Source organism: Cololabis saira, chromosome 14, assembly GCF_033807715.1.
Source record: "Cololabis saira isolate AMF1-May2022 chromosome 14, fColSai1.1, whole genome shotgun sequence".
Taxonomy (NCBI): domain Eukaryota; kingdom Metazoa; phylum Chordata; class Actinopteri; order Beloniformes; family Belonidae; genus Cololabis; species Cololabis saira.
Window position 1 is genome coordinate 19,704,450 of NC_084600.1, and position 66,649 is coordinate 19,771,098.

Genomic DNA, 66,649 nt, shown 5'->3' on the forward strand with positions numbered 1-66,649 from the left:
AACATTGTGACCGCAGGAAAATGAGGTGGAAGTGCTTCCGCCTCCTCCTTGGAAGCTAGAAGAGTCTCCCTTACATCCCCTGCATCTTACCAACCTCCAGCAGCCACAGTTGAATGGCTGCGTACAGTCAATGGTGCAAGTATGGTCAGGGCTGGGGAACCCTCCAGCATGGGAGGAGCAAGGGGAGAGAGGAAGACCATGAAGAATATGAGGGCGATGATCCCTTGTGCGGGGCGGGTGATGCTGGCCGAGCTGATGAAAAGAGCCGGGGACATGGGAGGATTGGGAAGGGAGGGATGGAGGATACTGGGAGTTTAGGATGGCAGCATGGGGCACGGGAAGGGAGTTGTGGTGGTAGGGCAGAGCGTGGCTATTATGGCTTTGGTGGACAGTTCCCAGTTTGGAATTCTTTTTGTGACTTAAAGAGGAAAATTCCTGGTCACTTCTGTTATGAAAACTTGTGTTTTCTTTCTCCTTTTCACATCTGAAATTATGCAGCTGTGCTTGAGCGGGAACAAATTGTAGGATCCCACCAGGGGAAGACGACAGCTGACGAACTCGCTGCGACTTGTGCTCAGCCCCACTTGGCCTCCCTGTACTGTGCCCAGTTTTTCTCTCAAAATGTCCTTGATCCTGGGCGGGGACACATTTCCCTTTGCCACCTTTCACACTTCCACTACGCCCTAATGAGTTGCTGACTATTCCCCGTCCTCCTTTGTCCACTGTCACTTTGATATCGATAGTATGTGTGTGAGAGGGTAGCCGTGGGCCAAGAGTTACTGTGCCATTGCTATGGCAGTGGCTTGGGATGTGTCTGACACCTGCTGGGATGACAGGCTGCTCCTTGAATTTCTGCACTCGGGACGACCTGCGATTGCATTCCAAACTCTCGGATTTACAGTAAAAATGGGACTGAGAAGGCTGGAAGTGAGGTGGGTGGGAAACGTGTCCATTGGAAGTGGCTGTTATTTGAGAGGAGTGCTGCGAGATGGTTTGTGGGGAAGCTTCACACAGGGCTAAGTTTTTAGGGCGCTGAATGACCACTATGCGCTCGTCAAGAGGGAGAGGAGGCATCTGGGTTTATGCAAAGCTGTCCAATGAAGAAGAGAAGAGACACAGAAAGAAAGCAGTCAGGAAATTACCATTAAGTCAGATACAATTAAAATATAATATGGGGCTCACTTTACATTCCAGCAGTTTAGATGCAAACGGCACACATTGATACAAGGTTATGGATGTAGATTTGCATCTATATCATCGATAAGTCAGTTATTTATAAAATGTAAAGTAAACTCCATATTTTTCTCAATAATCATGACACATGTTCACCACAAATGTTGATGTTTTGCATTTCTTTGCAAGTCACTTTTTAAGGTGTTTTTTGCATGACAAAACATACCAAGAGCAAATACAAAAACATCCACAAATGTCACGCCGCAGCATTGACCTTTAACTTGTGTCACAGTTTTCCCCTTCACATTTACTGCAACAGAAGAGGAAACGGCACAAAGACGATACGGACTGAGGTGGGTTTTTGTATTGAATGGATATCACAGTAGTGATCACTTGTAAAGAATCCATTTAAACATTCACCTCACAGTTTGTCCCTGCTTACATCATGGCTAGCCTGTTTAATGCTGTGTGCATTTTGGCATTTACTGTTTAAACCGTTTCCCAGTGGTATCTAAATGTGTAAGACTGTGTGCCTGTTGGCTGTTAACAACATATCATCTCAAATAAATCCTGATGGCAGTGAGGCTTCTTGAAAGCTCACACTCAAAAGCTGCTACAAATGAGCTGAAACAACCGTCATCATTCTGAAGAGACCTCATTCTTAGCAGGAGGCATTCACTTGAAATAATAAGTCATGGCTGATGGTAAAAATTGCAAAATATACTGTAATGCAAGGAGGGACACTTATTCAAAAGTCTTGTATGCAAAGTACTATCCAGTCCCGAACTGTAGAGCTTATACCTTACATTTTAAGGACTGTATAATGTGGACAGTCCCTGTTGCTAACTTGTGTAAGGTTAAAACAAATAAATGTATTGCATTGCTGTCTTTGCACTTCATTGTCACAGCAAAACAACACAGTAACTCCCAGCTAATAATGGCTCCGAGAAATAATTCACTTGAAAGACTGTTAATGCTGGAGAGCCATGTGATGAAGTCTGAAACGGAGGGCTTCTAACCCCTATCTATCTGCCACTAGTATAAATTAAATTAATCAGATCCTTTCAGCCAGTTGGAAACAAGCATTTGTCCAGGCCATGGTGTAAACAGAAGGTCACCACATACACACTACAATTTAGCTGGAGAGAAAATGCTCACATCATGACACAGCAAAAAAAGATTTACATGTGGAGGGTAGCACTTTGTAATGCAGCGCATATTTTATGAGTAATTATAAGTATATAAAGTATGTTAGATAATTTATAAGTACTTCATTTCACTTATTTTTTTGTAAATAGTTAATGTCACAAATTAGCGTTTTCTATGTTTAGTAAAGCAGGTTAATTTTAAAAGAGACGTGATATTTTAATAAAATATCCATGACATTTTGGAATTTGATGAGAAGTCGTGGTGATTAAATGATTCTACTCTGATCTGGGTCTATGGTGTCACAGTATCAAGCAAATCTGAACTGCTCACTGAATGATGTATTTTTAGATTGAGGTACCTATAAATAAATTGAAATATGTGTTATATTATCAATTTTGAATTGTTAGTTACTCAAAAAATCTCATGCTCTCAAAAACAGGAAATTGTGTTTTTTTTCGCCATCTGTCTCCTCAGATGTTCTTACAACAGAGTCATTAGCTGCTCTCGAAGCTTAATTATTTAAATTCAGTGTTAAGATAAGAATCCACCCTAGTTACACTTCTTGTTGAATACAGTCAATCCGTGGTCTGTGGTTGATTAAGTGTTTTGATTTATTTCTGTTTATGTCGTGACAGACATTTTGTTTGACATTTTCTGTAAAAAAACAACAAAAAAGCTCTTTATTTAGCCTTGAATGTGCAGACTTTTAATTGTCTTTTTTTTTTGTAGTTTAATGTGTTTCAATGTTGTATATAGTTATCAAAGAAATGAAGGGCCATTGGAAAATAGCTTTGCGTCTGTATTATATGGTGTTGATTGAAACAGGGTGAAAGTTGGCTGGAATGCTCTGGAACAATGTTCCAGTTGTTTTCGCATCAAGCCAACTCGTCCATAAAAACCTGCACTTCTGTGTGCTGAACACGAGGGGCAGTATTTTATTGAAAAAGTGAAGCAGTTTATGAGTCTGCTTCTCAACTTTTAATCCTGATTTCGGTTCCTGATTATGCTCCGAACTGGTCTTTTGGTTCAACGGTACAAGACGAACTGAGTCTTTTGTTTTTGACATGATAATTCGGCCACTACTAAATGAAACAGGACACTTTGAGGAACCTCACTAATTTTACATGCACTCTCACTCATGGTGAAATACACTCTCCTTGTGTACTGAAACAATTAGCCCCAAAAAATAAAATAAAAACAGTAAAAAACCAGTGTGACCAATAACGCTAAACAAAACAACCGAAAACAGATTACTATTATCAGTGAATACTTATCTTTTACATAAATTACCAAATACTTTTTAGTACACATGCTTTTTTTTAATCACATTTATTTATTTTTGGATGCATACAGCCAAAAGAACTCAGTTTTGGTAATTCTGAGTAAAAATTGTATCTAATTTCACCCCTGAATTAAACTGAATTGTATTGTAAAGTAATGCTACACTTACATTTCAATGAGAGAAGCAGAATACTGTATGTTTTCTTTTTTTTTTTAAAACAAACTAGCCTATCAGATATAACTGTTTATATCTGTTAAGGTGGGTTTTCATTTTAAGTTTGTATTTTTTTAATTCATATTTTTACAATCCTGGGGAGTGGAGGACCACAAGGACGATCAGATACTCATGACAACACTGGCTGACAGAAACAAAAAGGGGGTAGAGATAAAATACAAGGAGAGAGGTTATAACGTGACACTGTAAACCACAGACTACGGGGGAGGAAAGAACATGTCAAAACAATCTTGGGATGCCTTCAGTCCCAACACAACACAGTTACCAACCCATGGAAAGAGCAGGCCACGCTCCAGTGTCCCCATGCTTATATCCGTGCACAGATTCTGGTGCTGGTCTCCTCATCATTTTTTTTTTTTTTTCCTTTTTCAGCCTTGCCTGTGGTAGAAGGGGTGGGGGTTACATTGACCCAGTTTTATCATGGTGGAAGTCACTATCACTCTGATCACTTTTCCCTCACACGCATAGTGTGTGACAGAAAGTGCAGGCTGGCCAGTGGCATTTTCACTCACCCGCAGTCATATCCTCAACAACAAAGAGTAGCTGAAAATCAGAGTTCCCAGTGATGATGCTGTTACTTCATTTTAATGTTGTTTGATAGAGAGGAATGCACCAAGCCCAGAATTAAACAGTATTAGACAGAATTAAAACATGTAATGATCTGATTTGTCATTTGAGCTGCAATTAAAGGAACATTCCCAAGTTGTAACACCACTAGCTCCATTATCAGATTGATCATTAGATGGTAAGGAGTGTAAACCTTTCTTAGTGACCAAAACAACATTAAACGAAGCAGTTGTGATTAAGAACACAATATGTGTCCTGCGATATGGTAATTAATGTTAGCACATAGAGTAAATTACCTATATCAATATAAACTGCTATTTAAAATGTATTGCATCTTAAAGGGAAAGTTCCGTTTTTTACAACCTGGACCTTATTTCTGGTATTTTTTATGGTCGTATACTCACCCAGGCAAGTTTGGTGTCATTTGGAGTCCTTCGGAAGATATTTGGAGTTTTTTGCGAGCCGCTTCTCCATATAATGGTAGCGCATGGGGGCACAGCGGGACACAGACGATGCAGCGTGTAAATAACACATGATTCCCGCGAAACTCTTCATTTCTTTTATGAATCCCTAGATCTGCTTCCAGGACCTGTTGTCTACATCCGGGGCTGTGTGTGTAACAAATAAATCCGTTTGTAAACAAGACCTCTGAACTCATGACGTCATCTCTGTGCGCGCACTCTGTCCTCCGTTCAGTGAGCTCTTCAGCCGTAAACTCTGGCTCAAAACGGTAAGGACGTCCATCATATTCAAAGTCGTCGTCCACAACCTCAGAATTTGACAAATATTCAGACATGTTTCAAATAACTAACAGTAAACTAACAGTAGCGAACTCCAGCTGTACACAGAGCTGTGTCTGCGATGCGCGCACAGAGATGACGTCAGCAGGTGAGAGGTCTTGTTTACAAACTGATTTATTTGTTACACACACAGCCCCGGATGTAGACAACAGGTCCTGGAAGCAGATCTAGTGATTCATAAAAGAAATGAACGAGTTTCGCGGCAATCATGTGTTATTTAGACGCTGCATCGTCTGTGTCCCGCTGTGCCCCCATGCGCTACCATTATGTGGAGAAGCGGCTCGCAAAAAACTCCAAATATCTTCCGAAGGACTCCAAATAACACCAAACTTGCCTGGGTGAGTATATGACCATAATAAATACCAGAAATAAGGTCCAGGTTGTAAAAAACGGAACTTTCCCTTTAAGGTCGACACAAGTCAGTCCAGGTATTTAAGCAGGGAAACACTGAGTGGTGGCAACCACAGGAGATGTCCGGTGACGCACTGCACTGGGGATTTGTTTGTTGTGGAAAAAATCTACAATATTGCTAATTGGAATACTTTTTTTGAGTCTTGTCAGTGGTTTAAAATAATTTATTTTGCCGTAGGTTGATTGCAACAAATGTTAAGATCAATTACCATTTAGCTGCAAACGCATATTCTAATCTCAAAGCTGCTTCGATTTACAAGCTTTAAATGCTTATTTATGTACTTCACTGTCTTGTGCATGTGCCAATAATCGTTCATCTGTAATTATTAAATGGAGAAGACAAAATTGTAATTTCAGGAAACATCAGAAAAAGAGATGTTTGCCCTCTGAGGCCCCGTGGGCTGTAATACCCAAACAACTTCTCTTTTTATCATATTTACCCTTAATGTTTATCATAGTGGGGGACTCACTTTATCATTCTTTCTGTTCAAATCTGTTCAAACATCCTCATTATCAAATGTCATTTCCAAAACAAGCAAATAGATGCTGCCAAAGCTGGAAGGAAAAGCTCCATTGGACCCATCTTTGCAGGGCCTGTCTCTAATGGGGCTAAGCGAGTTCACCTGCAGGTAAGGCAGGCCTACAGGCGTAGGCTGCTGCCTGCCGCTCCGATTAGTCCACTTGTAAGAGTCCTGAAATTACTTGAGGTGAAATTTGCTTGCTGCTGCACAAGGTAGAAGCTGGTGAGCGACAGTCCAGTTGGTCCTCTGGTTAGCCCTGGCTAGCAGCCTTCAACTGGACGTGAAGATAACTGCTTTAGGCTGCTTTAGTTGCCCCTGAATATTTCCAGGCTAACCCAAAGCTGCTAGCTTTGGCCTCTTAGTACAGTTAACAACACAACAAGCCATATTATGTTTAAAACAAAAATTATCTTGCTCCGTTGGGTCTTATTTATAGCTCAGAGGTCCAGTCAAGGCAGTGCTACATGGTAAGTAGCTGATTATAATACTTAATGTTATTAGATATAAATCTGTTGATTACTACATTTCTGCTGCAAAGTTGGACACTTTAACATGGAGTCAATGGTGATTGACTCACTTTCAGAAGCAGCCCCAGCGGTTGGTTGAGGACCTTTTTCTTACTTCTGCAGTGAAAACAACTCGAGAGACCAAATGTTGCACCTTGGTTGTACTCCACTTTTCACGATGCATTGTGGGATACATCCGGTGCACTATAAGGTTCAAGGTTCAAGGTTCAAGGTTCAAGATTCTTCCCTCCTAAAGGGGAGTTTTTCCTTGCCACTGTTTGGCTTAAGGCTTTTCTCCCACAAGGGGAGTTTTTACCTGCCATTGTTTATGTAATAATTGCTCGGAGGTCATGTTCTGGGTCTCTGGAAAGCGCCTAGAGACAACTTTTGTTGTATTAGACGCTATATAAATAAAATTTAATTGAATTCAAGGTTCACTTTATTGTCATACCAAGTACAAGTGGAACGAAATTTCGTTTCCACTGGCTCAAAGCAAGCAATAAAAACAATTAAAAAAATAAAAACTCTAATACTAAAAGATAAGGACACTAGGCTAAAAACTAAAACGCTGCTTGCAGTACTCATTGTCGAGGGTAGATAGGAAACGGGTACTGTAGGGCATAACAATTCTCACTACACACTTGGACAGTACTATAAAACGGTGACCTTGCTACACTATCGTGAGAAGGGGGTGAATTCAGACACAGCTTGCATCTGTTGAGGTCTCTGGTTACATTGATATGAGTACAAGGTACGTCAGTGTTTTTATTTAAATATTTCCACAAACTGGAAAGTCTATTATGACACATAACAATGAATGTTGCAACGATCTGACTTGTACTCAGTGCAGTCAGAATGTATCCTGATTTGTTTTCTGCAGAAATACTCACTCACTTTACATGTTTTTGTAATAACACTTATAAAGTCTTGCACTACTGAATCAACACATTCACTTAGGAATTGAGTGCCTCATATGCTTCTGGCCCTGTCAGTAGTGATTTTGCTTCAAAGCAACGTAAAAGTGGTAATAGCGAGATACAAACAGTAAGTATTAGCTCTCTGGGGCTCAAGGCAACCAACGACTGTGAAAGTGTACGGCAGCTGTTGATAAGTGGGCTCATGAAATACTGCTTAATTGACTGTAAATGTGGAATCACTCCTGTTGGTGGCTGATAATTAATATAACACATTAGAAGAACCTGATTAAATTCTGCAAATAGCTAATCTGCCACCATACCGAGTGCCTTATTGTGTGTGTTGCCAACCTCCTCGTTCTGCTTCACTCTGAAATGTTAGCCAAACGGCAGGCTACCGTTTACAAAGTGTAAAGACTTATTTTGGAAACGAGTTCGGAGCCTGTTGCTTACATGATCACATAACCAATTTGTTATTTCCAGTTTGTAATTGGAGTGTTTTCATTGAATTACACTTCTTATCAGTTTAGGCTGGCAGATATCAGATTGCCTCTGTGGTGGCAGCCCCAAAAAAAAAAGAAGAAACAGAAAAGCGAGAGCCGACAACAAAACTACAAATTCAATATAGGCCCAAATAAATATGTTAAGGACTTTGGGTTGTCGAACAATCTGTAATGGATAGGTCCTCCTTTTGTAAACACCCAATTCTAAAAAAAGTTTAGAGAAATGTGTAAAAACAGAATGAAATAATTTACAAATCTCATAAACTCGTAGACTTTTTTTAATAGAGTACATCGAAATCATCCAGAAACATCTCTGTGCACAAGAGATGAGTTTGAAAAGCAATTTTTGGTGCATATGAGTGTTGCACCCTCAGACAGCCCTGCATTAAGAGCAGGCGTGATGGTGTTCCTGGTGAATCTGAGGTTCAACAGGTGCAGGTTAGAGCACGATCTGGAAACGCAGCTGTCTTCTCGGACCAAAGCGTGTTTAAATATGAAGAGGATGAAAACTGACTAAAAAGGAGAAGAAACATGGCAGCAACTTTTCATAAGAAGGCCTTGCATCTTTTAGTAAGGCGATGCTAAACCACATACTGAATCCATCAACACAGCGTGGCTTCGCAGTAGGAGGGTCGAGGCGCTGAACTGCCCTGCCTGCAGTCCAAACCTTTCACCAGCTCAAAACATTTGGAGCATCATTAAGTGAAAGCTATGACAATGAAGCCTCAGGACTGCTGAGCAGCTGGAGTCTCTATTAGACAAAAATGAGAAAAGATTCCTCTCCTAAACTTCCAGCTGTGGAGTTGGGTGGACGCCAAACTGTCTCACCTTCAAGATTTGATATTCTTTAGTGTTATCTTTTGAATAAAAGAATTCACGAGATCTGCAAATCTTTTAATTTCTATTTACATTTGACACAGTAACCTAACTTCATCATAATGATTCATAACATACAGCTTACTACTACAAAAACCAACCAGGTTAATCACTTGACACATATGAAGCTGGCTGCAGATGAGGAAGAAGTCGTGAGTACCTTTAAAAGCCACAGAGATCTTAGTTGAGAGCCCAGTTTTGACACAGCGAGCTGCTGAGAGTCACAGGATGGATCACGGAGCGGGAAAGCAAATGCAAATGTGTGCGGATGATTAGCCTTGAATATTTAAAGTAAAAAAGGCTTAAGTATGCTCTACTAAGGAAATCAGGTTAACTGCTTCTCAACTGGAGCACATTAAAGTGTAATGATTTGAAATATAAACCCACAAAGATGAAAAGACATTTAAAAAAAAAAGAGAAAAGAAAAAAAAAGAGGCGGGGCGCTCAGTTCCAGTTAGTGAAAGCCGTATGAGCCTGCAGGGGAGATCATGCCGTCCTCAACGGGCCCACACCCCACCAGCAGAGGAAAAAGATAACAGCTTTATGGCCAGAGGGAGGAGGGCGGCACACATGCAGTGTTTTTCCAGAAGATTTAATGCATCCAAACACCTGAACAACCCCTGCAATATAATGCATAATTAAAGTGAGTCTATAAAAGAGAGAAACAGCACCTGACATGCATGATATGAGAGCACATTCACGGTAGGGGATTGCATGGAGTAGAGTGATGGTCGTTCACTCCCCAGTAAACAGTCGCAGGCTCATTGAGGCCGTTTGGTGCACAGTCCTTCTCCAGATGCAGAGGTAGTGCAGGCTGGGTTTTGGGGCATTAAGCTGTTGAGGGGGTGTTTTGGGGAACAGATGGTTGTCTGGCTGCGCAAGATAGATGGCAAGCTCCCCGCTCCTGCGTTAACGCAGCTATACTTCATCAAAAAGCGCCCGACAACCCAACGCCCACACAGCAGCGTTGGACGCATGCAAAGAAAAACCCAGGCAGCGACGCAGAGATGCTCAACTTGCTGATGTGTCAAATTATTCGAGTCAGAAATGCTATTCCTCTGCTGCAAAGAAGAAAATAACCTTTTCTTTCATCACAGAAAATGAAGGGTTCTGAACCTTGTGGATGACAGGTAAATCCGTCATCTGAGACTGAGTCACCAGTTTCCAGAGGCCACTGAGCAGGTGCCTTCAGTCAGAGCAGAGGACCATCAGCCTCCCCTCAGACTGAGCTGCTGTAAATGAAATAAAGCAGACTTTTCTTTTTGATGACATTCTAAAAACTCACACTGAGAAACAAAAAGACGACACTGGACACAGCAAAAAAGGTGGTAGGGATGTTCACAAATACTCTCCAGGAGTAGGTGCACAGTTCATGAAAAATGTTATCCAAAAGGGGTTTCTTGCAAGTTTGTGGGTAAGATATATTGAATTTATAAATTAAGAGGTGTTTACTTCAAAAACACGTTAGTAAATGTTTTTTTCTGCGTTTTATGTCCAAATTCTGCTCAGTGATTATAATTTCCTTTAAATGGCACTAAACCACCTTGTAAGGATGTTTTGGGTGTTTTTGATGGAGACGTTATTTCACTCAGCACAGAATGCCATTTTAAACGACATGTAGGCCAACAGTTGTGGCTGTTGTGGAGGAACAACAACCAAAACATTTGGGACAACAAACTCAACAAAATCCAGCAGTGAACAAAAAAAACAAAAAAAACAAAAAGTTCAAAAGACCAAAAAAGCTTGAAGACCTCACCGCCTGCAGCCCCTACTGTCTCTCTGATAATTCGGTTCATGTCTACGTCTCATACACGTTCTCAGACGGGAGGATGAAATCTATCAAAATCAGCACGTTCAGGTCAGACCTGCTCTCGTGAAATCTGAATTGTGCAATAAAAATGTAAATAATCTCTACTGGGATCAAATAAATCATAGAACCATTAATTAACTTGTTTATTAGTATGTTGTAATGTTGTTTGTGCAAATTAAGGCTCTTATATAATATAACACTGTGCATCTCCTAATTACAAACAAATTAAACCGCAACTTCAGCATTAACAACACAGTAGCTCCCTTTCTATTTGAATGCTGCTAGTAATTTTAGGCATTTGACTAATTTATTTCTAAAACATGAAGGAGAATTGGATAATTTACTGTATGTTGGGATTAAAAGAGGCGCTTAGTTGTTCAAAAGAAAAATGTCAGCCTCATTAATGTTTCTTACCTGCACAGAGGTTGATATCAGAGAATAGGCTGATTTACAACCCACCCCAGTGGCAGGAATGATCAGGCCCGTCAGGTCCTAAACCCTGGATGTGCATTATCTGGCCACAAACTACTTCTCCGTTGTTTTTCCTGACAGTGGAAATACATTTGGGTGGACATCAACGCTTTGTGTGTAAGCATCTGAATACGCAAATGAGGCTCGGGTTTACTCGTGAGAAAAGCCGACCGTCAGCAAAGCATCGCCGTGAACCTTGATACTGATGTCACATCCCTGCGGGTACAAATGTTAATTGTGAGTGCGGCAGAGTGGGTCATAGACGAGGGAGATGGAGCAGAGCGAAGCTCCTCCTGCAAATTGTAAATATGATATGAATGACACTGACAACTTAAAATCCCCAGTGCACTTATATGCTTGTCAAAGCAGACAAAAAACACCTCAGGATAATTTAATAATTTCTTATTTTTCTCTTTAAACCATTCAGTTTCCAGTGGTTTTGATGTAATCAGTGTTTTACTGTAATGTGGTTAAATAGGACTTCTATCAACTGTACATTAATGTGTCCAGTACCTTCTTAAGAGCATTTAGAGCATGCCAATTTTTATCATTAAAAATTGCATTAAATGTTTCAGATCATTATCACTCAAACTCTAATCAGCCTTATGTCATGACTTTAATGATGCAAAATGGGTTTGGGACTAATTCAATGATATGCAACTCTGTGAACGTGACCATTCTGGTGATTCAGATGTTTTGTCAACAATGAGCAATAATGACACACAAGGATAACTATTGTTAAAGGTTACTAAGGCTGCTTAATGTCTGAACTGGTGCACCCTGCTGTTTAGGTTTATTCTGATTAGCTGATATGGTTTGTTTACTGCTCATCTGTCTTCACCTTTGGTATAAATTTGCCTTTCGCTGCAACCTGTCTCATCAGAGCTCACACCATGACAGGTTAGTAAGGAGAAGTCAGGATAATTACATCACTTAATCTCCACAGTCAGCGGACAGACATTGATGGAAACCAGGGTACAAAACTGGCCAATCAGGAAGCGGCACAATAACAAACACTCACTATTATTTATTTTTCTCCTGCACTCATCAGTCAAACTGATTTAACAGAGAGGCAACCTTGTGACAGGACAGCGAGCATCATGTCCACAGCAAATGTATTTGTATTTCCAGTTTATTTAGCATGAGTGGAAATGAGAGTGTTTGTGCTTTAGCTTCAGAGTAGTATTTCTGACTATTGTTAAATCACGTAACAGTGACATCAACTATCTCAAGTCTATGCTGAGGGGTTCGAGGCTAAATCTTTCTCGGCTTGATGACTTTTGTTACTGCACATTATATAAACCAGGACAATTTAACAGCTCCCTGGAGTGTTAAAATAATGGATCAGGAGTTATATCTGTGCGCTCTTTCTTCAGAAAGTAAAAGAAATGGTATCCCAAAATAGAAAACTAAGAATAGAAACTGACAAAAGCAGCACTGAGAGAAGCTCTGTGGCTGCTTGGGATTTGAGATCTTTGTCGGGTGAAGATATAAAGAGAAAAGTATTCTGCTCTTAGCTCATTTAAATTATCCTCTTAGATGCACTCATATATCTTGGCTGGCTGTAATGAAAAGGGAACCAAATGTCCTTGTTTTGAGATGGCAAGCACTATTTAAAAACATCAATTTTCTAACATGGTGGATTACAAGAAAAAAAATAAAATAAAAATGACAGATATGTGAGGCAGAAGCTGCACAAATGTGATGTGATGATGCAAACCTTTGGAAAGAAGCGAGTAACCAAAGCATTTGATCTCCTGCAGGCCTTTCCCTTCAGAAAAATAACCCCAAAATTATTATCTGACACTATTCTTTTTGACAGGAAGCTGCTTAACTTGAGCCAAAAGCAAACAAACAAACAAAAAAGAAAATTCCCCAGAAACAGGCTGTTAGTTGCAGTGTGGCAACAACAGCCTGTTTCTGTTTCCCCTCTGGAACCCTCTTTATCCTCGAAGAAAACCTCCAAGAAAGAACGAGTCCTCCGGAAAACCACAACACTGCACCCCCCGCGGCCCTCGAACAATTCCCCCCCTGCGTCATTCGGGCCTGCAGCATCAACATTTACAGGAACTTAATGGCTTGATGATTATTAATGGTGGGGGTGGCTGAGGTATTTTCAGGGAAAGTTCAGTCTTGTCTGCCCAATGTAAAACTTCATCTCTGTGTTTGTTGTCAGCATATTTGTACCAGTCTTTTTCCATTCAAGAATGTTCATGTTACATTTGTGAGGTGCTGTACAAATAAACCCTATGAGGAATTTGTTATATATTTTCAGATAGGGCCAGCCCAGGGGTCGGCAACCCAAAATGTTGAAAGAGCCATATTGGACCAAAAACACAAAAAACTAATATGTCTGGAGCCGCAAAAAATGAAAAGTCTTGGCCTTAAGCCTTAGAATGAAGGCAACACGTTGCATATTTCTATATTAGTTATAACTGGGGAAAGATTTTTTTCAAGAAAATTTCGAGAAAAAAGACGAAATGTTGAGAAAAAAGTCGAAATTTCGAGAAAAAAGGTGAAATGTTGAGAAAAAAGTTGAGGAAATAGTCAAAATTTCGTGAGAAAAGTCGAAATGTTGAGAAAAAAGTCAAAATTTCGAGAAAAAAGTTGAAATGTTGAGATTAAAAAGGAAAGGAAAAAGGAAGAAAAAAAGAAGAAAAAAGAAAATAAAGAGAAAAAAAAGAAAACAGAGGAAAAAAAAGAAAAAAAAGAAGAAAAAAAAGAAAAAAAAGGTCAACATTTTTTGAAAAAGCTCCAGGAGCCTCTAGGGCGGCGCTAAAGAGCCGCATGCGGCTCTAGAGCCGCGGGTTGCCGACCCCTGGGCCAGCCAGTCCCCCCTTTTTAAACTTTTTCAGATAATGGACAAAATGACATAATACATCTAGTTAAAGTTGCTCTGCTAAATCTCATATTTTCATTTCAAAATGAGAAATAGGTTTTCATCCATCCATGATACAAATTTTAAAGAGATACACCAACATTTTGTCATCAACCCCAGAGTTTGATCAGGAGGTTTACTCTCCTCTCCAATAACATCCAATAACCCAGTCTGATCGCTATACCTTGCCTACGTGATAAAATAAACATCTGAACAACTCTTCTGATTTACATATTGTGACCATGGACTGTATAAGAACAACTGGACACCTATAGGTTTCCTGCAGGGTGCTTTTGAAGCCTCTTTTTCCTTCTACTGCACTGTGTCATGTTGAAAATGAGCAGGCCTGGTAGCCGGCAGGAACACGCCTACCGTATTTCAGTTACAGTTAACTGTTTCAGCTTGGCTGACTTAGCTCATGTTAACCTATGATCCTTAATATTAGTTTTCAGTCATTTTGATCAAATCTGTCCAGACATCCTCTTTTCAAGTGTCCCTATCGATAGAACCTCTGAAACGAGTGCTGATGAGAGCAGAGGTGAAACAAGGACCAGCAGGGCTGCACTGGGGCCGGCGCTCGTTTGGCAGGGTTTCACCCAGTGAGGTAAGACAGGTTTTACGGTGTTAGTGACTGCAGATCCCAGTAAACTTACACTGGAAGGGTTCTGAAATGACCCGCCGAGGCTCCTGGCTCCTTAAGCTGATCCATAGAGCTGCTGAGCTGCCGGCAAACATTTGCAGTGGGAATCCAAATACAAGTCAATACAAAGTTCTAAGTAGGGAAATTGATAAAAGCTAGCCATTGGCTGTACCAGTTGCCAATCAAAAATGTACACCACTAATTATTCATAGATCTTTTGCTTTATATGTTGTAATTTTACCTGGTGTGATAAAAAAACAGTAATTTTAACATGGGGGTCAGTAAAGATTGACTCGCTTTTGGAGTCCTCCCCCGGTGGTCAGTCGAGGAACTGCAACCTCTCTTACTTCCACACTGGCTTCAATTCCAAAAGTTGGCACTAAGTTGTGACTCGTACATTTACCTTGTGTGTAAATACCTACATAAAATGAGATGCAACATTTTTATAAACAGATGCACAAGGAGAGCTATATTTTGGTGAAACATCACGATCTTGGCCCAGAGATTTCCAGCTGTAGCAACACTGTTGCCAGATAACGCACCATCAGTGAGTTTAAGAAGCCAGTGCAGCCTATCAGCTAGCCAGCTCATAGTTTACAGACAGTTACAACCAGTTTGGGGTGCTGCGGTGACTGCGTCCAGGTAGAAGCACTTTCCTCCTTGAATTTATTTACATAAAGTAAATGCAGAGGTCACAACATGTAAATAAGTGCATTTTGGAGTTGTTTGGAAGTTTATTTTGTAATTTACTCTATGTAAGTATGTATATATATCAATCTCCTTCCAGTGACAATGCTAACCTGGGCTAGCAGGAGCTTTGTCAGCCAGGATTATTAGATACTCAGAGAAAAGAGCATTTATCCTCTTATCAAGTCTGGCGTGGACAACAAATTAGTTAATTCCCGAAATGTCGGTATCTCCCTGTTATTTGGCAAATCCTGAGCAGCACAGGAAATAAACAAGTCATTCAAACTCAGTCTACCTGCCTGTTCGACTTGAAGGCTGCCTCCAGAATTTCAGGTCCTCCTTGCAACAGGGCCAGAAAATCTATTTACGGTGTCGGTACGCCTCGACCCCAGAGACAGTCGTGGCCCGAGACCCCGAGGCCTGTGTTTGCGAGTTGTCCTTCTACACGTTGAACATGGGTGAAATGTCTCCTGAAAGCCTTGAGGGACTTTCTTTTTTGGCACAAACTTTCACTTGTACTCAAGGATGAAGTGATTAATTTTGCCGTGAAAGGTCAACAAGACTGTCACCTCCCAAACTGGTTAAAGGTCAGCTTCACTCTGACTTCAAAAACACTCTTCCAGCTGTTACCCAGCACCAAAACTCAGTAAAAGACGGGGAGACTGTGACCCTGTTTCACATTTGATCTGATACTGATCCGGTGACACTAATCTTGAGCGACAATATATTAACATCCCTCAGAGCCTTTTTCTACATGTACCATTCTGCCCGACGTGGAGGCAAATCACAGCGTGACATCTCAGCGGTTTCAGAAAAACAATCATAATCATTTCCATTATCATTCCTGTTAAATTTTCAATGATCTAATTGACTAAACAATCTCAACTTGATATCTGTCACTAAATAGTGATCCCTAAAAGTTAAATTTAAGACATGGACAGGTTTAGATTTGCACAAATATAATTTCTAGTGAGTATTTTTTGCAGACAATGCAGCGTGTTCCATCAGGTTCAGAGTACACGGGTGTACATACTAAATTGGGATCGATTCTGATAGTGATGTGGAACTTCAGATGATCCCTGAAAGCACTTGGCAGGGTAACACGATAGCCCCATAAGACTTTGTGTTGCCATAAAGGTGGTTTACGCTGGGAACACGCACCTATCATGATGCAGTATGTTCCCTTTATATCGTAAATATCTTTTACAGGACGTTATCAGCCCCGTTGTTCATCACTTGGATTGACTTTTTAATGTTTCTGTTCTGCAGTCATGTAAAACGTTAGATCTCATATCATCCACAACATCTACTGACATAGTCAGCCTCAGCTTTGTTGAAGTGAATCACTGCAACGTCACCGGAAAGGCTGCCTGTGCTTTTACATAAGCATTCATTCGACCCTATGATGTGTAAGAAGGTTTAAACTGCGAGCAGGACAGTTGAACAATGACTCTACGTAGAGCTGATCAATACAAGTGACACAGTCACATTAAAGACTCCTATTAATGTCTGCAATACTGCCTGCAGGAAATTTATGCCTGAATTGGGTCTGTCCCCACATCATTGGACACTGCAGTCATCCAGCCAGAGCAGTCCAACCTCTACTGTCCCCAGCTTCTACTTTTTGGACAAAACTAAAGAGCTTCAGCACATAAAACACATGTGTGATCTCTGAAAGAGCCATCCAAATAGCTCTCGTTAGTTAATTACATTGATTTTTGTGCAGCTGGCATTCAAACCACTGGCTGTTGCTGTTACAACCATCTCACGTGCTGCCTACCATCAGCTCTTTGTTGTCTCATAAGCACTGCCACAAGGGGAAAAAAACCCAAACAAACAGGAAAACAGTAACAAATGGTGACAGTCCTCTTCTGGATGGTTGTTTATAAAGCTGTTGTGACGGTCAGAGATTGGAAATGCGTCGGATCCCGTCGCTGGGTGGCGCACTAACCAACTACCATGTGCATTAAATCGCATCTTTGCAGTCTTTGAAGGTTTATCATGGTGAGAAATAAAGCTGATGTGCGCGCCAGGCGCAGGGCCAGCAGCAGGCCTGTGCCTTCACCTCCTCCCTCGGATCAAATATGGATTTGTAACATTAGAGTCCATTAGATATATACTAGTGTACACTTGGCACCTTTCACATGGCTGCAGTTATTCCTCTAAACGAATGATGCTGACATCCCTCAAACGCCTTGCTTTGTTTCCTTCTATGTGTCATCACACTGAATGCAAATTGAAAACAAGCCGAGCTGGGAGAGCTGCAGCAGGATTTTGTTTGTTGTTTTTTATGTTTTTGTCTATCACCGTCCGTGCGCCGTGCGCGCCTCTGCGCTACGGCCGTCCTGCTGCTGCTGGGGTCCATGGGGGGCAAAACGAGCAAAACACTGATAATAACAACCACTTACATCAAGAGTGGCAGTCCCGAGGTGCGCGCATCGTTCAAGTGCAGACCCGACAAACCCTCATGGCTGGAGTGGCCGACGCAGTTGTTGTGATCCAGATGTGTAACACCTCACTGCCCGCTCGGTGGATACATGTAGCCTTTTATGAAGAAAAAAAACCCCATCAACCAACAAATAAAAATGAAAAAAATGTAAATTAAAAAACGTCGGTAAATTCAAAATGGTTGGAGTTGGGATGGAGTGGGACTGCTTTACGCGCAGCTCTGTCGGAAATGATGAATGTCATGAGGAGCGCTTCTCCAGCTCAGCTGGCGTCACGTCCGAGCGTGTGCCGCTCTGAGCAGCGCTGCGTGCGCATGTGTGTGTGTGTGTGTGTGTGTGTGTGTGTGTGTGTGTGTGTGTGTGTGTGTGTGTGTGTGTGTGCGTGCGTGCGTGTGTGTGTGTGTGTGTGTGTGTGTGTGTGTGTGTGTGTGTGTGTGTGTGTGTGTGTGTGTGTGTGTGTGTGTGTGTGTGTGTGTGTGTGAGGACACTGTGGATGACATCATCCCGGACCAATGGCGGAGCGCACGGGACCCGCGGCTCAGAAGCCTGAATTATGGTTCTGCGTTAAATCGACGCAGAGACTACGCCGTAGGGTTACGGCGAAGCCTACGGCGTAAACTCTGCGTTGGTGTAACGCGGAACCATAAATCGCCTTCAGGCACGCAGCACACGCGGATTGATGAGCGAGGAGGAGGATGAGGTGGAGGATGTCTAGAAAATAAATAAACAAGCCAATTGAATAAAATAACTACGGAAGAGTATTAGGGCCATGCAGGAGAAAAAAATATTTGTGAGGGGAAGATTATTTTTTTATTGTGCACTTCGAGAAAAAAGTCGAAATGTCGAGATTAATGTTGAAATACAATTTCAAATATAAAGTCGAAATTTTGTGTATGAAGTCGAAATTTCGTGAATAAAGTCGGAATTTCGTGAATAAAGTTGGAATACATTTTGAATTTTTTCTTGAAATTGTACTTCAACATTATTCTCAAAATTTCAACTTTTTTCTTCGACATTCGACTTTTTTCTTGACATTTCGACATTAATCTCAACATTTCGACTTTTTTCTTGACATTTCGACATTAATCTCAACATTTTGACTTTTTTCTTGACATTTCGACATTAATCTCATTCTCAACATTTCGACTTTCTTCTCGACATTTCGACTTTTTTCTCGACATTTCGACTTTTTTCTCGAAGTGCATAATGAAAAAAAAAGTTCCTCCTCTAAAATATTATTTTTATTTTTCTCCTGCTTGGCCCTAATACTCTTCCGTAAATAACAACCAAATAAACAAAGCAAAAAAAAGTATAGATTAATACATTTATTCTGGCTTTGTTCTGATCTTTTTCTTAAAAAAAAGCACTTTCACTTATATGCATATTGATAAGAAACTAATGCTGAATCTCAGCTTGCTGTGCAGTATTTTCTGAGGCATTATTTGTGTTTATTTACTATTTAAATCTAGAAAATTCCACGGTTTACTTTTATGCAGCAGTGAATGTGGCGCAGTAGGCGGGTGCAGTTATGGTTTGACCCCAAAAAAATTGCAACAAAAGGTTTCTCAATGGTTTATTGTAGTATCAGGTGTACTTAATAACATATCAAAAGTCTGCCAAAGTCTGACCACTAGAAAGGTCCGATTTTCAAAATGGCCGCCGCCAGTCTCTAAAAATACCATTATTCCCTCATTATTCATCCTAGACAAGCAATCTTGGTGTCTAACCCCATGATTTGATTATCTAGAATTAAAATAAGCATATACAAATCATAGTGAAGTAATCCAAGTACAATTATGTATAAAAACAATTGACTATAAGCGAATATGTAATGAAATATGCAGTACATAGACATGAAAAAAAACAAAGAAAAACATTTCAAACATAATCTCCTTTTTCCACATGCCATAAAAAAAGATGTCACAATGCATGGGGAAATGAAGTTTCTCTCAATTCACATTAGCTGGAGATTCATTTTTATACTAATGAGGAATAAATCAATTATTACTACGTGGTACTGTGAAATTAGTCTAAACAGGGCTGCCACGTGAAGGCTCAGTACCGCTAGCCCCTTTTTTATTTAATTTTTATTTATTTTTTATTTTTTTTGTGTTTTTTTTCTTTTTTAGTTTTTTTGTGTTTTTTTTTTCTTTTTTGTTTTTTTTGTGATTTTTTTTTACCGTCTTACTTATATTTTCTATTCCTTTTTTCCACTCCGGAGTAACAATTAGTCATCATCACACTCTTCCTCCCATAATGCTTGATTATGTGGATTCTCACAATTTTCCACTTGGCATGATCCACAGGCAGGCATGCAGGGCAGTCCATATCTTCTACAACTACAACGTTGTGTACGGCAAGCAGTTGTGCAATTACAGTGGACCATCTGCAAGAGGCTCTCTGGGGCAGCAGCTTTTTTTGTCATAACTGGCAGAAAACGATTGTCCTCCAATTTCCATCCCCAATCAACAGGATTCATATCACTATCCATTTCAGTCCACACCATGATCTGGTAATAAACTCTTTGGCAATGATATTTCGTTGAGGACTCTGTAGGAGGGAGATGTTCTGGGGTAACAAATGCCTTCGCAGACACAATTTTCTTGCTGAGAAGATTGTAGCGCAAAGATGCAAGTGCATCGGTATTCTTGCCACCAAACATGACTGCCATCGCCTTGCTCCCAAGCTCCTCTATGGCAGCTTTTGCTTGCTTTGGTAGTGCAAATCCATTCGCACATGCCTGGATGGTCGTTTCCCCATTCACAAGTTTCTGGAAAGCAGTTTTCTTCCCAACACCAAAAATGCGTGATGTTGTATCAGCCTGTGAAGGCATGAACAAACATCAACTGACAACACAAGTCTTTACCCAGGACCTTTTGCATCTCGCTGATGTCATACACCTTGGGTACTTTTGACTTATCTGAACGAAAATAAAGGCCTCTATTGCTCGTCTCACCATAGTAGAGAAGAAGAACAAGTAAATCTGTATCTTCCCCTATCAAGGTTGTGGGCTGATGTTGTGACGCTTGGACTGCAGCCTTGACAATGTCCACATCTGCATCCCCTGGTGCATTGATGACAGTACAGCCCTTCTTCTGCAGTTCCTCAGGGACAAGAAGAATAAGCCCTTGTTTGTTACTGGATCTGGATAGGAAGTCATCCTTTCTTCCCACAAACTCAGTATTTGCATCCAAGCTAATAACCGGGTGTGCATGTTGCCTGCGCCGCTGATGTGTATTGTCTTTGATAGAAGGACCTTCACTATAACCATCAAAGACAACAGTTGCTTTACCATAATGCTTTATCGTAAAGTCTGCATATGACTGTGCAATGGCACCATAACTGTCACCCCTCTTCCATGGCAAGCGATGAATCAGGGAGCCACCATCAAGGACATACTGTTCAGTTGGTGGGATTGTTTCAGCCTAGAAAAAAATATTTATTTTATGTATAGGAAAAAGTCTAAAAATGTATTTAGTTTAGGACAAATTTGATCCACAGAGCTATCCACAACCTGTCAATAATTAACTGATACTCCTCACCTGAAATGGGTGACCTTTTCAGATGGTTATAATAGGGCAAATACAAAATATTGGATTTCATAATTATGTAAGTGTATCTCTGCAGTTTGGACAAGACCAGTGGATTCCCAGGCCTCATAAACATAGGATTGACACAAAAATTACTTGTCTAGGGTATATAATAAAGGAGCTATACACATTTTAGGGTGATTTTGACCATCCGGGACGCCATCTTGAAAATGACACCTTTTTAGTGGTCAGACTTTGGCAGACTTTTAGTATGTTATTAAGGACACCTAATGCTACAGAAAACTGTTGAAAAACCTTTTGTTGCAATTTTTTTGGGGTTAGGTGCTTTTTTTTCATATCTGCACCCGCCTACAGATGGATACTGTATATAGGGGGGTTATTTTCCTTTTGTGAACTCCAAATAGCCCTTTTAATTTCAAACCCTTGTATTTATTTATTCATCTGAACTTTTGCCACACCACGATTTTTCAATACAAAGAGACACACTTGCCAGGCTACAGTCGGTTCTCTCATCTCTTTCATCATTTGATCTCATTAAGTCTAAAAATGTTTTTTTTTTTTTTTTTTATGAGACCTGAAACTGGAGGGGGAAAAAACAAACAAACAAAAAAACGTCTTATATTTCCAAGGATCTCAAGAAACTGGAAACAAGAAATAAAAAAAATAAAAGCCATTTATGATGTTAGAGGTTTTGCTTTTATTGTATTCCCCTTATTCTTCTCAGTTATTTCTTTATATTTGTTAATTTATGTATTGTAGAAAAATGTGTTAATATGTCTTGAAAAATTTGACAATGTGCATCTCTGCAGGCTTAAAAAGTAAAAGCATGAGTAAGTTGCATTCCAATATAATGGGATAAATAAACATTTGAACTGTTAAGTTAAGCAAAGAATGTGGCAGTTCGTTGGCTGGTCGCTGGGGGCAGGCTAAAAGTGAGCCAATCAATCTTGTTCCCAACGTTACAACTTTGTAGCAAAAACTAATTTACTTAAAACTTGATTCAAAATACTGTTTCAGACTTGAATTTTCTTTTTCTTTTTTACCACAGTGAGTAAAATAATATGAAGCAATGAATTGTATGTGTGATGTGGGGGGATGATTCTTCAATGGTGGGCAACATACCCAATTGCTAGCTGTCATGACTTTGATTGTTTGTCTTTTACAAACACATACATTTATATTTAAAAGAGAATATATTTGGATGTCCAGAGAATTCTTACCGTTAAAGGGGAGTTTTTCCTTTCCACAGTCATCGCGTGCTTGCTTTGGACAGAGGATTGCATTGAAGAAAAGTTTCCTTAAAAGGGCAATTACTATTATTATTATTGGCTTTGTATTAATCAGTCCAATTTGGAAATGTTGAATTGTATTCTTTAAGTGGCTTGAGATAACATTTGTTGTGATTTGGCGCTATATAAATACAGCTCTATTAAATTGAATTTAACTGAAATAGCTCCCAAGGGTCGCCTCATACATGAGGCACCTACTGTTCAGGTAATAATGTTCTATCCCCAGCAGAAATGCAAGCTTTCAGGTGAATGGACTAAAGAAATTCTTAGACACCAATGTCATGTGTAAAAATCCTCTAAATAAGCAGATCCTGATGTTTACATGGACATTGCATTTTTGCGATGGGGATTTACATTTACTACATACCTGAACGTTTTTGCACACCAATCACTCCCAATACAGCGACAGCACTCCCATACAGTACCCCAATGAGGGCAGCAGTGGGCTGCATAAACGTCTTACATATGAAGTCCTGAAACAACACGACAACTGGGTCTGAAGTCTCCAGACTCCACAGACACCATTCTAATGACTATCCACAGAGACACCCCTCCACGAGCCCCAGGACCCAATGGATGTACAACTAATGACCCGGTACCAGGTTGTCCATGTCCTGATTGGTCAGAACTGTCTTGAAGGGATTTGGAGAACCAAAACAATATTAGACAGACTGTCTAGTTCCAGGAGAGATTTAAATAACTTATTTTTTTAATGTTGACAAGCTCCTTGGCAAATATCACTAAATATTTTCTAACCAATTGGCTATTTTCCCGCCTTCCCCCATTTGGAGCCTTGGTAGAAATCCACTGATAAGGATTTCCACTGTAACTCATGAAACACGTGTTTTAAAGCCTCCCTGCGGAGAACAGTACAGTAAACTCTTCCAAGAAGTGTGACTTCATGAAGCATCTCCTGCCAACACTGGAATCACTTCAACATTCCTGTCTCAGTCACAGCTGTAACTGTAATGAGGAAAGTCTTTCACCGTCCCAATTAGCAGGATGTGCCAGACAACACTTCACAAGCCATTTGTCAGGGGGTTCCGATTCTGCTGTTCGTGGTAAAACGATGAAGTGTACATCTGATAATAAAATGTACTATTACAAGTGTGTTTTTAAGAGGAGCTTCTGTTTAATGTATGCAGGAGTGAAAGTAGGGTCAGAATGGTCTGGAATCATGTTCTGGTGAAAGATGCTGAGGGGCAAACCGATTCTAACAAGAGAAGAGAGCTCCAACATCTCCAAAAACCCATTCAAATCCAGTCAGAACAGCACTCTAAAATAATAATAGATATCATCAGATGTTATATCATGTTAAATAGCACTTGTTCCTGCTCTCACAGGCTGTGGTGGGTGCTGTGCTGTGCTCTGGAACCCATTCACTACCCCTCCCCACTCCCATGTAGAGGCTGGAAGAGTCCTTGCCTCCGCCTTCAGATGACTTTACTTTGAATGGGGTGACGTCAGGTGTTACCAAACTGAATTCTGGGTTAAATGCATTGGGGTGACAACCATGTAAAAAGTAAAAAGTAAAAAGTACTGGACAAACCTTCAAAAGAGTGAAATCTTGAAACCTCTTTTTTCCACGGCGCCACTTTGCAAAAGGGTGGGACCAGGCTGTAAATATTTTTTAATTCTGCTGCAATGACAAAACCGTTTGATGACAAATAAAAAATCTTGAATCTCTAATCTTGAATCAAAGTTTGACGTTTTTATATGGGGGCATATGGACATTAACTGGCTTTTGGAGCTAGCCCCCAGTAGTCAGTCAATGAACTGCACTTTCTCTTATTTCCACATTGGCACCAATCCAGAAGTTACATTGTTGTTGCTTGGAGACAGTGTGGCTCCAATCAAAAGTTGGGGAACTTTCAAATCTTCACTCGTCAGAGCAAAGGTCAGCCAATCAAACTGCAGCTGGTCCTAGCCAGTGAAACTGTCCATGGGGAGAGGACTGTTTCAAAACATGTGACTCACTTTTCCAGCGAGCAGGAAGAAATGTAATTGGTTGTTTATGGTATGAGCCATAAAAGTGTCTCGGTGATATATGGAGCGCACAAAGCAAGGATGCGTGTCAATCCAACGCCTTGCACTGAAGTTACACATATTTAATGTGGTCACATCAGTCTGTGATATGTACCCTCAGAGATGTCGATGTATAACGTGGTAGAAAATGTGATTCTTTTATTGAAGTTTCACAATAAATATTTCTGTTCTTCTGAATCGTCTGATTAATTCGATTTGTGTACAGTTTTGAGTCTCGGCGCTTTTCTCTTCAATAGGCTGTCAAACTGCTCCCTCAGTCTGAATTACACCTTAAAAAGCTGCAGCTGCTCCACAAACCTGACCTCTCCCAACTCCTGTCTGTGTCAAGTTTTTCCCCCGATATTACATTGGTTAAGGGGATGAGGATTCTTTGTTTGCAGGTCTGTTGTGTAACAATTTTGACTCAATTCAATCAAAGAGCTAGCTATCGACAAGAGACCATATAAAATGTTGATTGAGCAGAATCACTTCCTTTCACTGGCAGTAACTGGCAGAAAACTATGATATAAAATGTACAATTGAACGATTCTTTGAAGCAAAACTTCAGTTAAATCAACCAAATAAAATATAATTTGACATTTCTACTTCCAGATTTACTGGACAGTTAAATGAAAAACAATCTGTTCCTTTAATAATAAGGTCACTTGATAACATCTATTGATGTCTGATTGATATTTTTACTTTGTATTTCATTTTTATATTTTATATATATTTTTATATATATTTTTATATGTATATATATATATATATATATATATATATATATATATATATATATATATATATATATATATATATATATATATATATATATATATTTTTTTTTTTATATATTGCTGTTCAATAAATTGATGTTTTGATGAAGCTCAGTGAATAATTTCACCCTTAGTTTATATCTGAGGGCATCATGGGGCCTCACCCTCATCTTATTTGTTGCAGCTCCTCATCAATGCATCCAAAAATAGTTTTTTTTTTTTTTCAAAATAGTGACAGAAAGATTCAGCATGTTTCTGAGTCTGCAACTCAAAAATATCTGCAAACCACTTCCTGGAAAGATTTCTTTGTTGCCTGGCAACTGGGATCTACATGGATGTGATTTGTGCATGTGTACCACATGACCTCTGAGATGACCAAGTCCGTATCCTGAGCTTTTTTAGACACAGCTGAAATGAGCTGTAGCTTCTCGTTTCCACTTTTATGTGATCTCAGCATTTCTCCTTCACAAATCTTTACGAGCAACGTTTTAACGTTAACGTTATGCTTTGGGATTTGACTCAGTTGTTATGTCTGGACAGCACTAGAAGACTATTACAAACACATAACACATAAGCCGTATATGCACTCTCACTCATGATGGATATGATTTGCATCGAAAACTATGAGCAACAGTTTTGATGTGTTGTGACAGTTCTGGCACAAAAACACAAAATCAAACCCACTTTCATCCCTGAATGTAATTACAGTCAAACACCACACAGGGTTTCAGTTCAACTCCTGTAAGCCTGTAGGTGCAGCTGAACTACTGAGTGAAAAAGTAAACAACTACTCCAAACTTTGTGTTACATGTGAGCCAAACTGAAAAAGACTAAATAATCAGTAGTAAAACTTTTTCCTTCAAAATCTCTTTTGAACAAAAATGCGAGAGAAGGATAAACCGTTGCCTCTTCTCACAATCAGCCAGCTTAGTTTAGCACAAAAATCAAATTAGCTAAATGTCTGGTCACTAATCTGGTCAGACATCATAGGAAAGGACCGGTCTTTTACATTTTACATTTCACTTCGACAGAGAAAAGCCTGATAGATTCAAATAGGAAGTGGCCCTTTGCATTTTGTTTTATGTCTGCCTTTATTTTCCTTTTCTCCTCATCCCTGTGGTCTCTTTATACGCAAGGCAGCCCCCAGTAAAGATGGAGAGCACAGTAAAAGTAAAGAAAGAGAAGTTTCAGCACTAGTGGGCAATATTGGATTCTCTCCTAAAAGTTTGAGATTTTTCAGGAGTTACTGAGGGGCTCCGAACATTATTGAACCTGGCAAAATAATAAAAAGTTGCAAGTTTTCTACACCGTCAGTCTTGTCACAAAGGTACTACTTGTGAATTTGGTTTTCACTGTATTAGAAAATGGATTTATAGGATGAAAGTGTGTAAAAATTGAACTAGCAACTGTTTTGTTTGGACAAAAGAGCCCTGTTTTTATCTGTAACCATTAATAAACTTATCATATTATACGCATGAATGGAAATTTAAAAGGAGACATATTATGTCCTTTCTGGACTCAATTAATTGAAGCATTGATTAAATGTTTATAGTGATTTGGTCAAAATAGCACAAATGGTACAAATGCACAATTATTTACACCTTTGTTCCTAATTGTTGGTTTTTTAGTTGATGGAGTGAGAGGCATTAGGGAGGCCCAAACAAAGTAAAAAAGGTTATGTAGGAGTTGTTGAGTCTGTACCGTAGTTGCTTCATAAACCCAAAATTCAAACGTTTTATATTTACAATATATTTACTCTCCTGCTTCCCTAAATATACTAAATGTTCTTTGATTAAGAAGATCTTTCCAACTTATTTGTTTAATAGTTTTTCATTGACTACTTGGGGACAGTGCAAACAATTTTATGTAAGCACCGTTGCCTTTCATAGCTACTCTATGTGGCAATACCACTTCTGACCACACGAGGGCAGCATATCACAGGAACGCCCTGGTGTCAGCCTCTGGAGGAGCGAAGTGCACCCCTAGTGGGACAAAGCGGCATTACAAATGTGCCGCCTGTCCCCACAGTGGCTCTTTTGTTAATAAAGCAGATCACTATGCACAAATGTGGGGAAATGTTGTTTTCAATTTGTTGAGAAAACCTTGGTAAATAGTGGAAAAGTTAAGCATCTAAAGCACATGATCTGAATCTAATGAGGTCATTAATCTCCCCAAACACTCACATGTGTATGAATATTCAGAATTATGGGCGATAAGCGAGGTAATTTGAGGCTGAGTAGGACTAATTAATCATGTTTAAGGAAGCTATAATAACACATGTTTGCAGAGCAGAAAAGATAATGATAATGATAATGATGATCCGATAATGATCTAGCTTTACTGATCTAGCTTTATAGAACTTAAAAAAAGTGAATTAATAAATTAAGAAAACAAAATCATACAGTCAAACCAGCTCCAAAGCGGGAAGTATTGACCATCATCTACAGTATTATCAGCTGTTATCTCTCCTGATGTTTTCTCACATGAGAATGACATTGTTGATTATTTGATTTTATTTGATTTTATTAGTACTTTATTCAAACACAAGAGGGAGCCTGTAGACCTATGGATCCTGTCTGTTCATGGATGATATCACAGTAGATGATTAAAGCCCTCTAAGCCCACCAGGAGGATGACAAGGTCTAACACTTGATAACAAACAATGATTTCCATTCATGGAAATTCATAAACAATTCAAACTGAGTAGCAGAAGACAATCAGGGCCACCTGGAGTCCTTCTCCTTGTCACCGGGTGTCCTTGAGCTTCACCAGCCCCTCAGAAACAAATAACTGTCTTTTTAGCTCTGAAACGCTCCACTCTTTGCAGCAGCGATCACGTGCTGGTTTAATCTGAGTTTATGAATGCTAACCATGTTCGTTATCTCCTTATTACTTCTGAGGATGTTGGAACGTGGCCCAGCATGGCGTTGGCAGCAAATATGAAACGCATCAAGCCTCAGTGTGTCTCTGTGTATTAAGTCCATGGCTCATTTCCTGCTCAATAAAGCAAAATGGCAGAGCTGGAAACATGGGAGGCAAGTAATGATGCAATATTTATAAGCTCGGATGAAATTAATGGATTTGCATCGAGAACAATTTAGACAAATATTATTTCACCGGAAATTAAGCATTTCTCTTGTTCTTAGAATTGTATTTAATCATATGTTTGAATAATCAGGTTTCACATGACCCTGATATGTTTGTATCTATCTTTGTATGTATCTATCTTTGTATCTATCTATCTATCTATCTATCTATCTATCTATCTATCTATCTATCTATCTATCTATCTATCTATCTATCTATCTATCTATCTATCTATCTATCTATCTATCTATCTATCTATCTATCTATCTATCTATCTATCTATCTATCTATCTATCTATCTATCTATCTATCTATCTATCTATGTATTTATATGGGTTTGAAAATTAGCCACTGGATGTTCTTGTTTCTGTTTGTTTTGTCTTGTTTCTGCATTCCCCCATTACTCCCGTTCATATCAGTGTTTACCCCTACAACCTTCATCATATGCAGCAGATGTGACCTTTAACTCAAACGCCACCAGAGAGTGAGTGGAAGTCTTCATATTCATCAAAGAGTGCATGAAGTGATAGCAAAATTGAAATTCTTGATTGATCGTGCAGTGCGCAGGGTAATTTCACTGAAAGTGTTTTGTTACTAGAAATAATGATTCTCTTTTGTTGACACACCAGGGGGTCATATCTCAGTTAATCTGTCAGCAATTAGTGCATTTTATGCCTGCAATATTAGAAAAAGATGGTTGTTCAGGCCCAGCGTAGGCCGCAGCCGGAAAGATATGGAATCCTTCCTCCTCTTTTTCACTGAAGTATGTTCCTACTGCTGTTGTTCTTGTTGCTGCTGCACCTGAGCATGAAATAGCAACATGATAAAATCTTAGAATGGTTCACCTGAAATCACCTGACCTGCACTGTGAGCTCAACAGCGGCCGTGACTGTCACCTCAGAAAATGACTCTCAACGTTGAGGTCTGTCGAGTGTGACAGTTTGTAGAAAAAGTGGAAAACTGAATGATGATGCATTTTTTTTTACAAGATCTTTGTTATGCACACGGACACCTCTGTCTCTCTGTATGTCTCTCTCTGTGCCTGCTTTTTTTCTCTTTTTCTTATTGTATTCTGCATAAAAAATAATTTAATACAGCAGCTGCACTGTTATAGCACACTACACAGTTATTTTAGATTTTAAAAATCCCAATATGTAATAAAATCTTGCCCCTAAACTTATATTGTTCCATAAAGTTTACAGCGTGGCCATATCGGGTACTTAGATTAGATTAGATTCCTTGTGTTTTTACAGAAGGACATATTCAGTTAGATGAGCTATGATGTGCAGCTGGGAAGTTTATTTCTTCTTATATAATATGCAAAATGTGGTACAGCATAGTGGCTGTTTTTGCAATGTTCTCTGCCTGCTGCAAGGTTTCTGGTTTGGATCGTGGCTAAGGGCCTTTTCTGTGCGGAGTTTGCATGTTCTCCAGGTACTCTGGTTCCCTCCTACAAAAGCATGCAGGCAGAGCGAGCTGGTGATTGTAGAATTGCCCACAGGTGTGTGTTTGTGTGGTTGTTCATCTATATGTGTCTCCCTGGGACAGACTGGAGACCTGTCCAAGGTGTTCCCCTGTGTTTTGCCTAAAGATAGCCGGGACAGGCTCCAAAAAGGAAGAGAATCCCTGACAGAAACACTGCAGAAGTTGCCAGACCCTGAAGGGGATTGTGTTTCAAGCATCCTTCAATTCTGTGCTCTCCGTTTCAAGATCAGCTCAACTCACTGTTAATAAGAACTAACAATAAGACAGCCGAACGACTGCGGACTCCCATCGCAGGCGTCTCATGTGACAACTGTGGGTTGCTTCACGGCACCGTGATGGAGTGAGCCCACAGAGCTGCAGTGGACATCGTACAAGAGGTGACTTAGCCAGTTATACTATGCTGTGTGCAGGCGTGAACAACTCTCCATCTGGTTTCACCTGCTATCCTGTGCTCAAGCATGACTGCGACCGAAACAAAAGGGAACATCATTAAATGCTGGGAGCGTGCAGTTTGAGCATTGTGGGGGATAATAAAGGAGTTGGATAGCAGCCCTACTGACTGCATGCATTCTCTTGAGCTGCTGTGATCAGATACAGTCCTGTTACAGTTTTGAATTTTCTATTGATTATTACACGTAATGCATACATTACACACCCTTGTGCATGTACATGTGCAACCGTAGCATGCAAAAGCACACCCCTTCTTCAACAGTACCAGAGACCAGGAATGATGCCGTGGTTGAGCACAGAGCAGAGCACAAGCGTGAGTGCACCCTCAACCCCGGCTCACGTCTGTGCTGGGGGCGCCTTCAGCATCATTGTACGTTCACTTTGAACGGGATGATGTCAAATGTTGCCATAGTGAATAGTGCAGACGTAGCAGCGTCGCCTCCATCAGAAGACCGAGACCCTGTAAGTGACGAGACACTTATCATGACCCCCTGAGCTAAAACCTGCAAAACTTCCTTAGTGTTGCTTTAATGAGAAATATTGGGCTGAATTGAACGTATTTTTTATTGTTTGTTACTGCTGGCAGAATCCCTTAAAATGTGCCCAAACAAATTTGGAGAGAATTATTTCATGAATTTTATTGGTTTGACTCTGACGGCTTGGCTTTACAGTGCAGCATTATGGCATAAAGTGAGCAGTACAAAACTCATACTTGCCTTCGCCTGCAATACAAACAGAGCAGAACATTAACAAGACCAGGCTTCTCATGGCATTACAAATCTGCAACATTTATTTCCACTTTTTACACAGTAAACGTGCATATCAATAAAACTAAAATAGATCATATAAATACCTCTACTGTAATACAGTTACAATAAATATGGCTATACAGACTTTAAGTTAAATACAAAAACAACTTCAGTATCAACTGCTGTGTGACACAAGGAGACATTCAAGAAATACTTCACGTTCTCTCTTCGGATACATTTTTCATGTCAAATAATTTACCCGTTCTGCTGTGATTGTGCTGTGTCTAAAAACTCCTCCCACGCTCGAGTAAAATGTGCCCCTTCGCTCGCGGCTGTGCTTTTTCTAAAAGTGTTTTATGTGTGAAAAGTGTTCACAGTGTCAGCGTGACAGAGGGAAACAGTCGCCCTGTTCACATCTGTTCACATCTGTACACAGACTCCTTTTTGACTCTGCAGCCATGAACAACCCTGCAGCGTGTGTGGAGTCGAAGCCGTGCCTTGCAGGACAGAAGAAGAGAGGTCACGCTCACACTCACTAACACTCACACGTGGGAAAATTCACGGACGCGCTCCGGGAAATCTGAGTTTGCAGCGAGGAGTCCCTGCTCCAGGTGGACTTCGGTTGTGAGAAAGAAAACAAACCTGTCTAGCTTGAAGTGGTGGAGCAGGCGTTGTGGGGAAAGGCGCCGGGCAGTGACCAGAGTATGATACAGCTGTGATTTACGTGTACAGAAACACATCAACACCGACACAACCATGTCAAAATATTACATACAGCACTTCAAAAAGAGGTTACCAAGAAGTTGTTAATCTGATAACGTGCAAAAATCAAACACCTAGTCTTCCACGTAACACCCACGCACAATGTTTATCTTTTACATGATATACATGAATAATTAATGTATAGATTGAGTACTAAATATCATCACGTTTTTTTTTTTTACCTTTCATCTCTTATTTTACTACGTTGTCACCCCATGCACCATCTTTAAGTCTTCATTTGATAAATCCCGTCAAAATACAAGTTTTTTTTGTTTTTTTTTAAGCATTTGCTTAAAAAGCATTTGATCTTGAGCTTCCTGAACACCTATAAACTTAAATAATTGTTCACAGAGAGAGGACATTCCCAGAAGCCTCATTTGTGAAGTGAAAAACGGGGCGGATGCGATTTATGCTGACAGCAATGACTAGATATATGTCCCGTGTGTACGCAGTACCTCAAAATGGAAAAGAAAGTCAAGAAAAAGTTCAGTTTCAGCGGCTGAAGATAATTTTCACAGCATATTGAGCGATAAAACTCCAAATCCCTTTGATTCATAGTCAATCGGATACACTGCTGTATCAGTAATAACTAATGATACAAATAGTTACAAACTTTTGTGAAAATAGACAAAAATAGAGAGAAAACATGTTCATTACACTGTAAAAACAAGGGCAGGAGTTGTGTCAGTGCTTTTCCCTCGGCTTCAGAAGCTCGGCATTTGGCAGTACGCCTCCAAGGAGGACAGCATGATATAGATGAACCAGAGGGAGAGGAACAGGAAGAAGGTGAGGAGCTTGGCTGTCCGTGGGCCACCGAGCTCTCCGCCCGCCACGCTGGAGCGCCGGCGGTAGAGCAGCACCAGCACGACCACCAAGGCCATGATGGTGAAGACGGTGACGGAGAAGGCCAGGGAGCCCGGGTCCACTCGGAACGGCTTGCCCTTGGTGTGCCAGTAAACCGCCGCGATGGTCCACGCCACCCCGATGCCCAGGAACACGTTCACCGCGTTGCTGCCCGTCACGTTCCCGATGGACGCGTCGGCGTACTGATCTTGGATGGCGGCCACCTTACTCGCAAATGTGTCTTTAACAGAAGCAGAAATAGATAGCGGATTTGTTCAAATACATAGAAAGCGGCAAACATGGCAAGAGTACGGTGGCCGACAAGGGCCAAACGCACTGCAACGGCCTAATGCGTCTCAGTTAAGGAAAACGGCTTCAAGTTCAGAAACGATTAAAATTCACAAACTCAAAACGAGGTACAAAAAGAGGAACGTGGTGCAAATGAAAAAACGTGCTGCAAAAAACAAAGACAAATGCAGCATCATCAAACGCTCTGCAAATAGAGAAACGATGCAAAGCACAAAACTATATAAAACAAGAAACCATCTTCAAAAGAAAAACGCTTCATAACCGATTACCAAACCTGCAGGGGACGCTCTCAGCGTAACAGCTCAATGGACAGCTGACTGAACCACAGTGTTTACAGTCTGGTGTAACGTTAAAATATAATAAAGAAACGTCTCGTAATGTACAGCGTTGTACAATGATATAAACCACATTATATCACATTACTGTTCCCGCTGTGTTTAAACCATGGATGTTTGGTAACTGGTTATGAAGCGTTTTTCTTTTGAAGATGGTTTCTTGTTTTATATCGTTTTGTGCTTTGCATCGTTTCTCTATTTGCAGAGCGTTTGATGATGCTGCATTTGGCTTTGTTTTTTGCAGCACGTTTTTTCATTTGCACCACGTTCCTCTTTTTATACCTCGTTTTGAGTTTGTGAATTTGAATCGTTTCTGTACTTGAAGCCGTTTTCCTTAACTGAGACGCATTAGGCCGTTGCAGTGCGTTTGGCCCTTGTCGGCCACCGTACAAGAGTACAAGTTTGAGACAAACAAAAAAGAAACACCAATAAAGTACGTTGCTGGGCCCGCAAGTGATACCAGAACAGCTGCAGAGATCCTCGGCTGACAAATCCGTAGAGGTTTACTCAGAGGACGAAAGTTCATTAAAGATCATTCAAAAGATATTGCTTCATTTGCTTGGTGTTAATTACTGCAGCCAAAACACTCCAGTCAATTTCCTGACGGTGGATGTGAACACTCTGGTTCAAAAACTCCCAACTCAGCTCAGGTTTGAATCTGACGACTGTGATGCTCAACACGTACGACTTTCAAACTCATCAACCCGTTCAGTGAACCCTGGCGGCCTTTTGATGGGCGGATGGTCATCCTGAGGGAGCGAAGCCCCATTTGTACAGAAATCATAACAGTGGATGCTCAGAATAACAGAAGAAATGTTGGCTGCATCTCTCCCTTTTAAAGGAGAAGTGGAGCAGTTGTAGTTCATCGACTGACCACTGGGGACTGACTCCAGAAGTGAGTCAATCTCCACTGACGTCCACGTTAAAATGTCCAACTTTGCAGCAGAAATAAACACATTTTGGTTCAATAAAGACTTCACATCAGTGGCAGTTGTACAGGGCAGGGTTTGTACCACATTTTGTAAATGATGTAAAGGAAAAAAATACTATTTATAATCAGGGATGTGGGGTTTTGCTGGGATCGCCAATGGCGAGCTGTCCTCATGTTTTCATCAGTCATCACTTTTGCTGCACAGCATAGTTAAGCAGCTGGCAGTTTGTGCTAACCCAGCATTGGCTAAATGGTATTCTGCTACAAAACCCCACTGGCAGCCCCACAGCTCCCCGGGCATGGATCAGCTGCAGGAGCTGGGAGCCCCGGCTAACTTTGACTGACATGATGTGGGTGTGTTCCAGTCAGCGAAACGAAGAAAGAGAGGCCTCATGCCTGTGTGACCGTCAGCAAGCTCACACAGAGAGTACCAGGATGAATTTCATCAATCTTCCTGGAGAAGTGGAGAATGAACAAAGGAAGACATTGTTACTTTACTGGAGAATAATCTCTCTGAAATTAAATTCAGATTCGGTGGAAACATTTCCCAGAGTGTAGCGGTCTGATGGCAGGGTCTTTGAATTAATCTGACAAATTATGTAGAAGAATTAACACCAGGTTGGTCCTGTGCATAGCTTCTAACCGATCAGTAGGATTAACGCTAGATTTGTAGATGCAATAAAGGTAAATTACAAAAGAAAATGTCTTTTAGGTAAACAAAATGAGATTACTTTGCATCTTTGGCTAATACTGCCATGATTAGCAGCTACTGTAATTTTGTTATTCTTCCCAATTTATCGTATATAATCTGATTCTGAGCTCATTTGCAATTTAGTTGGAGTGGGTGGAGTTTACTATGCTGTACCGTGTCAAAACCTAATTGAGATTAGTTTTTTGTGTTTAGGAAGAAGTAAAATGGAAATAAAATAAAGCTTAGAGTCAGAAGTGAAACACTGTTTTCCTTTGTTTACAGCTCGTTAATGTGAGAGAAAAGAGCTCTGAAGATAATTCCTCTGACAGCACAGGAGGAGGAAGAGGTTACACAAGTTCTGGAATCAGTTACTTGTACCTCGCAGATAAAAACCCGGAGAAAACCCAGAGCAGGTGTAATAGCACAGATATACAGCAAAGACACCCACCTGGAACGGAGGTGCCAAGGGCCACGAACACCACGGCCGTGACAGAGTCTTTGAGACCGATGGTGCAGCCGAAATGCGAGGCCAAGTCGCCGGTCACAGCTGTCAGAGCGCCAATAAGGGAAATGGACACGAAGAAACAGGCCCAGCCGTTCCAGTATTCGGTAGGTGGGACGAAGGCGAAGAGGACTTTCCAGAAAACCGTTAGAAAGTGCATGATGTAATCGAAGCAGGATGGCAGCCGCTCTTCCCCACTCTCCTCTTCGTCATCATCACCTGACAGGGAGACAAGGAGAAGATCCATGAAGCGATGCAAGCACGGCATCGGAGATGGAGATGCAGATGATTGCTTACATAAACCTCGTGAAGATATTTGTAGCAAAGATAAATTTGATTGTTCCGGCTGTTAAACCTCAGCTTACCTGGAGCTCATCAGTCACGATGGGAATTTATTTTCCTGAAAGCAGCTTTGGATTACCCTACAACAGAATATTTATGGTCCTTGAACCACCAGAACACTTAAGAGTCTGAAAGCAGACCAGCTGTGCCACATTTTAGTTTAGAGAAATGCTTCGCTGGTACTAAAGGAGGAGATATATAGAGTAACAATTTACATCATACACTTACTTACTGCATTGTACATTTGAGCCGCAGCTACTCTGCTCGGTGAGGATGTGGCTGTGAATGTACTGCTGTGATTTCTGGCTTTGAATATTTATATGGTACCTGCAGAGCATCAGCCTTTTTCTGCTCCTCTTAACGTCAGCTAAGAATTATTCGTTTAACCAAACGGGATTTAAACCGGAGATGGCCAACACGTCATCTGTATCCTAGTTGTAAAACACACGATGAGATACACGGTGGCTAGAAATTGAGAAGCAGCGTGTAACAGTAACATGTGGTACCTCATGAACTGCACATGTTTAAATAGATTATCAGCAACTTTCTCCATGTGTACAATTACATTTTTTTGTTTTTGCAGCATACGGACAGGTGCTAACACAATGCCATGAAAGAACGACATCAGCAATGATCTTAAAGAAGCAAATATTACTGCCTATCAATCTGGGAAGCATTCAAGACCATTTTCAAACAATGCAGAGTAACTTTTTCCACAGTGAGAAGGATCATTTACATTTAAGTGGAAACTACTGCACGAAGTTGCCAGTATTCTCAGAAGTGGATGTCCCAGCAAATTTATCTCAAGGACATGCTCAGAGAAAGTGCATTTAAATAAACCCGAGAGCTGCCTCTCAAAGTATTTCAGAGTTAGATATGAGACCATCCGGTTGACAAGTAAAACTTGAGGAAAACTGGGTCATGCCACCCGAAGCTGATCGCGCATGCAACAGCAAATCTACAATTATATGGCAGAAAAAAAAATGGAATCAAGGTGTTGCAACGGTCCAGGCAAAGTCCAGACCTCAGCCCGACTGAAGTGCTGTGGCTGGACCTCAAACGTCTGCATGGACTAATATGGAAAATATATATACTGTATATCAGGTTTTGTTGCTAAATGTGGTTCAACAAGCTACTGAATCATGGAGTGGAGTCGAAGTAGTTATCCATCCATCCATCCATCCATCCATCCATCCATCCATCCATCCATCCATCCATCCATCCATCCATCCATCCATCCATCCATCCATCCATCCATCCATCCATCCATCCATCCATCCATCCATCCATCCATCCATCCATCCATCCATCCATCCATCCATCCATCCATCCATCCATCCATCCATCCATCCATGATAAATAATAAACTGTGTAATGGTATATTACATCTGGTTGGATGGAGGTTGGATTGCCCCATAGATCAGGTTATTTGTTTTTCAAATCGACTAGAATATTAAAAGACTGCTTGGCCTTACATTTTGGATCAGAGAAAATACAAAGCCTATTACACTTAAAATATATAATATCTGACAAAAAGGATCTTCAGAATGAGATCATCATCATAAAAGATGTTGATGAAAGAGCACATAGTTCCTTATGAATGTTTTACCTATATAATATATTTCACAGGGATATTTTATCAAGAATGCACAGATCTGAACCACTGCTAAAGGAAAATTGCAATACTTAAAGCCTTTTCCCTATTTTACTTCCCATGTATAAATCATGAATAAAGACTGGAATCGCTCCAACCTTGACTGCCGACACAGTACCAGAAACTGAGAAACAGCACCGATGAGCTTATGCTGAACAAGTGAGAGAACGATCTCACTCAAGGAGACGTCTGTGAAACTTTGCAGGATTTTTGCTCTACAAATAGATGCGAAGACTCCAATGTGTCGAGAGCACTTGGCTTGCAAGGACTCTGTTGACCATGATCTACACCAGCGTGTCTTTTCCTAAGGAACAATGCTGCTGCAAGAGTGGAGAGAACAGCTGCACACTCTTTAACAAACTGAAGGTAAATTCTCTTTATTGAGATGGTTGCAGCAGATTCACAGCCGCCATTTATTATATCATCCGCATTATATGAAATCATTAAAGTAAATCTATAAATATAGTCATGACTGAATGTCTGTCACTGAGAAACACAAAGCCTTTTGGGCGGAAGTCTACTTTCTAATTATATATACAATCTCCATTAAAATGATGGAGATGGAGAGAAAGAAATAAAAAGGAGACATTTACCCAAATGTCACATCTCTGGTGTCTGCTTTTCAGCCCAACTGCTATGGACACTTTTGAAGATTTCAGGTGTACAAAACCAAACAAATAGCTTTTGAAAGTGCAAATAAAAAAAAGAGAAGGGGTGAATGTGCTGCACACATCGATATCAATTCTCGAGAACAATTTACTGTTAAGGCAGAGCCGGTCCCCTTAGGTTTTATGGTACACCTCATAAGGAATTCACCCATCATGCATTTTTAAACACCCGTCTGAATTAAACAGATGCAGCAGAGGAACACAAAATTGCCAACATATGTTAACACTGGATGATACTTTTTCAAAAGATCTTTAACTCAGTACGTGTTAGATTTAGCATTTGTATAATTGAAGTGATGTCAAACAAATGTGATCTGATGGGGTCAGCCACAGGTCTGGCCTCAAGAGGCCCGGTGGATGAGGATTTTGTGGATCTCACCTGCACTGACAGTGACGGCGCTGACAAACTGCTCCCTCCAGCTGCTGCTCCCCACCACCAGAGCCAGGTTGGTCTTCTTGATCAGCTTGTCCACCGTGCTCTGCAGATGGGAACCAAGGCAAAAAGAAAGCAGCGGAGAAATGCATTTACAGGGAATGCAGCAACCCGGGGGGGACGCTGGTGACTTAAGGCTCAATTAACGGCAACTCTCCTCCCACCGTCGCACACCGTGACTCAGAAAAACAGACGGATCGGAGCTCAGGGCTCCATCCCTCAGGTCGGAGGCATAAAGCTGCTTTAAACCAGCGCGGGGACCGCAGCCAGCCCATGAAATGGGAGCTTTAAGTCTCAGTACAATATCATGTTGCAGCTTAAGTGTTCTTAAATTGTCTTAAAGATGCGCTCTGCCCTTTCACTCTTGGGGATCAGTATACTCCAGAAAAGGACTGCAATACAAACCCGTGAAAAGGTATTTCTTGCTGTAACAGCAGAATAAGAAGGGGGATGTCATAGTGGTGTAATCAGGATAAACTTTGTTTGCACAGCAAACTAAAGGTTACGGTTTTGTGTCTCCAAAGTAGGGATAGTCTAAAGAAAGACGCATTCACATTTCTTTTATGGGCATTATAGACAAAGCCTTTTTGTTGTTATTGTTTAAGTCAGGACATGTGCTTTTTTCAGTGGGGATTTTCACTGCTTTAATTCACATTTCTCTCTACATAAATGATGCATTTGTGGACTGAATGTAAATTACATTTGTTTCTCAATGTATAAGACTCTTCAAAGGACTGGATTAAAAGTTGAAAGGATGACCATACTGGCAGAAGCATGAGTTACATGAGTTTAATTCATAATGAGTCTACATCCCTGGTCGAGTTAAATATTAATCCTTGGTTGTCAACGGCAAAGCACTGTAACATGAGCATAAATGGGACTTTATCCTTATGTTCCAGAGTCTCTGAGCTGTTTGAGTTCTTTATGTACTCTGATGGTGTTTATAAATTATCATCAGGACTTGGAGTGGGCGGATCTGAAGTCCAAGGAGCCGATGCGTTTCGTAGACATACAGCAGGTTAATGGTGTTAGAATCACATCCCACATCAGTTTGCGAGAAATTCAAAACGGAGAAAGTTATGATTGTGGTGGGCGGGTTTGAGTCGGAGGTAAAAGTCTGCCTGTGTGGAGTTACCTTGAACTCATATGACTCCTCAATGACCACCTCTAGCTTGGTGTGCTCGCCCAGACTGGGACAGCCCATCTTGGACACATCCTCTGGTCCCACCGCTGTCTTGTTATCGTTGGTGTCACCTGCACAGTGAGCAGACATAAAAACATCGTCAAGGACGTTCACTTTTTATGATTGAACATCTTCTAAGTGACAAAAAAGACTGTTAAAAGTCAAAACTCTCCTGAAAGAGATGACTGGCATACCTGACTGATGATTACAACTCTAACTTAATCTATGATAGAGTGCTAAAAGTAGTCCTCTAATATACAGTAAGCATGGCCGTGAATTTCTCCAGAGCCTAGACAAGTTTTGAATGGAATTGCATTAAAAGATAAATTCAGCATCCATACATTTGAGCAGGGTCTAAAGCAGCACAAAGATTCAAAGATAAACTCATTGCAAGTATTAAATAACCAGGAACAGAGCTGCTATGTTGTTGCAACAGTGTTCAGCTCACCGTGTCTCTGTCCCACGTCCAGCAGGATGGGCGCCTCCAGCACGATCGTGAACGTCTTGTTTTTCTCATATTCCTCATCGTCGATGATCTTCACATTCAGCAGCTTCCTGAGGCCAGAGGAGTCAAAGAAGGAGGAGAAGAAGGAGCCAAAGAGAGCTGGGATTAAATAGCTTAAATTGGGAAACAACAACATTTGTCTATGTGGGTCAATTAGCAGCCGGCCTCTGTCACGTAAATGTTTTAAAACAGAAAGACAACCACAAAAAGGGTTTTATGATGCTTATGTGCTTTCATACATAAAACTAGGTTAGGTATTGCCCTCACAAAGTAGCATGAACGTGATTTTTTTAGTTAAAAGGAATCTCATGAGCGCCAGGCAGCCACTTTGAGCTGTTCAGGGTTGTGAGTTTATCGATATTTGTGCACACAAGTCCAAACAACCATCTACGCTCACACTCGAGGAATGACCACCTCACACATTATTCCCTACACTCCACAGGGGGGCGCACTGCTCTTCCACTCAAGTGAAAAATTTAATTATCATCTAGTTCTCTGTGGGAATTAAGAGCTGCCCATATAGGAATCCATACAGGTTAAACCAAACCCTTTCAGAAACACATTTTGTGCTCTTGAATCTAAATGATACCCAAACACATCAGTGTCAGACTGTGACCACCATGTTTTCTTCAGCCCGCTTCATACACTGTCACAATCAGTTTCTCTCTTCCCCTCTCCCTCCATCTCCCTAATGACATGTGGGCGGTTTTCTATTTCTGTCTACGCATATACACTGTCAAAACGCAGGCAAGAGCGTTTGCTCGCAGAAGAGAAGAATTTTTCTCTTAAAAACCAAAGATACGTCATTCGATGTCTAATGTCAGAGGGAGTCATGCCAGTGGGAGGAAAAATGAATATCAGTATAGCCTAGAGTCCTCGCGATGGGAACAAAAGAGTTAGATGTACTCGGTTAGCTTACTTTGAAGCTTCCTGTTAGGGTCTTAAAATAAAATGTCAGGGTTCACTTGCTGTACTGTGTGCTCATGCAGCTCGTAAGTGCAGCTTACCAGCAGGAGCCGAAAAAATGATGGTTGAAGATCTGGCAAACATTTATGTTTTACATGATCCCACTTACAAAACTAGAAATGAATCAGGGAAGTGGGTTCATATGTTGCAGTGGGATAATAGGTCTGCTATTCAAATATCAACAGATGCCAAAGTCTGGGCTCGTTGGCAGTCATTTTGGCCAAAAAGTGGTTTATCATGCAAAATATGAACAAGTCAAAAAACTGATTCCAATATATGTAAATAAAGTTTGATTAATGCTGTCCGGTCTTTGGCTGAATCTAGAAATTGTGTCCAGAATCGATGAAGAATCCATCCAAGAATCCAACTTCCAAGTGGAATAATTACGATTTACTGTAACCGATGTGGACCTCCATTTGTATAGAGACTGAATATCCTGCGGCAACAACCCTGTGTCCCATCCTCCTGGAGCAACCCCCACCCACCAGGATACTGCCATGATCCCTCCTCCATAAAATAAACCAGATATCCGTGAGCTCCATTTTTACCCGCAAGTCAACTGGAATGCCTCCTTCCAGCTTGTAAAGTAAGATAAACCTAACCTGCAATTACTTACTTATTTTATTCCTATTAAATCAGACAAATGCATAGTATTATTTCTTTGTTAGTATCAATGGACGGGCTGTTACATCGTTTGAGCTGCATGTTGCGCAGAGTTGTTATGAATTAGTATTCCCAACGCTGGCTAGCAGTGCCAATATCTAGCCTCCCTTTTGGAAAGGATTTGTTTTCTGACTTTGTGGCTGAAACACAGTCACCTCTGATGTTATGTCATTCTGATTTTACTGAAGTAAATAAGTGAAGTAGTTCCATTCAGATTTTGTTAAGATTATTATTAAGATTTGAAGACCCCATGTTGCACATCTCACAATGGAAAACAGCAGGAAATGTAAGCAACTGTGTCAGATAAACAGCATTATCCTGTTCCCCGCACTGCCAGCTAATCTGTCCCACTGCTTTCAACACAAACTAAACTACAACTATTTTCCAGTGTGTGGATTCATCTCCAGGCTACGACAATTACCCATCTCTTTGTAACGACACTATCCTTTTCTTTGTTTTAGTACTTTTAGTAAAACTGTCCGATTGAGCAGCATTTGTGAACAGTCACAACACTGAAGACAGTGTACGTGGAGAAACCTGTGCCGTCTGTTGCTGTTGAAGCAGCAGCAGGAACCCTACCTTCAGCCAGAGCCTTCAGAAGATCATGACATGAAACATAAATACTTACAAGGTCACAGTTCACTCCCAAGAGAGCGCTCCAGGCATCTGCCGTTAAAGCATAAATACCACATACAGTAAGCTTGTTATCAGACTGACCCTCACCGTCCTGAATGCATTTACACTGCTGCAGGTTGGAGGATTAGAAGAGACGGGGTTAAAAATGGGCATTTGGGATAAAACACTTCTGTACGTTTTATTTGGTTTCACAAAAGGCTCTAATCCAACTCCACGAGGATAATAGAGAGCAGCTCGGCTTAACTTGTAGACGATGGACTAATAAACTGGTGTAGGAAACAGCAAAGATGTTTTAGGAAACTGAGTTACTCTTTTCCAGAGAATTCAAAGAGAATATTACCACTGTAATTTTGGTGCACTACATATAAAGTAGGAACGAGAGGGTGATCTTATCTTAAGTTTGCCACTTTTCTTTTATTTCACAATTATGCCAAATTCATTCGGTCAGCTTTAGAAACTGAATCCCTTGTTTGAAGATAAAGCATTAGGATAAGGAATATTAAACACTCGATTAATGTGAGGAAGGAGCACGGCTGGTCAGAGTTGGAAAATAAAATATCTGGTTAAAGTTTTGCACATATGGTTTGGGAAGAAATACACGTCCCTGTATTAAATATCAGCTGTATTAGGAAAATAATGAAATACCAACAGATAGAAGGGTCGTAAGAGTCCTTTGCACATACCTGTTAAGAACAGGAATGTCCCTTTCTGGAGATTTGGCTGCATAACTCCCCAAAATATCACTTAAAGTTTCCATGCAAGTAGAAATGGTCGTAAAGAATCATGACTCACATCATCCAGTCCTTCTCGTCGTTACAGGTATTTTGGGATTTTATTAAAGCTTTAACGGCCTTCATATCACCTTTCTCTGTGCCTTGATCATCTCTGTCCATCTTTCATCTATATTGCTGGGATGTTTTCTGCAAAGCCACCATTGTGTCACTGCAGGATCAGTGACACGCGCTGGACTGTCTGCACTCGCTGGATTCATGTCTATTCCACACAGCACCCTGGCTGGATCATTTTAGAAAGAATAATAAAGCCGTGAGCTGTTGCACGCTTCCCGAAAGTCTATTGAATTAGAAAGAAAGAAAGAAAGGGGAGCTTCTTTCAAAATTAATTAACCACATTAACCTCAGACAAGAGAGAATCAGCTTGCGTCCCTGAGGCGACATGGTGCTGTAGTTGAGACTGTCACCTCTGGAGATAAGGACTCTGAAGAGGCTCTGCGCCTTTTTTTTTTTTTATTTGGAGATCCCCTTTCCTCCTTGTGTTGCTTTGTTTTGGTAAGGATGCTCGATTTCCCTCCTACAGTCTCAAAACCCGCAAACTGCCCACAGGACTGAGAGTGAATCATTTTATACTTTTTTTGTTTACCACTGGATGATGAGGATTATTATTATTTTCTTTAAATTCTGCTCTCCACACGGTGGCATACTGGGGGCTCCAGGCATCCAGAGACCCCGGCAAAAACAAAGAGAATGCATGATGGTGTGTCAAATCCAGTGTGTTTGCACATATACTGTAGTAACAACATCCCTGACGCCTCCTTGAGCCGGATACCCAAGCATCTGAACACTGTGGGAACACAAAGCAGCTTCACTGTGAAGAAATATGCCTTTAATATCTACCCAGCTAAAATATGAACATAGTTGTGCCCCCTTCGTGCTGTTGAGTCCTCGCGTACAGGAAATCTATATTGATAGCAAAGGTTTTTGCGATGACAATGATGAATGACCCAGCATCTCACAAACTGAATTGCAAATCTGTGTGTCGGCATGACAGATACCCTTTAACAGCATCTCAACTGTAAGCAGAGGAAAAGACAAGTGACATGAGGGGCAATTCAGGATTATTGTTAGTCTACAGTCCTCATACCCGCTAGCTTTTATGCAGCTGCGGTTAAGAACCGCAGAAAAAAACAAGCAACAGCAGGGTAACATGCCTCTGGCCTTGTGAAAAGCACTCGTTGGACTAAAGAAAAGCTACAGGCAGAAAGTGCTGCATGAATGATGACTGAGTCTGAACGAGGGGGCCTGGCTCGTGGTGTTAAGTCTCTATATCTTGCTCCTTTAAATTAAATTAGTTGGTGTAATTGGAAATGAATCATGAGGATGTATTTGACTGCAATATTTTGCTTGAGTTGCAAGCCTGAAGTAAATCGCTGGCATCGCCACGCTGAGCGTTCAATAAGATGGGAGAGTGTTCAATAAATGCTGCCCATTTCACATTTTCACAGTCACTGTAGGTTTGTAGAACTGAAACATATGGTATTTAACATTATAGGAGTTTAATTTAACTGGAATTTGTTTATCCCTGATTAGCCCTGGTAAGTTTTAAATGCCCTAAGACTTTGAAATGTTTTTTTTTTATATACATCACCACATAACGGTATAGGTGTCAAGGGGAGGTCAGGTGACTTACCTGTCAACATGCAGGTTGATGGGACCACACCCATAATGCCGCATGGTTTTAAAAACATCAGAGCATCAGGTCTACACCGCCGTTTGAAACACACATGACCTGATCGTGTCAAGGCGTTGGGATTCTGGTTTTCAGCAGATTCTATGGAATCATTCGCCTTCCTCGTATGGATTATTATCGGATTGCAGTGGATCAATAACTGGGGCTCTGAGAAATATATCCTTGCTTTGTCACTACAGGCGGGTTAGAGCAGTTTGTTTTGTCGTGGATTGTTTTTTTTTGTTTGCCTCTCGACCACTGCTTTGAGAATTTGACTGGTCTGGAGGCTCTGGACACCCGTGCACGGGGGACACCCAGCGGATTTGTTTGTTTAAAAAAAGGACACGGGTGTAGACTGGAACTCACAAGAAATGTGGACATAACAATACTACACAATGAGCTGGGTTCGTGCAGGGTATCAGCAGGCACGAGACCCGGTGAGACGGATGATGGTGACGAGGGCACAGTTGCAGTCCATGATGAGGAGAAGTGAGGAATGCTGGGAGTTGTAGTGTCAGGACCGGATCAGAAGGCTGGTGATGCTGACGGTGGTAGCGTGGGAGGAGCGGACATGACAACTTCGTATTTATGATTTATTTGTTTGTAGGCTGGGGGGTTTAGTCTGTGTTTATATCCTTAAAATAACGTTTTCATTTAAATGACATTGCTGGGGTTTTTTTTTTAAGTTTATTGCATTATTATGTAGATGGGTAAATCAGGGAAAATCAGTTAAGCTCTGAAAAACTATAATACTTTCTAAACTTTAGCTTGGTTGATGCAAATAACCCCCCCAACTAAGTTAGTTACGGAAGTAAATATGTGTCACTAGGATTTGAATTAAAAATGCCACTGAAAATGTAATGTTGTATGTTTGTATTTACTTTTCAGCGTAAAAATATATTCAACATACATTTTAACCTAAAAAGAAATGCCATTGTCATTATTTGTGTATCGTTGAAATTTCATTTATTTTCACTTCAAGCTAAAAATTCATTGTTATTTCAAAGTTATCATATTTTCAATAGCTGTTTTTCAGTTCACTTTTGAGGGTTGAAAAATTCGGCATATAAAAAAATTAAACCTTTCAAAATTCAAATGCAACTGGCTCAATGTCGCCTTCTGAAATTCAGCGTCTAAATTCAGAGTATAAGGTGGGGCTAGTTCAGGGCACAGGTATGAGCAAAGGATGTCAGAATCCAACACCAAGACAATCTAGCTACCGTATGCTGTTTTAGTCACGTGACATGAAGCTTGTGGGGCTCATATTGAAGTAAAACCAGCATCTCTGAGGTGGTCATGGAAGGTAACGCTGACACAACGGTGAGTTCAATGCTTTCATTTTTCTCTGGGATGTTGTCTTTTTTTGCACATGAAATTCAATATATATTTTCTTACAGCTTGATTTGAAACAGGTTTTGGTAGCTATTAATTAGGGGTGTAACGATACACTAATCTCACGATTTGGTACGATACACGATATTGAGGTCACGATAACGATACAATACGATATTATAGCAGTATTTTTTTAACAACCTTGAATGAGGAACATATGACTGGAAAAAATTGTCTTTTATTTGACAGACACAAAATACAAAACAATACTGTGCGTTTTTCCTATTGTTACAGTTTAACTGTTTAAGTTTTAAAGCGAAAGCCAGGCCAACCATTTTCCACAAACTGAACTAAAAGTAAATGTCAGGTTTGCATTATGCATCTTCAGAACAAATATTTTGCCACAAACTGAATAGTTTCTCTCATATGTATGATTTTACTTTTTTCTTTTCCAGAAATTTAACAACTAAAATTAAATAAATTAATAAACGTAAATAAATACATACAATTTTACATCATAAAAAAATTGATTCATGCTCACCTTATAAGTGTAAGAGGAGATTTATTTTTGTTAAGAAGGTTATTTTGGTAATTCAGGTTTCATTATTTTATAAATATATTCTTTATATTCTGTAAATCAGGGACTATAATGACACTAGTCAGTTTATCTGTAGTGCTTAGTATGTTTTAGTTGGGCGGAGTGATACGCCACAGTACGGCACTAGGTGCTGTGTTGATGTTCTAAAATCCTACACTGTTGAGCGGACATTAAAGTACACTCGAACTCGGAAGAAGTTGCCCCCGTGTTTATTCTACTAAAAAGGTTTAATTTAATAAGGTAAGGCTTAACTCTACACCAGCCTTACATAAGTAAAGGTTCAGAGCTCAAAACGGGACCGCAAAACGGTACTAGTTTCTTCTGAGCGGAGTAAGATTTTGGTCCGCGGGTCGAGTCACGGTCGGCACGCGCTGTGCTGGAATATATGTTATCTACCCCCTCAATCCTATTTTACTTCAAAAAGAAATAACACTTTAGCATCTTTTTGGGGAACTGATGCCGACTTTCTGGGTTGTTTGTATGTTGTTTCAGGTCAGCTAATGACAATGACATTCTTTTTAGATTAAAATTTATTCTGAATATTTTAACACTGAAAAAGTAAATACATTACATTTTCAGTGACATTTATAATTCACAAAGATTTACTTCCATAGTTATGCATTAAACTAACAGGTCACGGTTCAACTTTAAAGGCAGACCAGCAGCTGTCATTTCCTGCCCGTTCCCGCCCACTATCACAACAAAACTGAAACCCACATGAATAAAAGCACTTTACATAAATTTACAAAACCTGATATTTTTCGTCCCTGTGACTTTTCATAGATGTTTTTCAGTGGGATGTTTGCCTGCTGTCTTCGGCTTGTTTTTCTGTATTTTGCGGAAGGAGCTTGACTTGTCACCCAGAAATCCCAGGATGCCAGATGCTATTATATAGTCTGTTTTATTGCAAGGCAGGATGTTTTTCTAACCTTTATCATGTTGATTTAAATCCATAAAAGGAACCAAACAGAACCTGACGGCTCCAGGAAAAAAGGACGTTAACCTAAAAGGACCTTTCGACGGTAAAATTGGTTTAAAATATCACTGATAGAGATGAGTCGAGCTCCTCAGCTGTGTGAAGCTCCACTAGAAATGTGGAATGTGTTTCGTTGTTAAAAGTGAAAAGCACATTTTTCTTAAAGGGGACCTATTACATTCTAATACCTACGGTATTTTAAACAGGTCTTGAATCTCTTAAAAACAAGCTTTTGATTGTTTTTGCTAAATAAATTAGAAATTCAGCCTCTGAGCCATGTCTTTATCTTCCCCATTCTCTAACCTCATTATCTATGCGGGATTCTGAGTGGGCGGGGCTATGATAATGAGGCTCTGTGCTGATTGGCTGCCTGAATGAAGCGATACACCGCTACGAAAAAATGGCGGAAGCTCCGGCCGGCGTTAGTTGTTGTTCTTCCGGCCAGAGTTAGTCATGGGCTTGGTTTCACGCATCAGAGTTTGCATTTTGGTTACGTAACGAAAGGGAGCAGAATCTGAACGGCTCGTAGAAGCCACGTCACACTGGACGGCCCATCCGGGCGGCTGTACAGACACTGCAGAATTTGGTTGCTTTCCTCCTTCTCTGAGTTGGCAGGCTGAGGGGAGACCACTTTATATATGTTAAAGCAAGAGAAAACGTGTTTTTCATAATAGGTCCCCTTTAACAATTTCAAAACATGCCTTCGAAACCAGTTTCCTCCATGTAGGTTTTTTCTTTCTTTTCAGAATTAAATAGACACAGATCAATAGACACATTTTGCTCCAGCTTTGCACTTGGCTGTGGGAACATGCTGGTTTGAAGCTGGACCTATCACCCTGGCAACGGAGGAGACCGGTCTGACAGACAGATGTGACACAGGCATGACTTCTTTACGTAATGAAGATGGTGGAGGAGGAGCCTTTCCTTCCCATTTCGCCACCATAAATCCTTCTACCACGAAAGCAGCAGAGAATAAGGCAGGTGGCATTTTAGTGGAGCATTTTGAGCCAAAAAGAATTCATATTTAGTAAGACAGTGCAACTACATGCATGGTCAGATAAAGTGTAAGAACATGAAGCACCGTCATGTTGCAAATGACAGAAGTAAAACCAGGTGGGACACTGACAATCTCACAGAGACATAAACAGAGACACAGAGACCCGAGATAGGGGAGGAATTTAGAAATGTATCACACAAACCTCTGTGAGATGGAGCTGGATGGGAAGGAATGTCATCTAAAGATGAAGCAAGATTAAAATTCATTGGACCCCCATGGTGATCACGGTTCATCCTGCTCATGACCGGTGTGAAAGAATTCAGTGAGTGTAAGCCACTAATGAAGCGAGGAAAAGTCAGGAGATGCAAGTCCTGAGCATCGATCCTCTGGGAAGCAAGCGTGTCACTACGTTCAGCCAGCTGCATCTAGCTGTCGATGAGATGATTCACATTAAAAGGAACAGTTTTTTACCCTGTGGGTGATGCTCGGAGACATGTCAAGGGATTGTATAAATCATTCACGCTGATCCTCTGAGGAATGGAAATGTCCACAGCACAAAGCACAAACCATATAGTTTCAGTAACAATTTAACCCCACACACAATCCAGGTAGATCCCACCCTGAGTCCGTGAGGACACACATAGGTAAGGCCACTGTGAAACCTGCACACACATATGTGGAACCTATTTTACAGCCAATGAACTCATATTGGGCCCACATGTGAATGCTGGCTGGGAGCTGTTGAGATCATTGGTTCTGCATCACCCATAAATGCCATCTTTTGAGAAGCATCTCTCAAGAGTCTAAGAAGTGTGGAAAATTATCTCAAGAATTAAAATTAGATTGCTGTGAGCATATGAATGAATGTCTCACATTAGTGCTGCTTAAATGGAGCAAACCTTTCCTTCTGCCTTGATGAGTGTAGAAGATGATTTTTTTTTTCTTTGAGCTGCGAGCAGCAGCCAACTTTGACACTGGTGCTCTTCTCTCGTACAGGATCTTCATGAAGTTTAAGATGTTACTGATCCTGACCACATTGGGAGAACACCGGGGTGTAGATGTTATTCTTCAGAAGTGGTCCCCTCACATCTTGCCTTACATAACTGCCCTCATTATCCACTTCAGCTTCAACGAGTGAATGTTGCTTTCCATTCTGAGGTGCTAATAAAAACAGATACAAGCTTACGATGAACACAAGCATCAAAGGTTCAGTGCAGATCTTCCTATAATCCACAAACACCGAATACAAAATGGTTCTCTATGTCAGCCTGTTTATTTTTGCTCAGAGGGTTGTGTCTGTACATCATAATCTATTTACTGCAGTGCCGAATTTAGATTGTAAATTATTATTCAGCTGCACGCAGAGATTTTAAAGCCTTCGTCCTGGCTTCAAGTCAAATGTTTAAAAAACCTGGCTTCCCCCTCATTTGCTCCTCTATGTGCTTAAAAACACGGATGGGCAAAGGCATATGTACACAGACACAAAAGACGCACAAAGCCTGAGACACTGTAACTAACGCATACACAGAGGCGCCTGCAGGCCTGATGCTGAGTGTCAGCTCTTTGTCCCGATCGCCCAGGGAAACACTCGGGGAAAAAGAGCCTGCTCCGTTTGAAAGATGAACTTTGGCAGCCTGCTGAGCAGCAAGGAGCAAAGACGGGCGTTTACCACCGAGTGTGCAAGTTCATCTGAACTGAAATGCTTTAGGATGAAAACGCAAGGACACAGTGACGGGGGGGGGGAATTTCACCTGCGTTTTTCAACGGGACTGACTGAACCATTCAATTTAAACGACCTCATGCGAACTTCAGTCTCAGTCAAGCATCCGAGTAAAGACGGAGATCTGAGCGAATTGTAAAAAATTACTAAAATTAAGCGAGATGGCCCAATATTAAGGATTGATTAACACCCTCATGTGGCACCAAGAGACAAAGGCATGAGATAAAAATCAAATCAGAAACTTAATTTAGATTCAGTTGAAAAGACGCATAAGCTCCCATGACTTTACGGAACCTGGTAATTGTGATTCAAGATCTTGTCTAACCTTTTCAACTTGTGATCAAAGCGCTCTTGCACTCCTTAATCTTAGACACTACAGAGAAGCTGAGCGCAGCACTGGCAGCTTCCCCTTCCACCTTCATCTTGCATTCTTCTCATCAGTTTCCAGCAGCACAGTGTCCTGCCCTGACATCCCATTCGGCGCAGTCTTTCCTTCCCTGCTGCATGACGCCTGTCGACAGAAGCAGGCGTCCTGCTTAATGTCTGCAGATGCTTGTGTCACTGAGGACGTGCTATATCTTGATGAGCAGGATCCTGACGCAGTTATTGTGAATAATATCTCCTGCTCTGTTTTATAGCTATACACTACTGACTCATTATGCACAGCCTCCGTAGCCTTCTGAACTTTTGGGACTGCTTTAACCCTTATCTCTGGTAATTGCTTTGGATGCTGAAGGAGCTCTTGTTAATTCCCCTTTGGAGGGGCATTTTGTTTGTTTACAGTTGATTCAGCCCGCAGACGTGGTTTTAATAATACAGCAATATTAATGCGCATAAGCAAACTGCTCAACTCAGAGCAGTGTATTCAAATCTCACCTCCACTACGAGCAAAATAGACAAAGAGGGAGAGCTGCGCTCTATTTGACACCATGCATTCACCTGCCTTCCCTCCCACTCGGCCGGCCCACACAATACACCTACACATGGCCCCTGCGATTCTCCTTGCGCAGACATGTTCCTATGACACACTTTCATTCCTTTGTTTTCTTCTTTGGTGTGCAGGAAATTATACTGTGATGAGCTTGACACATTTGAGGGCATTCTGTTTTTAAGTGAGAGAAAAAGAAAACAACCACAGTGGGTAACTTGTAGGGTCCTTTACTAAATCTATCACAAGGCAAACCCCACACAGGTACTCAACAGTCAGGCAACTCAGTGTAGAGAGAAACACTGTGAAACAGCACACTTTGGGTGCTCTCTTTGAGCACTCCTCCTCCCAGATTTTTTCATCTGCCTCTGCATCCACGAATTCGGTTAAAATAAACCACACAGGCTTCGTCTCGTACTCCTGTTGCAGAATCTCCTCAGACCCCATCTCATCACTGCCGATGCTGAAGACATGGTTTTGTAGCCCTGTCATTCACGTGTACCTCCTTTGTTGTCTGCAGGGAATTCTACCATGCAGCTTTACGATAAAGTATATCACATAAGCACAAATCCCAGAGGGGTAAAGTGTAACTCTGTATTCATTCAGACTGCTGCTCTGGTGCTGCTTTTTTCTGCTTTTACATCAGCTACAGCGTCTCAGTCTCTCCTGCACAATTATATCTTATTATCATCATTCCCCTCGAAGATCGAAACTACTCAAAGCGAACCTATCTGTGACTCATAAAAATAAACCTTTCCACGATGACCAGAATAGATAACGGAGAGTAATCTAGCAGCGTGATGAGAAGCACTGACAGAGCTTCAGGAAACACTTAGCTGTAAGGTGCAGTCAACGGGGAAGATTTGACTCAACTCAGTGAACAGCTTCAGCAACAAACCCCCCTCTCATTCCCACATGGTGGAAATTGTTATTAAATTTCGAAAACCCTGAAAAAATGTCACTGATCAACTAAGTAAGTTTCTAGAAATGTCAACTTGTACATCGTTAGGAAATAGCAGGTCTAGGGCCATTAAGGCCAGGCCTCAATTAGCCTGTAGCTTTGAAACCTCTCAATTAATCACAATTATTAAATAAATTAACAAATTTCATAATGTGGTGACAACTGGAAGAAAAGCTTGAGAGTGGTTTGTTTTGGTCTTGTCATGAAATTCAACATGTAAGAAACACTGAAGGAACAGAAATATGTTTATAAAGCATATTTCCTCGGGGCATGGTGCAGCTGGTAGTGCAGCCTTCACAGCTAGAAGGTCCTGGGTTCAAGTCTCGCCGGGGACGCGGTGGGTGAGCAGTGCCCAAGACTGACTTAGGTAGGAGCACTGGGTGATGGGTCATGAACAAGCATTCACATTTGCATGAACTTGGTTATTACCATTTGTAAATGTTATTCACTTAAATTTGATTGGCTGTTTAGCACTCATTTGGAAAAATCCTCTATTTGGCACTTCAGGTATTACCAATAACTGATGCTTTTTATCAGTGTACCAAATGTAATATTTGTATCTGAATTAGTTAACTAAATTATGGCATGATTTGTGGCACCCTTTATTGACTAAGTGTCCAAATAATTTTATCCCAATGAATGCAGTCAGTTCCATGTTTTCTTAATTTTGTAGTTAATTTTTTAACAACTTTTATTTAGGATGGCTTCTACATGTACCACAGTATGCTGGGTTTCGTGAAAAGTGGATGAACAGCTTTAAATTAGTTTGATTAACTTTCCCTTTTAGTTTTTTTAAAACTGTGGTAAAACTTTAATGGTGGAATTTGAGAAGAGTGAGTAGGTGTAATTTAGAAAGTTCAAAGGAGTCAAGGTAATGTATAAATGAACAAAAAAACATGTATTTTTGTTCTAGCCCACATGGTTTTTCTAGATATGACCCCAATTGTAAATCATCTTGTCAACGTGCTCACCGGTGGCCTGCCTCTGTAATTTGTCAGAAATAATTCAGGGTTCCTGAAGCTCCCAAATTAAGTGTCTGTACCGTGTATAATTTTTGCCGCCCCAACATTTTTAGGGCGGATACAACCAGAGTTTTCATCTTGACCCCTTATTTCAAAAGGAAACAATGATATAAATAAAAAGAGACGCTGGCACTCACATGGTCTCATCATTCTGAAACTCCAGCTTCCCGGATACTTCTTCATAATCCTCCCCGGCCTTAGCGGTGCCCTCGACCGTGTGGTAGGGCACGGCCACCTTCCCCCTCGCCCCGGATGTCCGGTGAACCTTCACCTGCATGTTGCCGACGCTCTCGCTGACCCTCTGGGACCTGCTCTCAAAAGTGAATATGCCAGCGTGGTCGTCATCATAGATGGTAACCGTGGCAACAGGAGCGCTGCCCAGGGCCGCCTTCGGAGGGATGTGGGAGGAAATACCCACGGTGCTGTTGCTGGAGGTGATGGAGCTCGGCTCCAGGACGGAGACCTCAGCTCTGTGCGCGATGCGCGGGTTACTGAGGCGAACGTAGAAGTGCTCATCCTCTTCAAAAATGTCGTCGTCAATGACACCAACGGTGAACTCTTTGCACGTCTCGCCAGGCTTGAAGACCAAAGTCCCCTCAGCGAACTCGTAGTCGGAGCCTGCGTTGGCAGTGCCGTCTTCTGTCCTGTAGTCCACCTGTGCAGCACAGAGAAAAAAAAAAATGTGATTAAATATTTAGTGAGAGGAGTTATGATAAAATTCTAAATGGTTAATATTTTATGCTTCAAGCTGTTGAAGTTGGTTTTAAATTCACTCTGGACATTCACAGTATTGCTGTCATTACTTTTCCTCTTACCTTAACAGTGCAGCCATTTTCGCCCCCATGCCTGCTCACGGACAGCTTTAGGGAGCCGCAGTTCTCAAAGCACTGGTAGTGAGACGGGTCAAACTGCAGGTAGATGGTGTTGGGGTCCTCCTCTTGCCCACTGGCCTCGTGACAGCTCACCACCTTCCTAGCTTGGTCTGCAGCATGCTTCTTCAGAATGTTCCCGGCTCCGATCATCATGCGCGTGGCCTGGATGCGGTAGAAGGCTCTGCTTTTCTGTTGTTGCACCAGCACTTGGTAGTTGGCCATCTCAATCAGCTGTTCCATGTCTTTCTCAGGGTGCTTCTGTTTTAATTCTTTTAAGGTGCGTGCCATCTCCCGACGGGCCTCTTCTTCTTGATCTTGCTCGGCACTCATCCCTCCACCTTCCTCCACCCCGTCCAGCATCCCATCCAGAGCCTCTTTGGGGTGAACGTGGGAGTTCGCACCCTGTCCGTCCATCTCCAGGTCCATTTTAGTGAACATGGCGTCTCCTTCTGACTCGATAATGATGCCACGGGTCTTGTCAGTACGGTAGCGCTTATGGACGTACTTGTAGAAGAGCAGGCGGCGGTCTGCAATCCAGGCTTGCAGGACACAAAGAGGGAAGAAGAGGAAGGTGAGGACGGCCTCCCAAATTTGCACCTCCCCAGGGGAAAATACAGACAGGATGAGGTACAGCCAGATGTAGGCGAACACACTCCAGGCAGCAGTGACAAAAAACACCCGCAGGTGTTTTACCTTGCGCGTTTCATTTTCTGGCACCACGTAGACGCAGATAGCGATGATGATGAACATGTTGAAAGCAGCGCTGCCCACTATGGTACTGGGGCCCAGAGATCCGGATTCAAACTTATGGCCGACTACTTCAATGACAGAGAGCAGGATCTCTGGCGCTGATGAGCCCAGTGCCATCAGCGTCAGGTTGGACACCGTCTCATTCCAAATACGCACAGTAGTTGTCGTTGTTTCACCGTTGGGCTTCTTGATGGTGATCTCCTTCTCCTGAGAGGTGATGACCTCTATTGAAGACATGAAGCGGTCGGCAATGATGGACATGCCGAGGAACATGTAGATAAGCGCTGCAAAGTAAACAATGGCACGTGCCACCTTGTCCCCCACTGCAGGATTCTGGGGGTTCCACATGGGCAGCACAACACCCTCTGAGCAGTTATCCTCACTGGAGCAGTTTCTCGGCGCGCTGCCGGTGTCTTCATGGCTGGCGTAACACAGACGAGTGACACCAGGGAGCAGAAGCACCAAAAGGGTGATGAACATACATGGGGTTGCAGGTGGAGTCAAGTTTAAGATACGCTTGTTCAGAACCATGGTGATATGATGATATTTGGAGTCTTCTGATGTTGGAGTCACACATGAAGGTTCGAATAAACCTCTGAAATAGAAGAACAAAAGATGTTCAGAGAATGACGAGATGACCACATCAACTATGTCCGATATTCATTGTTCTGTTCCCGAAATAACCTCTTGAAGCAAAGGTTCAACACCACCGAAGCTCACAGTCATACTCTTTTGTATGCAAATGATGTGGGATCTAAGAGTTTGGTTGATCCGAGTTTTAGGAGCTAGAAATATTGGCACCTACTTATGGTTGAGTCACTGGTATTGAACAATCTGGTCGGTCCAACTCCTACACATTTAATGTGGTCATTGTGTGCTAAGCAGCAGTGAAAATGTTACCCTCTGCACCTGTAGTATCAAGGGAAAAAACTGACTCAGTCCACCGGGTATTGTCAAGTTGGATCACACTCCAAAAATAATCTGCGCTCGCAATAAGAACAACAAGAGAAGAGAAGAGGTTCTGCAGGCCACTTTAAAAAATAATTTAAAGGGGAGAAACAATTCTAATAGCTGCTGGGAAGTCAGCCTGCATTTTAACAGTATAAATTGTAGTAAACACCTGTCTTTTTGTATTTTACAGACACTATATCAGGGGAAAACTTCAAATAATTACAAAGATTCACACCAGTGCTATCTAGAGGATTAACATCTGCAGCAACATAAACAGTGAAAAAGAGGCAAAAATAATATGCCAAGTAATACAACCAGGGCCTCCTAATTAAAATTTTAAAGCCATTCTCATCTCAAAAGTAGGCTCTCTACCCACAGCAAAGTATATCTGACAATGCCTTATCTACAGCATATGCTCTCATTGACATGCAGCACAAGAAAACAGCATCTTCGACTCTGACCTGCATTACAGCGGTGCACGTTTCCCATCAAGGCTTCATTTGACAGGCAAAAATGAAGGTTTAATGAATGAATCATACACAGATTTCATTTGTGAAACAAAAACAATCATGTGCAACAGCCCAACACCTGCCTGCTGATCAGCGAGTGAAATGCTAAAGAAATCAGCACCAGAGACAGCGACGAGAAGTCCAGCCAGCTAAATATGAAATCGTCATCCACAACACCATTATGTTGAAACACACATTCCTATCATTATAAACCACTTATTATCACCAACAATTGACTAAGATGAAATACAATAGCTTTCATCTGGCACACAACCCTGCACAAATGTGTGAGTGGGTGATGTTTCTATGGCAAAAGAAAGCTCTCCAACTGGTGGTGATGCAGGAATGAAACATTACTTTGACTATTGTAGAGAGATAAAGAGTGTCGCAGAGTGTTCAGTAAGATGGAGTCCTCACTAAAACCAAAAAAGCAGCAATAGATATATCATATTTACTGTGCATTTCTTTGAAATATTTAACCTTATTTACAATATATTGAATCAAAGGAAGCATATGAGTTACCAATACAGACCCACAGTTTACTGGTTTTTAACATTCCCTTCTTGATTCAGTCTCATTTCAACATGCAGCCTGACAGATTCCTCAAATTATACAAAACTGGAAACAAATCCATCTTGGCCTCAAATAAAAATGATGACCCAAATAAAAATGATGATGGTGTGATCCTCAAACACTTTCCTGTTTGCATAGCAGAGGTCTAAGGTTGGCAAATAAACACTTGTACATAATGACTCACTGTGATGCCGGCTCTAATTTTAAGTGGAGTGTTTCTGTGCGCATTTGTGCCTATACATGAATGTGTGCTTTTAATTTGATGAATGTCTTAATTTGTATCTAGAGTTTATGAAGGTTCCTACACTATAGGGAAAGAAAAGTCATTACAAAGATAAACAGAATGGGGAAAAAAAGCAGAAAATGTATATGAACATGAATTCTCCTTTTGGTGAAAGCCAACAATCAACAGATAGTAGTCTCTGCAAAGCTGAAATATGAGCTACAGGGGCCAGGATGTTGAAGGAAAAACAAGGTGCTCATACAGGACTCCACTTTATTTTTATTACACTGGCAGTTTTCTTTACTGTTTTAATATCGTGAAAAAATGACTAACCAAGATGCAATTGTGAGTGAGTCAGCCCAATGTGGAGGTTATGGCCTCAAGAAGTGAACTTATCTCTCAGGATATCTGTAATTAACAAATCAAAGAAGAGTTTTACAATCGCAATAAAAAACTACCCAGACACAAATGTTGTGCTTGATCTACTTAAAAAAAATAAGTCAACTTTTTGCATGAGATTAATCTCATGCGAAAAAGTTGCTTTAATTTTAAAGTAGATCAAGCAAGAAATAAAGCATGTTTCATCTAAACGTTGATCAATCTGCCCAATAGATTAAAATTGTTAAAGGAAAGGTAAATACAACAAGATCATTGCTTGTTGTTTGTGTGTAAATGAAAAGATTGCCTGGGATTACCGGTACATAAATACTGCTTGTATTGAAAGAATGCACAATGTCTTGTTTTTTGAAAAAATGCAGATTAAGTTCAAAACTAGATGTAGGCTATTCATGTAAAGCAACAAACTTAATTTTTAATTGTTAATATCACAGATTTAAATATGTTATATGCGCTTAGATTTATTTTTTCGGTGTACCCAGACAGACTTCCACATAAGACAGCTTCAGGAAAATGATCAGAACCCACACAAGCGAGCCAGCTTATTTAGCCTCTGGGGGGTTGGAAGAAATGAAAAATAAAACCAACTACTGCTGCAAACTAGACAAAAGCTTAGTCACAAATGGGTTCCGAGACAACTCAATGGCAGATACATCCCATCGGGGGGCTATATGCAACAGGGACGGATAGACCGGTCCATTTGGTGCGCGCATGCAGCAGTCCCGCAGATACTCACAGAAAAGCCCCGACCCTGAGCAGGATCCCGGTCCCAGCGTGCTCCCCTGCAGCAGCCCGGTGGAGGAGGAAGACTCCCCGCCTGGCATCCGCGCACCGCGCCGGCGCGATGCTAGTGGATTGTTGCGCTGCTGCTTTGACGCGGAGCTGTCCACGGTGCTGGTTTCTCCGTATCTCCCCGACAGGTATCCTACACCTCAGCAAACTTAGCCCAGTCTGAATATTCCTCTGTGGCGTCGAGACGCTCTCCGCAAAGCTGAGTAATTCCTCCCCCCCACCAAAAAAAAGCAAAAAAAAAAAAAAAAAAGCACAATGTCTTTCAAGCTTTTCTCCAGACCTATAGAGCGATTGTTGATGCGTAAAATAATAATTCAATGACTGCCCCTTATCTTCTTTGGACCCGCTTGTTATCAGTCCAAAATTCTTCAGAACCGCAAGTGATTCAAGGCTTTAGGGTGTTAATTTTGCGTCAGAAAGAAAATTAAACAGTGAAAAACGCCGTTGCGTCTCTGTTTGAGCTGGATAACGCAAAGAACCCAGGACCGCACATGCGAGTAGGCGTGAATGGCTGGGGAAGGATTGCGAGGACGCAAAAAGCCACAAGGTCCACGGACCGGTACAACATGGACATGAAGCAGAGGGATGATGACAAGCAACACGAGAAGGAGCACTGTGGTGCTACGCAAATTGAGGTCTTAAACCTGAATTATGGTTCTGCGTTAAATCGACGCAGAGCCTACGCCGTAGTGTTACGGCGTCAGGTACGGGGCGACGCGCAACGTACGGTGAGTGTCGCCGCGTACCCTACGCCGTAAGCTCTGCGTTGGTGTAACGCGGAACCATAAATCAGCCTTCACTCTTGCGGTTTGGGCAGCATTGGCACATGGGAAGGATGAGCGAGAAGCAGGAACACTGCAGAAACAGGGGGGGAGACGTGAAGGAGCAAGCGCTACACGCACGGCTGGTGCTCCTGACTGCGCATCAGGAGTCCGGGACTCGAACCCGCAGCTCAGTCTCGCTCCTCATTCATGTATTCATACGACGTGCCGTGGAACATGGAGCGGGAATGCGCGTTTTGAGACCCCCAGATGTTGGGTCTGGCGTGGGTGGCAGGGAGGTGGAAGTTGTAGTCGGGCGGGTTATAAATAGCACAAAGAAAGCATGAAGTCTGAATCTCTTCCTGAAATAACCACGTTATTTATACCCAAATTCACACTTTCCACGCCAAGTATTGAACGCAGGAGGCAAAGCCACGTAAACAGGGTGATGTACAAAAGTTAGTACCCCTTCTTTTAAGGGAGTTTTCTCTTTTTATTTTTAATTGCAAAAATGTAATAGTAGCCTAAAATGAAAAAAAAAAACTCAAAACTATACAACTTTTTTCACCTTGACTTCATTTATTTAAAGTCAAAAAGAATAAAAATAATCACCTGGGAAATACCAAGTACCCTCATTCTGTTTACCCAAGACTTGAATGGGTAAGTTGTAGCCAGATGCTGCCAATCATAATTCCTTGATAAATTGATCATCACAATTTGTGTAGACCTCCACAGAAGCAGAGATTCTAAGCAATGATCTCAGAGAAGAGATTGCGGCACATAAGTAGTTCAGTCTTGAAATGGTAATGATAACCACCAATGTTCTGGAGAAGGGTTGTCCAGTCTTGAGGCAGCTGTTCTGCATATTTGAGATATTTCCCTGATTCAGCTCACCTGCTTCAAATGACTGTAACATTAAGAAGACCTTTGCAGACTTTGATGACACGCCGATGATGATCCATTCAAATGATGTGCGTTAAAGCAGGGAAACATCTAAAACATGCAGGACAGTGGCCATCGGGGACCAGAGTTGGACAACCCTTCTCCAGAACATTGGCACTTTTATTGAGAACCTTTCCAGGCTGAACTGCTGCAGGTCAGGATGGTCAGACCATGCAATGCTCATGTAAATTTATATAATAATGTCAGGTAAAAATAAAAGATTCTGGGTTTTGGAATGACCCGTCCAAGCTCAGCTATTAATCATAATAAAAAGCTCTGATGGGATATTTAGAGAGTTGTGCATTATAATACCCTTATATAAATACTATAAATACCCCTTAAAAAATACATAAATAAAAATAATTCTGATAGGTGAAAATTCCTCCTTAACTGTTTGAGATACTGGTATAAACAAACAAGAAAGTCATAGAGGGAATGACTCATTCTAGTATTGCTGAAGCTTTCTAATAATGCACATACTTATTTCCCCTTTTTTTCCTTAATTTTCATTAATAAATACACTGTGATCTATGATTGGATATTTATTCCACGTTTTATACAATTTGTCAGTTTTTTAGTCACTCTTAATGTTAATAAGTGATAATAAAAAAATGTATCTAAAGATTTATCAGAGCAGAATATATCAGCACTCTTTATTTAAACACCGGCACACAGCCAGTGAAAGGTTTCTTCCCTCTTAAAGGGGAGTTTTTCTTGCCACTGTTTGACTTAAGGGTTTTCTCCCACTAGGGGAGTTTTTACCTGCCATTGTTTATGTTATGTTTATGTAATAATTGCTCGGGAGTCATGTTCTGGGTCTCTGGAAAGATCCTAGAGACAACTTCTGTTGTAGTAGAGGTTATATAAATAAAATTGAATTGAATTGAAAGACTAACAGTGAAGTCAGCCCATAATAGTAGTGGTTTTGCATGCCCTCAGAGGGGTTTTTCTACTGCACCCTCAATCAAGAAATGGTGTGGAGTTCTTAAGGATCATGACCGCAATCCTGAAATCAGAAACCAGAAATCCAGAAACAGTCTTAAGTAACAAGAACAAAGTAAACACCGGGGACACAAACAAATAAAAAAGTAATCTCAGGGAACATTAAAGAACAATCCCCTCCCCTTTTGAACATTTAATTGGAATAAAACTTCCTCAAGGAGTGCAGCAATCTCCCTTAGACTGAGGGGACTGCAAGGGAAAGCTTGACTGTAATAAGAACAAATAATAAACACCACTGAGGTGGTTGGTCTTGCTAGTATCTGTGGATCAGACAGTCCTGGAGATAACTGCAGGAAGATGCAGGGAGGAGGGGGGGAAGCCCAAACTGCTGCAGAGAGGTAAGGAGTTTAAAGCAATAAAGACAAACCACTTAAGTGCTGAAAGCCCTGAGACAACATGGACACAATGTCGAGGATAAACTAACAGAGACCAACAGGAACAAAACATATGTCAAAATGAATTAGGATGCCAGAGTTACTCGCCCTCTGATGAAGAGACTCTAACCATCTTTTACTTGATATTTGTGTTTATATTTTGCTTTTTATCTTCCACTTTACATTAATTTTCCCATGTGTTTACAATAAATGTCCTTGAGAATCTTCATCCAGCTCTATCCAGTTGTTTTTTGAGCCTGGAAGTATTGGGCCACATTTCCAGAGATGGACTGTTAGCACAGCAAAACAAAAAGAAAATAAATCCTTAATCAAGACCAGATTAATTTAGTTTTATTTGTGCATGACTGTTTGCTAAGGTTATGGAATGCAGACCTGGAGGGATGATTATGGTGAACCTTGAAGAGAGATCTAAACTAAAGTGTGAGATCTGAAGGGCAGAGAGCGGAATCCTCCTAAATACCTCGAGGAGGAACAGTACCGTGGAGGCCAGTGTTCCTGTGAAGAGGAGTGCATTCAAAACCACAAGCTGACAGTGGTGGGAAGATAAAGCACTTTCTCTGTTCGTGAGCATATTTACTTAAAATGTGTAAAACTCCAACAAAACATAATAAAGAAGTCTGGACCTGAACATTTCACATTCAGAGTGGTTCAGATTTTTAGGGTAGTGCAACATCAGAAGCCCAGATCATCTTAGGATGCTCATGCCTCCTCACCTTTATCGACAGTCAGCTTCACACTTTTCTGCATTTCTTGTACTTCGGAAATGTGTGGCACAAAAGACTTACCACTGATACCAAAGCAGAAAACCCTGTGGAAGACAGAGGTGGAGTCAAGTGAGAGCGAAGGTGGAAAGGGGGTCTTTAGTGCTGCATCTTTGGGGCAATTTGACCAAAAGAAGAGATTTTTATTAAGAATTCAGGAAACCATGTCAACTGTTTAAAAAGGAAAAAAAAATAAGGGAACCTAAAGTCAAATGAAAGGAGCAATATTACACACAGGGATCACAATATAGAAGCATCTTAAAACCAAGGCATAAACCTGAAAACAATGTCAGGTGAGTACAAACAGTCTTTTTAAACACATTTTCTGTACACTCGCAGTTAAAATTGCCTCAGTACCAGACCTATCCTTCGGCAGGATAAACTACATGCCTGAATATTGTAAATATAATTTAAAAACTGAAATATGCTAATATGAGCCCACTGCTTGTATTTTCATTTGAGGAATGTATGCTGTAAAAAAATTCAACAGCAGCTGCGTAGATAGCCTGATTTCATAGCATGTGGGAGTACGAGGCGATGTATCTGCCATTAGCTTTGGAGAGGAGAGTGTGTAGCTGTGAGTGAACTCTGAAATGAACGTTTTATTTATTTATTTTTAACGCCTTCTCCCAAAGAGATACACACTTACATTATCGTATTCTTCAACTTGTTCAAATTGTCACCAACCAACTTGAAAATTGTCACCATCTATCACTTGCTCAGCTCTTCAGAGTCTCTCTAATGCTGAGTAGAAGACATTTTTCACAGCGTGCATTGATAGCTGTCATAGGAAGAGAAGCACAGGTGAGGCATATTTGGTTAAGGATGGGCTGATTCAGTTGAATACACCAGTAAGTCCTGACTGTGAGCATGAATGCTCATCACAAATATCCTACAAATAACTCTTCTGAATGGATTGTAGTCATTTACACATTTGCTTTTCCTACTATGGCAAGCTAAAACATCTGCTGTGAAAAATGCCAACAACATACTAAAACGCACAATTAATTGTGCATGAGAATCAAACAAATAGTTGTTGGAAACCACGTGAAATATTCATGAATATACTGGGCTGGCACTTTATTAGGAACGTATTAATGCACAGAAAGCCCATAAGGACCTAGTTCCTTACCACAAGGACCTCAAAGTTTCATTTCATCCCGACAGAGCATTTCCTTTTCAGGCTGCAGGCTAACTTGTGGTTTCCCAATTACATTTGCGATACAATTGCAATATCTAAAGCAGTTTCTTCACATTACATCTCAATTCTGAATATGGTACCGAATTGCCCATGTAGGAAAACTTACAAAAGCACTTTTAATTCATGTTTGTACCTTGTTTAGTCAAAAAGATATACTGAAAAATAGATTTCAGCCTGGCAGTGGCGGACATGCTGGATTTCTCAATTTTTAGGATTTTGGGACATTTTTGAGCTTCATATACAGCAGATTTGGATTCAGCACCCTTTGATACCCCTAGAAATGTTGTATATTATAAATATTCACAAAATGCCTTCAGCACTTTAAATAAGCACATTTTCAGAAATTCTGCCTAGACTAAATGTAGAATGGGAGGCAGAGCCTTCAGTTATCAATTCCTCTCTTGTAGAACCAGTTCCCAGTTAGTGTTAAGATTGCAGACATCAGCTCTACTTTAAAGATTAGGCTTAACATGTTCATTTCCATTAAAATGTGCAGGTAGCAAGACAAGATCATAACTGGCAGGAAGGTGAACAGACAGACCAAGAAGGAAACCACAAAGCAATATACACTCACAGGGGGTGAGGAGACACGGGTGCAAACAATTGGGAGGGATGGGAACAAGGAAAGTCAAACTAGAACTTAAGAAACCAAGAGACCAACAGACTTTCAAAATTAAACTGGAACTAGATGAACAAAAGCAGGAATCACAAGATAAACAGACCGCTAACCATGACGTATTTGCCATTATTAATACAATTAACATTGTTCTCTTTTTTTGTCTCATAGGCAGACATCCCTGAAATGATTTCTCTGGGTTTGTTGGTCTCTTTCTGTCATCTCGGACCCCTATGTTGAGCACTCTCCTTAAGTTTTTTTTTAAACATAATTTTTTATGTCCAGGGCCACCTTGTATTTCCTCAGGATTGGGAACTCCACTGGGCTGAAGGTTTGATGCAATCTGTTCCTCAGTGTAATGAAGGCCCTCTTAATTACTTGTTAATATCTGTATTTTATAGTATTTATGGTGGTCATCAGTAAATTAAGACACAAACACAAAACATTTAATATTTTTATTGAAGTTGTTTGTTAATTTTGTTGTGTTTTTGTAGATTTTTGTTGCTGGGAGGAATTGAAGGCCAGCCTGTAAAACAGAGACAAACATTTGGTTTGGATAGCTCAACACATGTGCTTATGTGATTGGTTTACCTGTGCCATGCTGTGTAGTTTACTCACCTCTGTTTCTCCTCTGCAGGGTGTTCAGGCTAAAAGTGTCTGCAAGGACTGAGCACCAATTTAAAGGCTCAGGAGAAACCAAGTCAGCAATTAGTGGAGGGGTTTGTTAGGCTCTTTGATTGACTCTTCAGCTTTTGTTTGATTGCTAATTGATTTGTGTAGTTTATCATTAACCTTAGTTAGAGTATTTGAGGTTTAGTTGTAAATATATTTTCATGTATTTGTGTTTTGGGGTATATATTTAAATGTATGGTGAGGGTGAGTTCTCCCTTTTGTTGTGGTCATTGTCAGTGGCAGGGTGTATATAAGGCTGCCAGTTTCCATCAATCCCGGTTGCTGCCAGGACCACGTGCTGCTGTGGATCTGCAGCTTTTTTTGAGGGAATGTGTTTTTTTGGAGATGTCTTTTTGGTGAAATAAACACCGAGTTGGTATGCACCTGACCTCTGCCTCAAGCCTCCTATTGTCTTCAGTCCAGCTGTTACACGGCCATCCTAACACTCAGCTATTATGTGATCTTTGAATCTGGACTCAATTAATTAATATGAAGAACCTGAATAGCATTATCATTGACTGACCTGCGTTAGCCTTGATTTTCTAAAGCAGTCCATCTCAAAGTGACTTGAGATTACTTTTCCTATGTAAAACAAAGTGACACAGGGACAGAGAAGTGACGTATTCCCAGACCAACACCTTCTGGATGGCTGTACTCCACACCCTCTCCCTAATGGTTAGCTCAGCCACTCTTTAAAAAAAGCTCTTTTCAACTGCTTGTTTTAACACACTCATTCTGTTGGTCACCACCCACAGTTCAGGACCTTAGGTTAGGGGCTGTACACAGAGTCACTGGTGAATCAAGAGCTCTTTTGGTGGCTCAGTTCTGTCTTCATGGTGATGGACAGGTACAACATCCATGTCACTTCAGGCACTGCCCCTAACCTCCTGTTAATATCCACTCCATTCTACCTCTTCTTGTGAAAAAGAGCCCTGGATAGCTGAACTCCCCCACCTAATTCTCAACTGAAAGTGGGCAAGCCCCCCCGTTTGCAACAGTGGATGATGGCCTCTAACTCAGTGGTGGTGATACTCGGACCATTTGCTTCGCATTTAAACCACTCCAGTGACTGGTAAAGGGCCCTGCTCAAAGAAGCCAATAAGACTGCATCATCTGCAAAAAAACAAAGATGCAATCATGAGCTGACATAAAGACGATGTACATAAAGGTTATGAATAGTAATGATGACAAATTGAAACTCAAGTGTCAATCTATACACACTGGGAAAGGGTTTAACTTACTGCCCGCTTCGAAGCCAAGCAACTCCCGATAAACATCAACTGAATGGGTGGTAATAAAAGTCCTCATACCCTCAAGCATCTTCCACAGGATACCATAAGGAAAATGGATTAAAACCCTCTCTCAGTCACAAAACAAATGGAAACGCGTTGGACAAACTCCCATGCACCTTACAGTATTCTTGTGAAGTTAAATAGTAGTTACTGAACTCCAGGACCAGATGAAAACTAGGGAAGATTGTTACTAAAAGGATAACTATTGAGCAGGCTATAATGAGGTCATGACGCTTAATC

The 66,649-nt window shown here is 41.0% G+C and overlaps 2 protein-coding genes across 3 annotated transcripts in view; both read right to left on the reverse strand.

Moving 5' to 3' along the window:
* si:dkey-175m17.7 (uncharacterized) overlaps positions 1-18,150 on the reverse strand; it is a 38,810-nt gene extending 20,660 nt beyond the window's left edge. Inside the window, exons 1-2 of the mRNA XM_061739232.1 lie at positions 17,831-18,150; positions 1-1,090 (exon numbers count right to left, since the gene is read on the reverse strand). The exon at positions 1-1,090 is cut by the window's left edge and continues 997 nt beyond it. Of these exons, the coding sequence (XP_061595216.1) occupies positions 1-1,074 (1,074 nt within the window). The 5' untranslated portion in view covers positions 1,075-1,090; positions 17,831-18,150. The remainder of the gene's footprint in view (positions 1,091-17,830) is intronic.
* A 13,029-nt stretch (positions 18,151-31,179) lies between these two features.
* Positions 31,180-59,319, reverse strand: slc8a4a (solute carrier family 8 member 4a). Of its 2 annotated transcripts, XM_061740058.1 has the most exons (9): positions 58,712-59,319; positions 57,913-57,987; positions 54,517-55,918; positions 53,839-54,356; positions 40,383-40,489; positions 39,887-40,005; positions 38,698-38,797; positions 35,601-35,873; positions 31,180-33,127 (listed from the first exon to the last, which is right to left on the reverse strand). In XM_061740058.1, exons 3-9 carry the CDS (start codon positions 55,852-55,854, stop codon positions 32,748-32,750), a joined length of 2,835 nt encoding a protein of 944 aa, XP_061596042.1. In that variant the 5' UTR covers positions 55,855-55,918; positions 57,913-57,987; positions 58,712-59,319; the 3' UTR covers positions 31,180-32,747. The 2 variants fall into 2 exon arrangements, with proteins under 2 accessions (XP_061596042.1, XP_061596043.1); XM_061740059.1 differs by lacking the exon at positions 57,913-57,987.
* Between the last annotated feature and the right edge of the window lie 7,330 nt (positions 59,320-66,649).

Excerpts from the sequence above, each read along its gene's own strand:
- slc8a4a (XM_061740059.1), bottom strand. The coding sequence starts at position 55,854 with ATGGTTCTGAACAAGCGTATCTTAAACTTGACTCCACCTGCAACCCCA. Across the intron at positions 40,006-40,382 it reads GGACGTGGGACAGAGACACG|GTGACACCAACGATAACAAG; the intron begins GTGAGCTGAACA and ends CTCACTGTGCAG. Across the intron at positions 33,128-35,600 it reads CCTTGGCACCTCCGTTCCAG|ACACATTTGCGAGTAAGGTG; the intron begins GTGGGTGTCTTT and ends CTTCTGTTAAAG.